Source organism: Corvus kubaryi, unplaced genomic scaffold, assembly GCF_017639235.1.
Source record: "Corvus kubaryi isolate FWS band 111438036 unplaced genomic scaffold, C.kubaryi_AGA036_p1.0 133, whole genome shotgun sequence".
Taxonomy (NCBI): domain Eukaryota; kingdom Metazoa; phylum Chordata; class Aves; order Passeriformes; family Corvidae; genus Corvus; species Corvus kubaryi.
This window is the reverse complement of record NW_024580667.1, coordinates 14,789,347-14,856,656: the sequence shown is the minus strand read 5'-3', so window position 1 is coordinate 14,856,656 and position 67,310 is coordinate 14,789,347. Positions and strand designations below refer to the sequence as shown.

At 40.5% G+C, this 67,310-nt stretch overlaps 1 protein-coding gene across 1 annotated transcript; it reads right to left on the bottom strand.

Moving 5' to 3' along the window:
• Window positions 1-7,020: 7,020 nt before the first annotated feature.
• On the bottom strand, window positions 7,021-43,864 carry GEMIN8 (gem nuclear organelle associated protein 8). Its single transcript, XM_042037624.1, has 6 exons — window positions 43,740-43,864; window positions 42,882-42,931; window positions 39,332-39,371; window positions 36,114-36,579; window positions 16,973-17,219; window positions 7,021-8,678 (listed from the first exon to the last, which is right to left on the bottom strand). Exons 3-6 carry the CDS (start codon window positions 39,332-39,334, stop codon window positions 8,576-8,578), a joined length of 819 nt encoding a protein of 272 aa, XP_041893558.1. The 5' UTR covers window positions 39,335-39,371; window positions 42,882-42,931; window positions 43,740-43,864; the 3' UTR covers window positions 7,021-8,575.
• Between the last annotated feature and the right edge of the window lie 23,446 nt (window positions 43,865-67,310).

The following is a 67,310-nucleotide window of genomic DNA, read 5'->3' as shown; positions in this document are numbered from 1 at the left end:
ACAGCGCCCCCCCGCGGCCGCTGCCGCTGCCCGCCCCGCCGCCGCCGGCAATCGGCGCTCGGTCGCGCCCGCCGCTCCCCGCCCTCCTGCGCTGCGACCTCGCTCGGCCTCAGCGGCTGCCAGGGACGAGCACCCGCTGCCAGGCGGGACCCCTGACCCTCTCGCCTGGGAAACCTTGGGAACCTGAGCTGCGGGCACCCTTTACCTTCAGAGGCACCTGCCCCTTGATGTTTCTCTGACAATGGCAAGGGCACTGCGTGCTCAAACACAACATCATTTCATGACTGTCTATACCCGTGCTCAGCTGTGTGATCCTTATCTTCACAGCCCCTTCTGAAGCGTCTCATGCCGCTTTCCAGCGTCACACAGCACTGCGGGAGCTGCCACTTGAGCGACGTTCCAGCCACACCGCCGTGCATGACGATGCTCGCAGGGACTTCGTCATTCTTTAAGCACTGTGAGGAATGTGTCATGGCTTTAGGAAAATTCGGTAAACGGGACCCTGGAAGTAACAGACTGGGTAGTTTGGGGACATATGGGTGGCTTCTCCCTTAGGAGATAACCAGTAGCCCCTTCCCCATACCTAGACATGTTGGAGGTAAAAACGACAGTGTCACACAGGAGTGATCCTTCACAGGCACTGAAGACAGGTATGGAAGAGAGTGGCAAAGTCAGCTTTTTGAGTTTAGTTGCTTTCCTAAACTGGACTTTCACCATCAGAGCAATTTGATTGCTTCAGTTGCAAAGGCCAGTGCTTTAGACAGAGTAAGTGCATCTACAGTGACTAATATCAGTCAGATTGTGCTGATTTACATTAACTGGTTGCTTGGCGTGCATTTCCTTTGTCACAATAATAGTACACTAATTTTCTGTTATTTATGTGAAGTGTAAGGACATATTTCACTTCTTCCTGTGATCATTAACATATTCATCTATTCAATTTCGTAACTATATTATTCACCTCAAATTGAGATCGATTGCTTAAGAACATATTAATAAAATTCAAAGGTAAAAGAGTGACAGAAGTGTGAACACTAATTTTCAGGGAGATTAGTTTGTACTTCGGAAATTCAGGCCCCTGCTCCCAAAATACTGTGTGCACTCATTATAAAGTTGCAATGTTAATGTGTGGTTTCTTTGTTAATGGTAACATAAAAATCACAGTCTCCTGGGCCAGAATGATCTGAGGCTTTTGCATTGATTAATGAACATATATGCTTTTCTGGTAAGGTCTGTGGGCTCAACACCATGCAAGCACCATGGAATCAGGGAGTAAATGCCTCTCCTCTAACAGGCAATAAGTGGATTGATGGAGTAAGCCATTTCATAAAGATAGAAAAAAAAAAAATCATAGCTAAGCTGATCACTAGCAAGCTGCTTCCAGATCTCACTGGGAATTAAAGTAGATGAGCTATGCACCTTTGAAAAATTAGATTAATTATGGAAATAGCACATGACCCTTAACTAGAGTGGCACTAAATAGCACTGAAATATGGCAGGAACAAGAGGCAAATGGTAAAAGCATCCCACTGTGTGCAGCACTATGTGCTGGTGAAAGTATAAGTTAATTTCCTTTTTTAAAATAAAAATTGGTTGAAATTTATATTCTTTGAAGTTCCTACAGCATACTGCTTGATTTATACTAGAATCAGCTGAAAAATGTCCCTTAATTCTGAGTGTAGTTGCACTTATGAGTAACTTTGCATTACTGAAATCCATAGGACAAGTTCCTCAAGGGAAGTTGGTCAGTGCTGTCCAGACTGGGTTTACACACTTACACCGAAGTATGAGGCAGATATTCCTAAGGGAGTGTAGAAGAAGTTGTCCATATCAACACATGTGCAGTGAGAGGAGGGACTCACTTTCTGCCATCCTCAGAAATGTTGGTCATTTTTCTCTCCAAAGGGAGAGAAAACGCAAAGATAGAAAATAGTGTGTGCATAAATATTGGTTATGGCTCAGCAAACCAGTCAGTGCAGATTTCCACTCACAGAGGTACCAAGCCTCTGATAAGTGAAGAGAGAAGTTGACAGGGCTGATGACAGAAATTTTGGTTCCTTAAGGGAAACTACATTGTAATATTCAATTGAGGTAAAGGAGACAGGAATATTTGAAATTTCTGCGAGGAATAGAAAGTAATGGATTTCATTTCAGAACCAAGATGTCTGGAGAAACAGGTATTTTTCCCTGTTTGGGAAAGACTTATGATTGGATTCTAGTCCATGTTCTTGTATCTAGCACACAATGTAAAAGAGAAAAGCTGAAGTGTGCAGCATTTCAGCGAGTCTCTGTATTTGAATGGCTCCTTGGGTGCTATAGCTGGTAGCTGTAAGGAAGGGCTAAAGTCCTGCTGTAAATTATGCTGGAAGCCAGACTGATCCAAACAATCTCATCATCAAGGGATTATAAAATGACCATTTGACCAATGCTGCCATTGCAGATTTGATCTACAAAAGAGAAAGAGAAGGTTAGTATTCTGCATTGATTAATGTCATTGTCTGTGTTGAGTACTTAAAACCTTTTCCATAGTTCAGGTAACAACCTGCAAACATTTTTCTGTATGCAGAGTTACCCCAATACTAACGTCATGATACCAGGCATTTCAAGACACACCTTCACTCCCTGTAGCAATATGCTTGGATTACCTCTTAACCTATTCTGGAGCAGTATGTTCCTCTCTGGAGATGTTTTAAGGAGGCCATTTGATGTTCAGAAGAAAATTTAACTTCAGCCTTAAGATTAGTCGAGAAGAGGCAAGATGGAATGTGGGAGTCTCACTAGTAGTAACCGAGGGCATGGCATCAGTCTGAAACATCATGTTTTACTGTATTTGACAATTTCCAGCAATTAGTGGTGAAACTGATTTCTAGATTAAGGGAAGACTCATTGCATTTAATTTATTTTCTTCTTGTTTTAATTTACCAGGCTCCATCTGTTTCCCTACTTCTCCACTGCAGAACATCCTAGCTCTAAAGCAAATCCCTTTTTTTGTGGACAGAATGGTGTGATAGCTGCCACTACCTGTTTGTTTGTCTCTGTTTTCCACTCCTACTCTTTCCTCAGGCTGTCTAACTAGACAGATTGCCCTAGGTAGGAAACCTTCCCTATTAAAAACAGAAACAAAGGCAGTGTATTTCCACTTAATGTTTTAGCTTTGACTAAACACTCAGGTGCATTAAATTTCATAAAAACATGTCCTAATGGGTTGTGTGTTTCAGTGGGTTCTCAGCTCCCACATCAGCTGTATATGAGGCCCCTTCCCATGGCTCCCTCTGCTAACAGTGATGCTAACGGTTAATCATGATATTACTTCTGGCTACTACACAGGCAGTGTCAGTGGGTAGCAGTCATGGCCACTTTCCAGAGCATTAGAGTGAGTGTATGGGGTGCTACTCTGCTTTTGCAAAAAACCTGCAAACTTCCAAAACCTTATAAAATCAGGGACTCGTAAAACAGCCTCCTTTTGAATGCTAACATGAGTGTATTTTAGCTTCAAGGAAACCAGAAGCGATAAAAACCGGTTTTAGTTTCACTGAGTGTTCCCTGTGGCCTTTCTCAAGGGGGGTTCAGCCATCCTCTCTGTATTGAGCTTCTGTGATTCCACGTACAGTTGAGGCATACCGTGGTTTTTCTCTCCCATGTGATCTTCTGTTCACAGAGGCCGTGGATGTTAAAGACAAGTAAGGTGACAACTGGATCCCTTTATACACTTTGTGCACTTTATATCTGCGTGTAAAGAAGAGGTGACCTGTGTGGTCACCCCTCAGCATCTCGATGTAGATCAAGGGGAATGACTCATGCTCTCCTATACCTTTTGTACCTGTTATGTGAAGCTGATCCACTTTAGACTCCAACTGCTGCTACCAAAACTATTTTTTAGTGCTCACTGCAGAGAGCTGTTTGCAAAGCTTGTCCAGCAAAATGCTGAACAAAATGGTTCAGATCATTGGCACTGTGTAGTTTGGGGGAAAAGAGAGAAAGAGAAAGATAAAAACTGAGAAGTAATTTGATACAGTTTAGCCAACATGTAGATACTCCTCCTGGAATTTAACATTCAGGTATGATAGTATAAGAAATAAAAGGTCTTCAAAATGAAAACTGTTACTTATTACCAAATAGGTCACATTTCCAACAACTGTTTCTCAATATGTAAATATAAGCTGTGATTGCTTTGAAAAATATATAATTATATATTCAACAGAATGCATATTTTTTCCCAGTGCAGCACAGTTAATTTTATCTGAAAATTAGTGATTACCATTTTGGTGCTAATTATGGAGTACTAAATACATCTTCAGTGTTAAAAGATAGACTCATCTCTGTTTCATATATCCCTTGTAGAACTCACTTGTGGAATTAACAATGTTGCTTTGTGATTTTAGAGGCACAAAATTTTTTTTTTCACTGAAAATGAAGGATTAATACATTGATTAGGACCTCTGCTTTTAATTAGGCCTACATGAGGGACCTTAACCTAAGCACAGAATTTTTCACTTACGTGCATGGATATTCTGTCAGTGCCCCTGAGAAATCCAGGTATGGGGGGCAGCAGAGGGAAGATCACAGTATAAGCTGCTTTTATTCTGGATACACAGACTTGCTTCTGTGCCTTTCTCTGTCTGCATGCCACAGAGATAACCCACGTCTGGTAGGGAACCACATTGGAGATAATATGAGGTCTGAGAGAGCATGAGTGGTTTCAGTAAAGCATTATATAGAGCAGAAAGCTTGCAAGTGAGAGAGTACACTAACAATCTGAAAACAGATGAGTGTTATACAGAAAAAACCCCAAGTGGATACAACCTTTCCTTTGATGTGCAGCCCATCTCATTTCATCCTCCTGGTTGGATCTGTGAAATGTAGAAATGCTGGCAACCCTTTGTTCAAGTGAGAGAGCAAAGTCTTACCTCCTGCTATGTGAATCATGATACAATAATCCTATGAAGGCATTCTTCCACATACCTCATTCTAAAACATTTGGGCTGAAAAATTCACTTGAGATTGATCAGAGATGATGAGTTCAGTCTAGAAGGCTTGGATATAAACACTTACTGAAGTGCTTTGCTAAGTTCCTATTGTGGGGTGTGATCATGTGGGCTGGAGAGGCCAGCCTAGGGTCTTTAGGAGGAGCTGACTCAAATGTATGGATTATCCAACATTTTCATTAGTACCACTGGGGAGATTTGAATGTGGAATAATTTGCAAATGAAGAAACCAGAGAGGGGCAAAATGCATACCCAAGGAACATTAATATTCAACTCCAGAGCAACTTCTGTGTGAGCATATATGTACTCATTGCAACATTCTGAAAATAATTGCATACATATGTATGTTAGCCCCACCCTCCAGTGGCATCAATAGGTTTAACCTCAGTTTTCTGTTGCACTGCAAATTAAGGGAAAAGACTTTATTTTAAGAGTGTTGAACACATGGCTGCCATCCAACAACTTCAGTATGGCACCCTCCCAAGAAAGCGCTCCAAGGCAGCCTAATCAGGACAGAATTCCTGGCAAAAGTACATTTTGAGACAAGGCTCTCTCTCTTTTTCCAAAGTAGAAAACTCCTTTGATGGCAGGCACAGAGAGCATTTAAGAACATTCTCAGGTGCCTTTTCTGCAAATTGAAAAATCAAACTCAAAAAGTTGGGAAGGAAAATTGCAGGAGTCATTTTAACACTTTTCCTGATCAAGTTGGGCAGTGGAGACTGAGAAACAGCCAGCTGATTTCAATTTACTTCTCATTTTTTTCACTTCTGTCAATAGGTACAAGCTCATAACTGATTACAGAAGGTTTTAATGCTGCTCTGTAAACATGAATGGTGCCTTAAACTGTATCACAAAACTGAGTTAAATTCTCTCCTAAAGAGCCACTCAGCTTTAGTTTTCTACTAATATACGTTCCAAAATGCTGGTTTGGGTTTTGTGTTGGGATTTGCCCTCCCCACACACAGTATGTTTTATTGTTTCTGTACTGCTCTTCCTGCTTTGCACCGTCCAGTTCTGGCAAAGTGGCTATACCCAGAGTAGTGGTTTGTGGCAAAAATGCGATGTATTGGAGAAAAGATGGGAATGGCTCCATAAGCCAGCAATAATGTAACATCCTTGGTGCGCCCACAGTGCCAACAGGCTGCAGAGGACGGGTGTCCTGGGCTGTGGGGGAGCAACAGGAGCTGGCACAGCCCTACAGGTTTTTCACTGGGAGGTAACAGAAGTGGCTCTAAGACACAACATCCTCCCTCAGCTCTGTGAGATGTGGTTTTGGAAGGAAGGTGTGGCTTCAGATCTGCTGACATCATGGAAATGCTTCACCTCCTTCTGACTTCACAGAAAGCCAAACACATTAGACCTGCCAGAAATGGGACACTCAGGAGTAAAAAGCACAAGCTGTTATGGTCAGATGAGTGAGAGCCCTCCCAAAAAGCCCAACCAGGATAAATGCATCTGAGGAACTTGAAAAATAAAAATTAGATGATGTTTTGATATTAAACGTTGAGTTTGGAAGATTAGTGTAACTTCTCATTCTCTAGACTAATAAACCTGGTGATTTTTTCCTAAAAAAATCCAAACATCTATTCTAAACAAGAGCATTTTCCTCCTGTTTTCAGTACAGACAGCTAATTTTTTGCAAATGCACAAGTACATAACTAAAACATAAAAGCAGAACACACTAGTCACCCACATGTATCCATTCTTCACCCATATCTATCCATTCTTCAATTAGGAGAGATAAAAAAGTAAATGAAAGTGTCAAGTATCTTACATTGGTAATAATTTTATCCTTTATTTATAGCATACATAAGATGGATAGGAGTGCCTGGATTTTTTAAGTAAAGAACACTCTTTTAAGACTCTTTGTTATCTGATTCTTGTTCTCCTGGATACCATGTTCAGCAAATAGAAAAATAATATAATTCCAAGTGAGGAATGTAAAAAAAAAAAAATTATTAAAACTATATTAAACACGTTCTGCTGTCATAGGCGGATCTGTTTTCTTACTTTTCGTACTTCTTTTTTTTTAAAAAAATAAAGTTCAGGCCAAACATGAGTGTTGCATAGCTGCCAGATAGCTTAGAACATTAATTCTGCCATCCATTATTCCAAGGATATAGCTTCTTTGTGTTTAAAAGATGAAAGGGCCACAGGCAAACCAAACATCACAAGAACCTGGCAGACAAAATGACCCGTTAAAGAAGTTACAGAAACTGCAGCTTGTAAAATTATTCCCAAAAGACAACATCACTTCTAACACCCCTTGGGCTTTCACTGTTTGAAGTCCACCTTGAAAAGGAAGCAGAAGTGCATGCCCAGGCCTTGAAATAGTGTGTAAGGGCTCATGCATTCGAGGTATCAACGAGGTGATGCTGTGATGAGCACGGAGGTGACTGCCCAGAGCCCTGCTGGTAGATGATGTGCAGGAGGAACTGGAGACAACACCTACCAGCGGTTTTCAGTGCATTTCCTGCAGTTCTGTAGAAGAGAGGTTGAGGCAGAGGTAAATGAGCCTGGCAGGCTGGCAATTAATGCAACAAACCAAGTGGGAGCCAGGGAAAGCTACAGAGAGGGAGGCAAAGCTCTGCAAGCAAGCCCACTGAGAGAAATAGGGAGAGGAAGTAATGAGCAAAACAGGAGACAGTGATTGTATTTCAGAAAGGGGAAGAAAAAGCTCCTACTACAGCAATTTTCTAAGGCACCAGGTGCTGCTCCATCTGCAGTTACATCTAGACACATCTCTGAGGCAACTGGGTACACGGGTTCATGTCCTTTCTTTCCTATGACTCCCACAGGTTTTGAACCCTACTATTATAGACCTTCAGGCTTAAAAATTCCAGTGGTTAAGTTAGAAATCTGTATTCATTAGAATAATGGGAGATCCCTAGAGAGAGCCAACACTTCTATGCAGAAAATTTATTAGCAGCAGGAACAGAAGCCTGTATCAGCACTTTACTGGTGGATAAATCAGTGGGTTTGCTAATGATGTTTCGGTTCTCTTGATTGAATTGGATTTGTAAGAGAAATGCAGCTGCAGACTGAATTGCTTTATATGACAAGAGAATAATGAATAGCCAATCCTGAACACCCAGGGTTTCTGTATATATGGGATAATTTAGCTTCCGTTCTTGTTGTTATTATTTTATATGCAAATGAAATTATCAATGCCTTTATGTAATAACTTCCTGGATCACATTTATTCTAGAGCTTTTGCCTGTTTGTGTGCAAGAGAAATTTCTTTCCCTCATTTTAGCCAGGGTTTAACCCTAAATTCAGCTCCTGCTGGAGCCTGTGGGAGTTCTATTGTGTTATAGATATGACCCATCCAGAGGACATTGAAAGTGAACAGAAAATATTGAAACTGCCTGTGGTAATGAGGGTACTATTATTTATTTGGAGATAGGGCCCATTACCTTATGCTATTATCTGCATGTTACATGTGCTGGGTTTTGCATATTTGATGTTTACTTAACATGCATATCAGGTTCTTTTAACAACAGTGTTTTGGAGATGGTCTGGCTAAGTGCCCTCATCAGCCTCTTGCTAGGTCGTTCTCTGGGGTTCCAGCCAGTCAGTCTTTATGTGTTTTAAGCTCTAAATAGGCTACTGCTCCCACTCTGAAGGATCACGCCAAACTGAACCAATGCCCGCTGGAAAAGTAAAAAATGGGATGCCAGCTGGCCAAGAGAGCTGAAAAGAGAAAAAAGAGATAAAATCATTCTTACATCAAGAAACTGCCTTAGCAACGTCCTTATCTGCCGGGTGGGAATAGATCACGGTTGCCTGGTTGGTTTTCCAAACGGCTGAGCTCCCAAGTTACAGTTACTCCTTGCCATTGGAGGTGCAGTTGACAGAGATGTACTGTTGAGACGCACTATAAATTTAACAGATGGATTGTGAAGGCCAGCCACCTATCCAGCAGTTGTTTCTCCCACTAGGGGAAAGTCTTACAAAAGCTTCCCTTGGTGTTCAACAGGATCGTGGTGGTTCATTGCACTGCAGCTTTAGAAAGGTTTTGGGTGATTGGCTGCAGTGGGTAGAAACAAACTGGCAGAGACACAATTCCCACCACTTGCACAGCAATGAAGAAATTTTCTCTTAGGTAGGAAAAGAGGAGAGAATAATCTTCCCTCACCCACTGACAGGTCAGGGGCAATGCTGTGGGAAGGGTCTTGACACTTTCTGCGTTCAGCGTTTATGGTGCCAGAGACACTGACCAGAAAATCTGGTCATCTCCATTAGTCCTTCTCATGTGTTCCGCTGGGAACGGAGCGTCCAGGCAACGGGTTCTGCCCTCCCTGTGGGAGGCAGACAGGAGTGTAGGAGCTGAGAGAGCACCATCAGGCTGCAGAACAGCATGTGCTGGGGTGGAGGGACACAGTTAGGAAGTAGTTTTTGTAAAAAAGAACACGGGGGAGCAAGAAGAGAGGTGGGCTGAAAGGAACATAGGTAATGAGAAGCCCAGGAAACTGCTCAGCTGGATTCTTGGAGATATAAAGTGTTATGGATGTGGCCAGAAAAATGCATCACAGTGCATATTCATTTAATTCCAGGTAGCTTTGTGGGGATGGCAATGGTGGGAGAGGCTGTGTAGGCATTTTTTCCTACATTTCATATACATTCAGATGGTATTTCAGGCCTTGAAAGTGCAGCTGCTAAGCCACTCAACATTTTAAAGGTTGCTCAGCTAAGAAGTATAATAAAAGACACCTCAATTTTTAATCCTGTAAGCCAGGAAATTAAAACAATGTTGGAAAATAAACACAACACAATTTTTGGACACGTTTTCTTTACAATTATTGTAATAATTTTGGGCACCCTACTAGAATAAAAAAATTCTGTATTGTACTTGAGAATCTGCTGGTTTTTTTCAGCATTTTAATGGTTTTATATAAATTCAGACTTCACAAGCCTGGCATGAAGGAAGTTAAACTAGAAAAACAAAATTGTTTAATTACTGGTTGTTAGTAAAATATTTTAAAAATTTCAACAACATAAGTAGTTGGTATGTTTTATTCCAGTAAGATGTGCTATCTTCTTGGTCTGAAGTGAACAATTCTGTCATGCCAGTGGGGACTATCACACTGCAGGCTGTGCCTGGAATGACAGCTTCCACAAAGTAACACAAATCACTAGTGGTGCTAGTTATTATCAATGCATTTACCACAAAAAAAGCTTTAGCTATAACCATGCCAGAGAAACAGATTTCATTTTGTTAGACTTGAAAAAGCAAGAAACACTGCTAGACTAAAAGAGCTATTAAAGAGAAGAGACAGTTAGGCTCTTTTTCTGCTTTCAAACAAGATTTAACTAGTGTTGACACAGAAAGTACAGGACATCTTTCTAAAGCAGGTCTGCACAGTAAAACATACTTGGGAAGGGCAAATAACTAATCTTGCTAAAAGTTCTCCATAAAGCACTTTTGCACTCTGGAGATACATGTTTATGCTGTCACACACTGGAGCTGTAGGTGACCTGAAGAGGGATCTGCTCAACAGAAAAAGCAAAGGAGGGAAAACTGAGAGCTTAATTTTGTATGTCATTTTCTCTATTTTCTGTGGTTATAGAGAAGAGCAGTTCTGGAGTAAGGACTTTCTATAGCACAACACAGCTGTTCTTTCTGATGTGTCCCTGAAAGAATTCACCATCTGGCACTGATGATTTCACAGCCTGTTGCCATGGGACCATCACGTCATCACACATATCCCACACTCAGCATCCTCTCAGAGCAGGACAGTACAGTTGGCATGTCCGAGTCCAGCAGCAGCAGAAAAAGGTGACAAGAACCACAGGGCCAGGACATAGTGACAAAAGCAGCTGCCATGAGCACAACCATCTACAGGGCTTCTCTGAGGAGGTGCCAAGGCAGGACTTCCTGTGTGCCCCCAACACCCAGGGCAGTGACACCAAAACAGGACCACAAACCAGCTGTGGCACTGCTGGCACAACTCTGTTGCAGAGCAGTATCAATGAAAACGTCATGTTTTGCTCAACAAATACTTCCTTGTCTCTAATGCAGTGTGGTCTGGCACCACTGGAAATCCTAAATTCATCAACACATATAGAGAAAATTGATAAAAAGTAGTGAATATTACTACCACCTTCCCGTTATGCAGTCTTTTATTCATTTGATTGCTCTTGGTTTACAGTCCATTTCAGATTTATATTCTGCAGTTATGTAAGGATTAATCTGTTTGGAGAAACTCACAAAACTTGTGTGTTTCAAGTGCATTGCAGCATAACTGACTGAAGTTTTAGCTCAACCTCACCGCTTTTCCTGAAAGGACAGCAGAAGGGGAGCATTCAGCTATTATTCAGCCATTTCATGGAATATACTACAGACCAAAAATGTGGCCTTTGATGAGTTATTGCTTAAATAAAAACAAACTTCAAGCATTTATTTCTGTTACAACAGTAAGTCCCTGCCTTCTGTCCACGGGGAAGATATTACAGCATCTTACTAATTTTAAAAAAGCTCAAGACACATAATCTGTGACTGCATTTACATTTTTTGCAACTCTCTGACTAAGGACAACTTAAATTTGTGACATTCCTGGTATTTTATTACACTTTGCAAGCGAGAAACAGGCCCCGCAGTCTTAACAAGCAGACGTGGAGGTGACAGGAAATGGAATTTCCTATTTAGTTTCTGAAATGTATGAGATGATGTGGTTGCTGGAGGTAGCAGAAACCAGACATGATGACTGAGATCTTTTCCTGTCCAATGCAAAGGATGGGAGTAACACAGCTCTGTGAGTATCAAAATTGGAAATACAACGCACAGATTTTTTCGTGCTGGCTGCTTGTACAAGCCTAGATCAAAAGGGTTTACTGAATTTTGGGCCAAATAACAAGCTGGGTTACATTAAACAGCTTAGCAGTAGATGTGTTCCAACTTGACTGCTTTTGACCTTAATGACAGTAAAAAGTGACCAAACAGGAAGGGTTTCTGTAACTAGAAAAGAAAATGCATGAGATAGCTGAAAGCTGAACCTCAGGACTGGTATTTCAATCTTCATCTTCAGTAGAAGCATGTGGAAAGATTCTAAACACCCCTATAAACAGATCAGAAATCTGGTTATCTTCCTATGCCAACACCCAATGCTAGCTGTCTAGGGGACATGAATAAAACAGTACTTTGTTACCCCTTCCCAGATTACAGACATATAAAGACAGAAGTGTAACTTCTTTTTTAAGAGGCCCTCATAGATTTTTGCCTCACTTTTTACTGAGTCAAGAAACTGTTGCTTTTACTTAAACCAAAGTCTAAAAGTTAAGGAGGACCACTTTTAACTCCATTTAGAAAAAAATCCCTACCAATCTTTTCCAGTTTTCTCATCCCTTCCTCCCCGCAAAGGTATGTCTTTGGGATGGCTGTAAACAACAGTCATGGGGATAGCAGCTACGTGTAACTTGGCTCTTCAAAAGGCTTTGCAGACAAAAGATCTCAATGTAGTTTAGGGAACCAGCAGTGGTATTGGCATCATTAGGCTGAAAAGTATTTCCTTTTCAAAAACTATGTATGTTTGCACTTCGCTTGCTCGCCTTCTTAGAAGGATTCATGATTAAAGGGGAAAAAATTTCTTCTATGACTGTGTAATAAAATCCATGCACAGAGAATCTCAAGTCAGAGATTCAGTAATTCTCAGGAGAATTACTCCCTGCAAGCTCATGAGAAGCAAGTCTTTCTCCACTTTTGGCCAAGCAAGACTGCACCATTCCTGGCCTGTTGAAATTGATAGCTGAGACTGATGCCTGTACAACCAACTCCAAAGAATGGACTGAGTCCAAGCAATTCCTCTGCTGTGATAGCCAGGTCTCCAAGACAACACCCAAATAGCAGCGTCATGGTCTGTCACCTACCCACCCTGAGTTCCTCTGTATGTGTCACTGTGTGCCAGCATAGCAATTCCTATGTGAGACTATAGGAAGAGATGTGAGGCCTTGAACACACTCTGGCTACAACCACCCTTCAGAAGCAGCTGAGACTCCTTCACAGGCTGCTATTCTACCTAGAAAAGAGCCCATAAGAATTTATATCCTTTGGACTACCCATGCAGGAACAGAGGAGACAACAGGTTAGACAAGGCAGACAGCTGAGTAGCACACAAACGTGAAAAATATTTTTGTCACAGCACGAATGTATTATTTATCAAATAATACATTTTCCAGGAGTTTACACTTTTAAGACACCACAATGAAAACAGAGTTGGGATGTTTCCTTTTGACAGACTGTATTTCACATTTTGGGCAATAATCTTGGCCCCTCTCTAATTCTTCCAGCCAAAATGTTCAGCCCAGCATGCCAAAAATCACACTTAAAACTCAAAATTCAAGCAGCTGATTCTGTGTCTTGCTTTTCTCAATTTCTACTCCAAGAGCTAAACTGCTATTAGTGCAACAAGAGATGAAGATACCAATATTTACGGCGTATTTCATGTAATGAATGAGAAGCTTTTACAAAGAGAAAGACACAAGTGACCAAATCTGTGTTATGTAATGTTTATGCTTCATAAAGGCTGTTACAGAAATTTAGGTTGCTTTTTATTATAGCTTTTTCCAAGTGTGAGATGTTTGCAGCCAGCCGTTAATGAGACCCCTGTCAAAAAGGATGAATACTACCCATAACACTGATTGAGAAAATGATGCTCATTAAAATGGTTTAATCTCTTCTCAGGTCACCTGCACTCACAGGCACACTGAGCTGTCAGCTGGGAAATAATTCTAAAAGAACAAGAACACTTGACAACATCACCATATACACCATATACAAGTAAGCATTTTTTCTTTTGGTAGGAAACAGATAATTGCTTCATTTCTATGATACATTTATATTGCACTCCTGAAAGGATTTTTTTTCTCATTTAAGAATACTTTCAGTAGAAAAGACCTATTACATTTTTCTCCTATCTTCAAAGCATCTTCAACCAATCACAAACTCTTCTCCTGAAAATAAGGCTGATTTGCACATAACAAATGAGGATACCAGTTTCTGAAATCAAGACTGATTGGATGACAACTTGTGACTTCAGGGTAATTCCTGCTACTGGAGCTGGGAAAAGCTCACGAGAAACAGCACCACCAGCAAGTGAAGAACTCCCTTTGGGCAGGACTATACCAACAGCTGGCATAACTGAAAGCAAAGGTGCAACCTTCTGGACAAGGAAGAATCAAGTCTGCAGCACCACAGCTGCATTCCAGTCAAGGAACACTGTATCTTTGGGGGAAAGAAGTGTACACGTTCCCATGACTGAGGACTGCAGCATAATATGTGTGTGCAAGAAGGGTGAATGTTACAGACGACTGAAGTGGCATTTTTGAGTTGCTGCTGCATTTCCTCCATGATCACGTTTTTATGAGAGATATTTATTCGAAATGTAAAATGACACAGGAGACGGAGTAAAAGCACTGCAACCAAGAATTTCCAAGTTTCACTGAATTACCGGCAAAATGTGATATCTGGACAATGACCAGCAATGGCCCATCCCCTGAAAGGAGATTATTCGGCAGCAACTCTTAAGTCTGCAGTAGGGTGTTCCTCCCTTTCAGGCCTTAGTACATAGTTCCTAGGGAACAATTCATCCAGTTCTCTCTCTTTCTAACCTCACAGCATATTAAAACCCTCTTAAAAATACTTTAAAGAACCGAAGGCAAGGAAATTTCCTTTATATATTTCTTTTTATAAATTTATTTTATATTTTATGTGAAGTAGGAAAGGAATTCAATGTTTATCTTATATGAGGTCTCTGCAAATACTTTTGGAGACCAGAATTTCTGCTTCTGCTAGCAGAACCAGCTGGATGCAGAATAAACCACAGCAAGAATTGGAACTTGTGCTGAAAAGTAAGAACAACCCATTCTTCCTTTTTTTTCTGAACTGAACTGCACAGGGAAAACACCATCACCACACTGGAAACATTTCAAATAGGAACAGAGAGATTTATGCATGTTAATCTGCAACAGTGTTTTCCTCCAGTGGATGCAGCAACCGTCCCATTCACTTTGCACTATGTATGGTATTGCCTGACATTGCTGTGAAAGTCCTATCAACACTCCTCATGCTTCTCCGTATGTTAAAACCACTCCTGCTCTAAGTTCAATCTAAGTTCAATGCAGCAGCTAAAAGAAAGCTTTACCATCTAAGAACTGAAGCGTTCTAAGTATGGAAATTTGTTTATGTGAAAAATAAAGTAAATTACAAGGTATCAAGATGAAAATTTATTTGGTCAATGAAAGGAAACCCAAACAAAACACTGAATTTTTGACAAACGAGTGAAGACAAATGCAGGACTGTTAATAATCCTTTTCTCTCTCCTGTCTCACTGAAGTTTTTCAGATTAATCACACCAGAAATATGTCTTGGAAACTGGAGGCTTTTTAATTTCAGTGTTGAATTTAACTTCATCTCATCACATCTAAAGTGAAAGAGGTGGAAGTGACATGGAAATGCTGCTTTGAAAAAACAGTAACTACTAATGAAAGCAAAAATATTCCAAACTGCCCCACAGACTTGCTTTGTTGCAGCTGGCTGTTGCAGAGGCCACAGCAACTGCTGGGTGTATTACAAACTACACATGCTACAGAGAAACTCTGGAAACTCAGTCAGCATGAACTGAAGCTAAAATTTTAGTTGTGACCTTCCTCTGCTGCCAGGAAGGCAGATGAACACGTCGCTATTAAACCAGCAGAAGGTTCCTTTGCCCTGGCATGGAAATGCTGCAACACAAACCACAGCCCTTCAGCACACAATGATATTTATCAGCAGAGCTTAATGGAGAATCCTTTCAAGTGTTCAGGGTACCATTTTCTAAGGAGCCACTGGTTTTAAACAGCCAGTTCAGCCTCTCTTACACAAACCACCAGTGCGCCTCACTCTACCTGCAGAGCTATTAGTGGGGCAAGCACAACTGGTCAAAAGTAAAGAGTGACAGAAGCAGAACCAAACAGCCAGTGCAGATGGATGAGCACACAGAGAGGCACGTCTCTGTGCAGAGGGATGAGTACACATCTACTTGCTTATGTTTAAATTTTGTGCATGTCCTATGCACTTGGCCACTGGAAAGCTGCACCTAAAATGGACATAGCCCACAGGGCTACCTGGCTTCCACAGCTCCATATACATTGTTCAGATACAGTCTATCACTCTAATAAGCCTTCTTTAAAGCTTCAAGCCTTCAAGCCCATTGCTGCTTTTTATTAGAATGGCAAAAATGACTGTAGGCACTGGTCCCAATAGTGCTGTGTCCTCTTAAGTTTCTCTTCTGCTAAACAAATCTCTAACAGACAGGACCACATCAGGCTTCTGCCTGATCCTCCCACCCCTTCATTAAAACATTTTTCTGTATAATGTTGCTTTAGAGTCAAACTCCTGCCAGACAAGTATCAGTCTGGAAGAAAAACTTCCTGCTTTATTATAAACCTTCGAAAAAGAATTCAAATGTCTGGGCTATGGTAATTTGATAAGTTGCATCTTGGCCAGTAGGCTCCTGGTTCTCAAAAAAATCCAAGATTAGCAGACATAACACTTTCAAGCTATGCTGTGTGAAACAAGATCCTAATACTACCACATTAAATAAGACTAAAAAATGGGATCACTCAAATTCCTAAACAGGAAGACCAGACAATTCCTAAAGTCTTTTTCTTCTCTGCTTTGCTTTAAGTTTTCCCAGTTCAGTGGGTATGGACATTGTTATGTTTATTGCAAGCATGGTCAAGGCAAGTGGGCATCAAATGAGTGAATTTTAGACAGGTTTTATATTCCTGTCCCTTTCGTTACTACTTGACAACTGTATGTGGGTTGAATGGACTGTGAGCATTGCTGACAGACACTGTAAAAAAAAAAAGGCCAAAGAAATACATGCTGCCTTGCCAGACTCTCTCCCAAAGCCCCAAACCAAAATCTGCAGTTTGTTCTTTCAGCAGCCCAAGCTGAGGCACCTGACCCTATAGCTCTGTGCCACGTCAGAACAAGTCCAGGTACTCACAGCTTAAGGGGAATAATGGGCCAGTATTTGGGCTGCTTTTTGTCACAGTTCCTATCAAAGATCAGCTGCAGGGCAGCCTCCATTGCCTGGATTTTGGCAGCTTCAGCACCATACAGTCTCTTCATTTCTGCCATGCGCCTCTCCCCAGGTCTTTCTGTAGGCGGCTCCACAGAACGCTCCACCCTCCTGTGCAGGTCTTGATCAGCCTCCACGTATGGGTCCTCAGCTTCCAGCTGCTGCTGCCTCCCTAGACAAAGAAACCATAAGAGATGTAAATTACTGGGCTATCAACCAATCAGGTTTTATTTTACTTCTAAAAATATTATATTTTCATATTTTTGCTGTGTCTAAAAGGCCAAAATCCACATGTTCTAGGATGCAGCTGCACTCATTTTGCATAAAGAGAAATTCCTACTAAATATCATTATAAAGCCAGGCTGGAATAAATGGGGAGAAATTAAGAAGGTCTTGGAATTGAATCCTAAAACTGTAGGAAACCTCTGTATTAGTACTAGTAAGCAAAAATCAACATTGCTTTGTTTCTCCCCAACATCCACATGCCCTGAAAAAACTAAAACAACAAAACAACAAAAACCCAAAACACAACTGCCCTCCCCCTCCCAAGAAAACAGAAACAACCCAACCAAAAAATCCCAACCCCTTCCCCATACCAAAAAAATCTGAACAAAAAGGAGAGTTGTTTCCAAAATCATGACTTAGCAGCTGAGAAAAGAAACAATGCACAGGACAATGCAACTTTAGCTGAACTATAGCCAAGAGAAAATGCAATCAGTTACTACTCTGTGAAAATGAACAAATGGGTCTGTCCTGTCTGCCATTAAGTGCATTCAATGAAACACAGCTATAAGCACTGTGCCTAGATAAACTGTCCAAACTCGGCCATTTCTCAAGACTTGCAAAGTTCAAAGCTGGCAGCCTTACTCTATTGCTTTGAAGACAAACAAAACAGAACCAACATAAATGCATGCATCAGGTCTTTTAAAGAGGATTTAAAACAATTCAAGAGGTGAAACATTTGGACCAATCTGTCAATAAAAATTCTCTGTGGCAAGCCTGATTGGAAGCAAGAACTTGATTGTGCACATCCAAATTTACCTCCACTTCCTGGGTACTGCTCTGATGAAACAAACAATGCTGTGTGAAGTCAAAGTGCTATACAAAACTCCCCTCTTATGGGGACATTTCTATAAGAGGTAGAAAATCACCCGGCAGCTGAACTCAACAACAAATGACCATCCTCAAAACGGTGTACCAGGCACAGTTCACTACTATGACAGCAGTCGGGTTTTTTTAAACATCAAAAAGGACAGCATGTCCACAGGTCAGGATGCATCAGTCACACACAGGACATGCTTCTCAGTGTTTGGTGCCATGTACCTCTTCCCTCTTTCACCCTAAGGCAGAGATTTAGCTTCCACAACACACATGACATCTGCAAACCCTAACCCAAAGTTAAGTATCCTGACATTTCTGTGTCAAACATCTGCAGTTTATTTTTATACTGGAAAGTACTGTACCGAGCAGCCAACTGTCAGCCTTCCTAAAGGAATTATCCCCTGTACATCATTCACAGAAAACAGGTATTTTAAACATATGATCAGAAACTTCAATTTTGGGATCTGTTTGTCTGACAGACACAGAAAGCTTTTGTCCTGTCATTTGAAACACCATTCACAGTTTTGTGTTGGTCGTCAAAGGGTTTGAGGAGTTATTAGCCATTTATTCCAGAAAGCTGTTTCTGTGATTCTGCTTTAAGGGCACACCCCTGAATTAGGCTGCACTGCCAGAATTCACAAGGAAATATACATTAGAGTCCATATGTGTTTTTGGAAGAGTCAGATTTATTTGGTGTTGGGCCATTTTATCCAGAAGGTCTGAATTAAAGAAACTAACATTGCCTACAGAGGGCTCAGCACTTGGAGGACAAGGTATAGCACCCAGGCTACACCTTGAATCCCACTGAAACCAACTTTCTGGGACACCACACTGCTCACAGCTACGTAACATGCTATTAAGCACAGACTTGATGCAAATTACACTGAACAGTTTTAGACAGAAAAAAACAAACAAGCCCATGCTGGCAAACCAATGTCTCCCACTGTAGATTACACAGCAAAACTCCGGCAATGCAATGAATTGAATCCGTATTTGTTACCTCTCTTGGGCCACAAAGACAATTCCTTGTAATTCTGTGTTGCCCATGGAAATTTTTTATTCTTTTGCTCCACAGCTGCATGGTAGAGACAGCTGCTTCCTTGCTTGTTTGCTGTAGAATGCTCTCTGGTACCTCATTGCATATACTGATCCTTAAGAAAAAATAATTTCTCTGGAGATAGATAATGAATTCTTCTGTTTGGAAATTAAATGGACCTCTAGCAGAAGCTTTATGATGGATGAGTGGATTACAGTTTAGTGTGCATCAATCTCCATTTCTCAGCACAGAGTAGTTCATAAATCTGTAGATCCTAATTGTAACAATTAAAATAATAATACCCATTTAAACTCCATTGTCAGAATTACCTGATGAATGTCTGGAGTGTTTTACTTTACACTAATCAGAGGTACTGCCCTTAACTTTCTAACCTGACTTCTGCTGTTCCATAGCTACTGGTTAAAAAAATCCCAGAGTGATTGTATTACAGAGTTTTAGACACATAAATCAGGTCTAGAATCCAGGCAGAGGCTTGGGACAGAAATCCACTATAGGCACCCACAGTTTTTTGCACCAAAGGAATTTGAGCATAGAACATGACAGCTGTTGCTGGTAATACCACTGCAGCTCTGTGGAATATGTTGTAGTTTCAGATCACTTATTTGTGCAGAGATACTACTGTGATAAACTCCACAGCCATAGATAAAATCATAGAATGGCTTGAGCTAGAAGGGACCTTAAAAATCATCTTATTCCAATCCCCCTGCCACAGGAAGGGACAGTGTCCCCCAGACCAAGTTGCTCAGAGCCCCATCCAGCCTGGCCTTGAACACTGCCAGGGATGGGGCCTCCAGAGTTTCTCTGGGCAACTTGTTCCAGTGTTTCACCATCCTCACAGCTGGCAGCACTATTTCCTTTTACAGACTACCAAGGAAAGAAGTCATGAAACTAAATGGGCATGTGAACTACTGCTTTTCCAAAACCAGTATTTCCAGCCAAACACAAACATAAGGAATTGATAACAGAGAAAGTATTGTCCTATTGAGATGCACACTAAACTTGCTTTGATGGGGCAAGGGCTGGGAAGTAGAACTGCTGTAATTTTCAGCAGTCTGGATTCTATCCATTACCTCAGAGTTTACTTTAAAAACAATACAAAGCAGTACAACTTGAGCTAAATGTGCAACTACCTCTTAATCAAAAAGTCGACAACAAGAATCTGACAATGGAAATACAAACAAAATTATAAACTGTCCATAACCCTGAGCCTATGGAGACAACCAGAATTTCTCTGAAGCAAGCAACACATACTCATCAATTAAGCAGATAGTATGGTTTATCAAAACACTAATTCTCAGCCTTCAGCAATGAAGTCCCCAGCTCATTCTCAGATCAGTTTCACATTCCAAATTCACAAGCCATTGGGCTGCTAAGTTATAAAAGTAAAACAAGTAATTTTTACACAATTCTAAGTAGTTCCTCCTTCCACTTCACACAGACTAAAATAAACAGGCTTTCTTTTACAGCATTCAGCTTCAACTACTGGCAAGCTTCCCCCAGTCAAGGAACAGTATTTTGTAAATGTTCACAAGATAGGCAGGCAGCTGCAGTGGTGGTTGGTTCCTGCACAAAGGAACAGCATTGCTGACGTTTTCCCAGTTGGTCAGTTCCATTTCTTTTCAAAGATGTTCCTTCTTGAAGTGCTTTTCAAAATTAACTTATTCCTACTAAGTCCAGCTCTGCTGGGAAGTCATCGCTACCTGGCCAAAACCAGTTGGGACATCTTTTTCCAAACACAGTAAATAGAATTCTTCAACCATGAAGAAAAAAATCCAGACCTGTCATAGTTTGCCCCCAGTGTCCTGGGTAACCTAAAATGGTATTGTATTCCATATCTTCCTGTGCCCAGGAAGTGTCTCTTTAAGACCCTGGATCTGGAAATGGAACCGTGGGGCCAGCAGGTGCCAGTCTTTTTAAACTCGGGGTTGCTCAGGCAGAGCTCTCTTTTGCCTCATGGCTCTCACTCTTTGCCTTTTGTTCTTGCAGGCAGAGAGCTGAGGCTCCCCTCTGGTTTTCTTTTGTGTTTTTTTTACGAGGCAGGCAGGTGTTCAGCCATCTCCAGGAGAGCAGGGCCCCATCACACATAACAGTGACTTGGGAAGACAAACTCTATCACTCCAAATGTCCCCTCCTTCCTTCTTCTTCCCCCCACATTATATACTGAGCATGATGTCAGATGGTCTGGAATATCCCTTAGGTCAGTTGGGGTCACCTGTCCTGGCGGTATCTCCCCCCAGTCCCCCATGCCTCCCCAACTTCCTCACCAGCATGGCAGTAGGAAAAGCAGAAAAGGCCTTGGCTCTGTGTAGGCCCTGCTCAGCAATAACAAAAACATTTCTGTATCATCAACCCTTTGTTGAGTGCAGATTTGAAACACTGCCCCATACCAGTCACTGTGAAGGAAATAAACTCTACCCCAGCCAAAACCAGCACATCTACCTAACTCATACTATGTCCTGTGCCATCATCAGTAATTCTAGGCCTTATGAAAGAAAGTTTTCGATTCCTGTTTCTCCCTTCACCACTTTTCCCTCTTTTTATGGGTGACTTTTAATCTGGCGTGTACTAGCTGAAAAGTGAACAAATACAGACAACTACCTCCATCCTCAGGGACTGCCAAAAGCAGGAGAAACAGTAACTAGTATTAGCCATTCACTGCATTTCGGCCTTCATAGGCACACAAATGATCTCTTACATATTTTCAGCGAGACTATGACCTAAGCCCTTCAAGACATAAGCTATTTTCCCCATAGGTCCTTAGAAACTCAGATGCCTTGTTTCTCTTATTTTATAAAAAGGAAAGTGCCACACACTTTTTGTAAGTTTGATCCACTTTACATTTCTTTCTTTCTTTGTGATATCCTTTGAGAAGCTTAAGTAGTAATAAAAAAATAAAATTCCTGTCCAGAATTTATCCTTCTCTTACTAAAAGAAAAAGAAAAACTCCAACAAAACAAAGAAAATAAAACAACTTCAAAACCAAAACCCAAAGAAATTCCCTCCATGGAAGTCTCCATGGAGAGACTTTGCAACATTAAAAGGAGATAGAAGTAGAGAGGGTAATTAGTAATTATCTGTGTCAGATTTTTAATGAAAGATTCATACCCAGCATTGTGTGATTTCTTGTACCATTTTTAGCTCTCAGTATTTATACATCCAACCCCCAGCTCACTGGAGCCTGTGATCATATGGCATCTGACAACATTTCTTATTCAGACATTCTTCCCCACAGGTCTGTAGGTGCCCACACTCAGCAGCCTGCCATGTGCTGCCCCACACAATGGTAGGTAAGGTAAGAAACCAAGGGCTTGCTCCTCCCAAGCGTTAAATGCCACTACTGACTTTCAGTTGCTTGCTTAGTTAATTAACATACTATTTTTCAAGGAAATACTGCACTTTCTCCAGTCTTGATGTGTTTTTAATTTTCCATGATTTCAGACTGAACTATACCCTGTTCACATATTTGTCTATTTTAAATGATGAATTATTTTCTGTTACTGCTGTGTGTGCACTTTGCAAGCTTTTTCATCTTAAATGCTACCTGAGCTGATCTTGAGCAGCCCACACTAACAGTTAAAACCACTACTCATTTATACTGATTAAAAACTCCTAGTTCTCTTTTTGAATGCCACTTCCCACGAGCCTATCTGCTGTGTTAAGTGTTCTGCCCACATAGGCTCCTCCATGCAAAATGCCAGCTTCTTCATCTTCCTAGAAAAGCCAAATACCTTTATCATAAACCTACATAAGAGGTTTTTTTGAGGTGATAGAATCAGACCATTTTATTGCGCCCATACTTTCATGAAATGGGTATAACATGGGGAAGATCAAGATCTTTGCCTCAAGGAATTCCACCGAAACAGGGATTTAAATCAGGATTTGTAAACAGGATATTCAAGGAGTTTAATTTCTGCAGAGCTCTGCAGAGCTCTGGATTTCCAGAGGGCTGGAATCTCAAGTACTACTCTTTATCAAGTGCAAAGCTTTGCAGAACAAGAGTTTCCATCAGTGGGAGTCTGCAAGATACAAACAATTGTGACTTACCCCCACATCTATAAAGATAAAATATTCTTGGTTGCTAAAAACAGCGTGGTCTTGCTTGCTGGAGGGTTCCTATGGAACACTAAGTAACTTACAGAAATTATGGAAACATGCTGAAAGAGAATGATGATTTTATAGCAGAATCAACAGCCTTGTTCTAGACATAAGCTGGTTTGGGGAAAACAGACTTCTTTTTAAACTTATTCTTAAATTTAAAACTTTGTGCTTGCAAAAGGTGTACAAAAGGATTCCCCATGACACCATGTAACTTTCCCATTTTTAACAGAAGTCTGATCTCCAAAGACAGCTAGGCCTTATCTTACTATGCCAGCAGTCTCATCTCTACAGAAAAATCAAATGCTGTAGCTGACTGGAAAACACTAACTTGGAATAAAAATTACTTTTGGTGGGAGTAATTGCCTGCAATGTTAAGCTTTCGGTCACCAGTCATGATGACCATGAAAGAGAACTACCAAAAATGCTGAGGATATGAAAGCTCCAAATATCTACACTGACAAAGTTTCCATCTGCTAGTTGAAGAGTGAATGAGTTAAAAGAAATGGACTATTTCACCACATATATCTACAAGCAACGCAATATTCTCAAGAAAAAAAGAAAACTTTCTCTTACAGGCTTTGAAGTAAGAGCAGATGTGATTCCTTGGCAAGCTTGTGGCAGTCTGAAACCATGGTTCCATGGACATTTTTCCTTCCTCAGCTACAAAAGCAGCTTATGCAACTTCTGCTCTCCTCCCTTAGCTGTGTGCTCCAGCTCCCAGGCCCCTCACGGATGATGTTACAATTGTCTAAGGGGCAACACAAATAATCCTACAAAAAAATAAACAAAACCAGTCCCCCCAAACAGACAAACAAAACCCCAAAACATTGTATTTAGTTCTAGTACAGTTCAGTGCCCTGGAAACACCAGAGCAGGAGTGAATGCATAGGAAGAATTGCCTGGCCTGGCTTTGGCATCAAGACGTGTTTACTGAAGCACAGCTCAACTGAAACCTATTGGTAACAGCAGGAAATAATCTCAGGTAAGAGAGTGGACTCCCTCAGACAGACTCAGTTGCAACAGGCTGTCTAAACAGACAGCAAACAGATTTTGCAAATCTGAAGTACTCCAATACCTACTCTTTCACTCTTTCAATTTTTCTACACATTTTGAAGAGGACAGTTCTGTAGAAACAGGGCAAAACTACTTACCAACACAGCAAGTGGAGAAAAACTACCTTTGAAATAAAAATTAATAGAAACCAAGAAAGCAAGATTAGAACGAAGGTGGTCCACTTTCAGGTTTGCTACTTAGTGGTATGCGTCACTTCCAAATTAATTAACCACATGTCTCACTGTAATTAATCTGTAAAATGAATCTAATAATTTAAAGAATTAATTATCTCAAATTATTTTGTTATTTGCGTTAAGTAACTGGCAGAAAGTTATACAGCTAACTGGAGAACAAAGAAGCCGATTTCTGTTTTAGAAATAGGATTAAAACCCAAGAAGGATTGTTGTGTGGTCTCCAAAACAAACTGCCAAGGATCCTACACAGAAATAATATAAGCCTTCATGTCCATATTTACATTAGCACTAGGCTACACTGGTTACTGCCCAGCTAAACATCAAATCACCTTTCTTTTATTTTTCTTCTATTACCTTGCACAGTGAAACCCTTAAAAAGGAATATTTTTAGCCCAACCAGAAAATGCACTGAAACAATTAAATCCCAAGAACATGAAACAATCAGCTAGTCAGTTGGAACTTCAAATGAAAGCCTGCTCTAGAAATTTGATTGCTCTAAATGTAATTCATAATCAGGGATTTGTTGATGAAGGCTAGAAAACACAGAGGTGAGCCCTGTGCAATCAGGGGTCTGTATCACACCAGAGGCACCAAGGTGTCTGTATGCTGGTGCCATCTGACAGAATTAAACTGATAGGAAGTTGCTGACTGACCACTGCTTAGAAATTAGTACAGGATCAGGCACTGGCAGCTGCCTCTAGTAAGGATCAAGTCTACTTCAATAAGATTAAATACAGACCAGCTGACTCTGCACTCCCATCCCCCAAAACAACTCCAATCTGTTACTGATGGCAACAATGCTGACACCAGACAAAGACAATACTGCTAGAGTAAACAGAAGAATTACTTAAATCTATATATAACTATGTCTTCACATACATTTATGGCACAGTCTGAGGAAACTGAACAAAGAAATGTTAAAATTTAAAAGTGTTACTTTAAAAGCAAACCAGAACACTGAAGAAACATGAGTTTCACAATAATTTTTTATGTGTACCCTGAATAGAAATTAAACACATGCACTTGGAAGAAAATGCTTCACGATGCACTGAGCCGCTAGACAGCTAAATAATACTGAGTTTGGTGCTTTCAGGAAAAAAAGAAAGAAAGTAGCCTGTGTCAGTCTTCTAGATCAAACTCACAAATTTGAACTTCACACTGAAATTTCTTTGATTCCAGATACACTACAGTGCTGAATTCAAGTTTGGTTTATTGTTTGATATGAGAAAGCTACTTTATCAAAAACACTTGAAAAACATTTTTTTGGAGAGCAACCTGCAACCATGTTGCTGATTTTCTGGAAGGAAGTATACTTAGGCTATGTAGTGACCTTTCAGTTAACTTCCAGGTCCAAAATTCAGTATTACCACAGACATGCAGAATCAAATAACAAGATCTAATCCAGAGAAAATTAATTTCAGCAAGTAAATACACTTTTCCTCCATGCTGCTATGTGTGCTGCCCGACCAAGAATTTGGAAAGAGACATCTGGAAAAAGGGTCATACTAAAGGAATCAGTGAAACACATCACAATTTGTGAAAGGAAGGGCTGAGGGGTAGCTTTGGAAACCTAAGTTTACCTACGACCTTCTGAATTTCTCATTGCTCATTTCAGCATTCTAGTAAATTAAATTAAGTATACTTAAACACAAGGGTAATTGCTACGCCCAGTATTAAAAACACAACAAAAAACATTGGGGAAATATGCCAGAAGAAACCTGCAGATGTGCATTTATTGTACCTTCCACATAACGGGAATGTTTGACTTCAGAAGTAGTTCCAGGGTATGGTGTTGGAGCATGAGTCTGAGCACTCTCTTTTAAAAGAGACAGCTGGCATCCCACCTGGCAGAAAGTTAAGTTGTACTTCTTAGTACTTGGGAGCTCCCTATCTCCTCTCTGTTACTTCAACAGGATAATTCATACATGAATGAAGTATTTCAGTGACTTTACATGAAGCCCATCTAGTCTGACAGCCTGCTCATGACAGAGCAGGGCGTCAGTACCTAACGCCAAGGGAAGGATGCAAAAGCAGGGAATACAAACCCCTACACATCACCAGCATCACCTAGTAGAAATGGAGAGATCAGAAAAATGCAGATGCTTCTTCGTGCACTCCTCCAAAGCCAGCCAGCTGCTCTGCGATCTACCACCTCAACACCTCCTCCATCAGCATGTTGCAGATGATGCAATCTTCACAGTCTGGACTCTTCTACATTTACCAGTGGCCAAAAATCCCAAGGAAATAACAACTGATGCATTTTAAAGTGAGTCTTCCAACGCTCACCACAACCACATCAGAAATTGCAGACCTTCTAGAAATCAAGGTATTCTGCAGGGCTTGTACAAAGTGAGAACAGCAGCATTGGTTTTAGCATTTGAACAACCACAGAAAAGTTGAGGCCCAGCATGCTCTTTGGAGACCTACATTATTTGGCAAAGTTACTACAATTTCTGTGAATACAGAGCTGACTTTTAGAGCAACAATCACTTCAGCAACTACAAATGAAATTAAACCCAGGAGATTCTTAGCCAGCTAAATTTGAACAATAACACTCAAAGGTGTAACACCCCTGTTATTTATTTCAGTAAAAATACCCATTTAAGGTTTAGCCTTCATTTTTTTTACATTACCTCTATGATTTCAGTGTACCAGAGCAGTGTTCTGACAACTTCAGACACTTGTCCTTGGAAATATCGGGGGAAATTCCGACAGCTACATAAACAGCTTTGGGTACTTTGGAGGCCAGCACGAATTGTAACAATTGTAACACTGATGAACAGCTGGATTGATCTGTACTGGGTACTTCACAAGTGTTTCTCAGTATGTTACCATACCAACATTCTCTATTTTTCTGAGTGACAGGGAAATGCTATCACCCCTGTATTAAAGGTCAAAATAAACAGAAAATGGACACAAATTCCTAGAGCAGGAGGTGTTCTAGATTCCTTGGAGTAAGCTTCACAGTAAATGACATCACAAGGTGGCACAGGTGCTCAACCCAGTCACTGGGAAAGACAAGAGGGACAATGTTCCCCTGTATCCTTAGGGTTCAAGATGTATTATCCTTTGGGTATAAATGACTAGCTTTTTTCTTCCTGGAAGGCATATGTGAAAGACAAAGACTATTACTTGGGATATTTGTTTCTGAATTCCACCTATGCCATAAGCTTTTGTGGATCTAGTCCCAAGTGGCACTCTCAAGGCTGTGACAAAGTCGGTACAGGCCACCCAAGTCTGAGATGGGTGGCCTAACAACCTCTGTCTCTCACTTGATTTTTAGCATCCAAGGAAATGAGTTTTGAAAAGACCCAGGCAGATGGAAGTCTCCGAACTGTCAGTTTCTGCCATGCCAGCACCCACATTTCCCTAATGACAAAGGATGTGAATTCCATCTGGATGCTTCTGATAAAACTGAGGCACAGTGAGAGGTGCTGAAAAGCAAATGGTGCCTCTGAAATCTTGGCATTAACAACACCCCGTTAAAACTCGTAGGGGTAAATTATGTGTCTCCAAGCAAATCTGTCTGTACAGGGGATTTGCTTTATAACAGAGAGACCTAAAAGGTGTAACACTCAAGGGATTTTGCTGTCATGCTCTGTTGCAACTTCTGAGCAGATTTTGTAGATCATGTGTGTAGAAAGCAGACATCATCATTACATCAATTTTTACCTTGGTGTCTGGCATTTGGTTTTCACTATTACTCCAGTGCTGAATGCCTTGAAATGAAACATTCTTTCTACAACAAAAGCTCCCCCAGTAGATATCAAAATAGGTTGTGTAAGGAAACACTTACTTCATAGCCCACAATGTCACTGTCCACTTACAAGGTTGAAAGTATCACACTAAAGGCAGGTGAATTCAGATTTATCAGCAGAGATCTAAGATACAGCTCTCTCCTAATAAAGATCATTTAGAGATCCAGAAATGCTGCATGTGGCACCCAGATGGAACCAGTAGCTGAGGAATTTTAGGGGAAAGTGCATAAACTGTGAAGACAGACTGCCCAAGCTGAGTGATTAGCACAGAGATGCTTTTATGCCACTTTTCCCTAGAGCTGTGTCTGTCAGCATGGTCTCACCTGCTCTTTTCCACAGCAGCTGCAGCTGCTTTCACGGGCTTCCCTGCAGGGACAAAGAATGAAAAGGAGACTAGAAGAGCCACTCAGAGCAGCTGTAGATGCTAATGGAATAAGCAAGCAGGCAAACCTGCCTTCAAAAAATTACCAGCACCAGTTCTGAGTATAAGTAGTGTCTGCATCTTCCCACACCAAACTGTTTCCACATGAAGCAATCTTCCGTAACAGCATTCTGAAAGGAATTTTCACTCTTACAATAAGACTGGGGAAGGATTCCTTGTTCCACATGTGGCCTCAGCCCTGGAGCCCACCTGTTGGTTCTTTGCTAAAACTTTGCAGAGCCCAAATATGTCACAGCAATACCTTCAATCCTTGGAAACCTCGCGGACACAAAACAGGCACTGACACTCTGTGTGATCTAAAACTGAATTACCACATGTATTTTCTTTGCAAAGAGAAAGTTCCAATGGCTGATCCATCAGAGCAAGCTACTGACCTGTTTCCATGGGATCCTTTTGTAATCAGCAACTACCAAAAAACAGTTATCAAATGCATCTCAGATGGTGAGGAGCAATGACTTGTCTCTCCTGTTTTTATTCCTGTATCCTCATGACAAGTCCAGTCAGAAGGAATTTTACCATAGCACTGATTTACCAGGGCAACAACAATACAAGATTACCAGACTTCTCTTACTGACTCACGAACAACTTAGGGATAATAGCTTTCTGGGAGAAAGATTAGCTGAAATTCTGTATTTGTTCAGCAAAGATGTTGTCAACAAGATGCATTTTGCAACAGGGATGACAACTAAGTTAACTGTTAAGCAAAAGGTCTGTAAAGAACAATCATCTCAGATATATTGTTCATTATTCTACCACTGGAGGCTTTTGCTTACTTCCTGCTGAGGTACTCAAAGTCCCTTATAAAGATAAATAAACTGAAACTTTCAACAAGTCCCCTAGTGTATGTACTGTCTCACTACAATAAGAGGAACACATAAGGCAGACAAAGGGTGACAACTTCAAACACAGGTTTCTGAAGTTTAATATGTATTTTCATATTAAGACAGCATTCTTCGTTTCCATCAAATGTAAGAGGAAGTAGAGGTGTTCAACATCTTGGCATTCCTCTTAAAGTATCATCTACACTACAGTCACACTGAGTCACATGTGCTTCTTCTCCCACACTCCCAGCTATAAACCTGCTGTAACTCGAATACCAGTACTCCACAGCATGCTTAGAAAGAACTAAGACCAGTACAGCCACTGGCAGGTAGGGAACTGGCATTCCAGGTCCCAGCTCCACTCAAGTCTCCAGGCTGCATACACGGGAGCCTGATCCACAGATGCCACCTAGGAGCTGAAATCTGTGGCATCCCTTAGCAGAAAACAAAAAGCCTGGCCTTGTTCTGGTGTACTTTCAGGGGTTGCCAACACTGTCAAACAGGCTCATTCTGAGGCATGTACAAATAAGAAAGACTTTACATATAATTTCCAGATATATGTATTAACTCCCCCCAACTCTCCAGAACACACAGCAGAGGATATCCATTTCTGACTGCCTCTGGTCTGGCGACACCAAAAGCGCAGTTTCCTCGGCAGCACCTCCAGCTTTCTAATGTCTCTCTTTCATTACTTCCTGCAGCAGCAACACATAGGTTCACACAGCAAAGCTACACATTCTCCTAAGCTCGAATTCTGTCTCTAGCGTAGGATCCAAGGACATTTTCTTGACTATCAGATATCTTACATATGGCCGTGTTTCCAAATTCATAAACTTTGTATAAAGATAACCTGGTCTGTCATGAAACATGTAAAACTGTGCCCAACTGTTGCTCTCCAGACTAATTTTGCAAGTAGAGATTAGTTTTCAATATGAAAGCAGTGAAAATTGTGGCACTCTTCCTTGTTTCTCTAGTAAGGAGGCATTTTCTCAGTTGTTCCAGTTGCTTCCCATACCAAATAACACTACCTCTATGCTGGACACAGTGTGTGCACTTGAGAAGATTCTGCTGCTACACAACAAAAGGTTCAATCATCAGGATCAGAGATGTGGTACAAAAGGAGTAACTTTCACATTGCTTCTTCAGTTCACAAAAGAACATGTTTCAAAAGCATCTCTCAAGCACCCACACATATTGCAGAGAGCGCTCTTATTTCACAGGCATTTCTCAGAAGCTTCAGCAACTCAGCTTCTGAAGACTGTGGCTAAAGTTCATGCCAAACAAGGCTTTTTGGTTTGTCAAAAAGTTTGTCAACCAAGGCTGTTAAAGCCAGGGAAGTTGAGTAGATATGTAAAAGTTCACCATCCACACTGCTTGGACAGTTTAGGGTAGGGAAGAAGAAAGAAAAAGAAATGGTGGGGACCAGGAGTCTTTAGCTCAAGAATTTGAGCTACAGTCTTATGAAGAAAAGGCAGACTAAAAACAGGAAAAAGCATTTACCAAAAGTGAAGGAAAGAAGGAAAATATGGTGGCAAAACCCCCAAATCAAAGTCTATTTGCCACGAGGCACGCAGGCTTTAAACAAAACCAAAAGCTTCCTGGATCTGGTACGATTCAAACAAGTTACAAAACATGGAAAATTCCATTACTTCCTCTTCACAGAAGAGGCAGAGGCAATTATCATCTTTCAGAGAAAAAGAAACCTGAGGGAAAAAGCCTACAGACTGCAGTTTTGAAACAAACATCTTCATTCACCATTTCCTTTCATTTCTAAAAAAATATTTTCCATCTAGCATAAAAAATTTTAAGTCGAGACATTATTTTTGGGAAAAGCTGGAGGGTATGCGTGGGCAATACAAACAGAGGCTTTAATGGAAAAAACTAGTCACAGCATTAACAAATGACAGACTATTATCCTTCAGTAATGAACTAACATGATGGTACTTTCCCCTTGCTTTTCTCTGTTTTTAAAGAAAGGATTCTGTCTGTATCCTGTTAACTACTACAGAATGGTTCTCAATGTACTTGCAATGCTGTATTCACTCAATTATAGTAGAGACTTTCTCTTATATTCAAAAGGAAACAAAGAAAAACTATATAAGGACAAACTACATGTTTCAAAGGCTAAATTTAAAAGTGTAATAAAAATGTGCAATTAGACAATTTACAGAACTGTTAGGTTTGTGAATTTTCTTTTCTTGGTTTTTGCCCTTTTAATTCTTGCAAATGTAAAAAAAAGCAACTTACTGCATTCTGTCCTTTACATCTAGGATGCCTGGAGAATCTGCTCCCATACCTACGTCTGACCGATATGATAACTCAGGAAAACAACTTCATGCTTTTCAACTGCCGGAGGGAAAACTTAAATGCAACCATAAACATTCCCAAGATGCAGAGTGTATTTGGATCACCAGCTACATGAAGAACCAGAACAACAGACCAGCCTGACAAGAAAACCATCCGAAAAAGAGAATCACTATATGATTGCATATGAAGAAACAAATGAAGAGGAATTAAAACTGTCTGTAAGGCATTTTAACCAAATGCACCATCTACCTAAAATATGAGATAAGTTTGTAGTGCATTAGTATGTCTGAGTTCATAAAGCCTCAGCAAAACTTTGGTCATAATTACTTCTGGGCATTCCAGGAACACGTAATTGACTACAACACATGATACAATATAAAAACTAGTAAGAAATTGATGTGACTTCAGAGACAAAAAAAAGATTTTTTTAGAAGAGGTTGGTTGTGAACTATATCACTGCAGAAGTGTTAAATCATGCAGCAAGCTTGCCAGTTTCAAAACCCTTACTTTGCAAGTCAGCCAATCACTGCAAATGCCCACCGTGAAAACAAAACAAAAAATCCTACAGAAGTTAGGAATCTGCTTCTTCTTCAAGTTGGTGGCAGCTACCAATAAATGAAATAAATCTGAAGTTTTCTTCTTTGGCTAGTCTGACACAACTCTTTCTCATCTTTGAAGGTTTTCTATTTGCAATTAGCATTAAGGCTTGTATGTCACTATCTAGGCTCAAATGCCTTTCACAGAACCATGGAATCCCAGAATCATTAAGGTTGGAAAAGACCTCCAAGATTGAGTCCATCTCATTCCCACCTACACCTCAGGCCTATTTAAGTCTTTCACAGTTAAAGGTTCCAAGATCTTATCCCCTGATGTCTGTGATCATTTACCTCCAGCAAATTCTAGCTTAGCCATTATAAATGAAGAGTCTGACATCAGCTAGGATTCCTTTTAATCCATTTGATTATCCTTCTACATGCTGACGAGATATCTGTGGGTGAGGAGTGGGAACCAGCTATATCTCATTTGAAAAATCAAGACTCACTACACATGTCCAAAATAGCTGCATTAATGTTGCATAGTATTTCCTAATTTTGGACGGCTAGAAAAACACCAAACTAATGGAGGTCATACTTCACAAAGATTAGTATCCCCTTCCTTATGTGCCAAATTCCCCTTCCTATTTGCCCCATTGCTGCTCTGTTCCCTTGTGACTCACACTTCATTAAGCTGCCCATAAATGTGAATCAAACTCTTGCAAACTCTGCTTTAAAAAGAAGAGCAAGCTATGTGTCTTCTCCCAAGTGAGTACCAGGATGCAGTGGTCAGAGGATGTGAATTCCACCTGGAGCCCCTTACTGATGCCAGAGGAAGAAAACATGAGACACAATCTTCCCCTTAATGTTCCCTAACGACTGGCTTTTGCTTTAACTGATCATCAAGGTCTCTATTGGTATTCCACTGTAGCACATCCAAACAATCTCATTCTTTTTAAAGGCTATGTAAAACTCTTGCCTCACCCTTACAAATGTCTCTTTCATACATGGAGGACTAAATTACAGGAATTACTGAGGTTTATGCTACCCAAGTTTCTCTATAAATCTGCTCCTAAGGTAGGCATGCTCAGGACATGCAGTTTGGGATTAAAAGGAAAAGGCAGTAAAGAGAAAAGACTCAAGTAACTGTGGGTTTCTTCGGCGGATGCATTATCTCAATCTTCTCAAGCATCAATACAGAATGACAACTGTTCTTAAACACAGTATGAAAGATATAACGTGATATAGCATCATAATGGATTGCTTAATGAACCTCTAAATTTAATTTTGTTCATAAACAGCAATCAGGGAAATTAATAAAACTACCTCTTAAAGTAGAGTAGTAGTGCCTTCAACACAGTCTCCATACCAGCTTGTTTCCACATCATCAGGGAAATAATGATTTTCCTCTCCTCCTGCTGCTTATGTTTCTTGTTTTGAGAAACTTCAACAGAATAAAAGAATTATTCTATTCTCCTTTTCCCTCACCATGCAAGAAAAAATTATTGCCGAAAAAGATCATACTGTATTTTTAATTACTCACAAAATTAGCATTTAGAAAGCACCATTCACCCTAGATTTCTATGTCACTTTTCAATTTCATTTAACTCAAGTACTTGTTGACTTTTTCATGCTTTGAGGAATTATAGATGCTTACTTAGCAATATCCTCACTTTATCAGGGAAGCTACTAAAAAAAACTGAGGCATGCAGTAGTGAAAGACCAGAGCCTGCTTGAATTTGCATGAAGATCTGCAATAGTGCCACTGAACTGCATGGAGTTACACTCATCCAGAACTAGGCTACTACATAGCACACAGCAGAGACCAAATCATTCCAAAAGGCTCCAAGTACCACTGTGATGGAAAGAACAAAAGTAAAATCTGTATTCTGAGTCACAAACCTCTTTCCCAATTCACCTGCTCATCATAAAGAATCAAATCATATTTTTAGAAAGAGCAGCCAGTGAGGGGTCAGGAAGAGACTAAATACCAAGGTCATACAGGATATTTGCAACAGAGAACATCTCTAAGCCCTGATTTCCCAGTTTCCAGGATGCCACCTTATATCAGTCACAAACCTTTAAACACCACTAATCATAACAGTTAAAATAAATAAAAAAAAATGTTCTTCATTCCCAGAAGTAGCCCAGTGTCTTAAAGCATCATGTACCTCATCAAAGAACATTTCAAGAGAACATCAAGCTGATTCTGCAAATGAATGATGAGAAAAAGATTCGTGTCAGGCATGAGAGGAAATATGTGTGCTAATGTCTTTACAAACAATTTGATGGGTGTTAACGTCTTTGATATGGGTCTTAATGCCTCTACTGACTTTGGGCAGCAGGTTCATTACCGGGACCAGGCAGCTTGGCTCCTGAAGTAGACAAGGCTTCGCACAAGCCTCAACTTCTGAGCTTTGGGGTAAAACAGTAGGTTCAACAGGGGGATATGGGGTAGCCAGTTCGGGAAGGCTGCACCTTCCTAGTACCACAGCCAACGGGGAAAGGAAGAGGGCAACATGCAGCCGGGAGTTAGGGTAACAGGGAGGCTGTGCCCTCCGAAACCCTGAGAGAGAAAACCCATGGGCGTGTGCTCTGGTGGACTCTCTCCCTTTATTCCAATAAAGTTGAAGGACTCCTCCGTCTCCTTTTCGGACATAAACCTCTGGCATTGGTGGATTTTCCTGACAGGCACTACCACAGAGCTCCTTAACTCATTTCCCTCTGCTAACTACATCAACTGTGCATCACACTGATGAGAAGTGTGAAGTTGTGTTGTTACAGCTCACCCTCTGATACCTGCTGATCAAAGAACTTAAACCACTTTTTCTTTCCCTTCCAATCACTGCCTTTATTACACGTTTTTAGAACATTGTCTCTTTCGGAGAAGCGGAGAAAGCTCTATTAAACATTCATTCTAGGTATTTCCTACTGGAGTCATGTGAGGAAAGTTCTTTTTATCATGCTGCTTTCTTAAAACAGATAACAAATTTATCTGCAACATCAGTATAAGTAAAGTGTCAATAAAGTACAGAATAATCCTTTACTTCTTATAAGAATTTCACAGAAACAAATATCACTAATAATTCAGAGGATCAAGATCTGAGAAAAATCTTAAGGCTTTGGCTTGCATTCCCTACCAAAGGACCTGGGTCCAGATCAAGATGCAAAACAAAGAGAAACTTGTGGTATAGTACATAATGAAGAGGATGCAGGGGAGAAGAAAAGAAAGGGTCATGAAACTTTACTGTCTGGTTAGCCAAAGAATAACAAACAAAATGGCTGCTCCATGCTATAAAACACATTGAGGCTTACTCTAGGGTTCAAGGATGCAGTGAAGCATTTCCTGTGGGTTCCCCCCTCAGACATACAGCATATTAACTAGATTTAACCGTAACAATTCTGGAGCTTTTTTCCTCAGCACTGAAGATTAATATTGTCTTCTGGACAGAAGCGTTATTCTCTTTGCAGTCATAATTTTCTCTCTCTCACTGAAAACGTTCAAAACATTTTCTGAAACTTACTTCTGATGAGTGGTACTTAAGTGCACCCATCAGTTCTGCCTATTTCATTCTGGTTGGCTGGCTCACTTGCAGTGCCTGTTTCTGTGAATTCTTACAAAACCTGTAAATGCTGAAGCCATCCAGCACTCAATGTTATGGCCACCAAATACCACAAAACACAGAACAAGCATAGACTTACGCAGCTCTTCTCGGTGCCTCTCTGTCTCTGCAAAGAACTGGCGAAGCTCCTCTGTGATCTCCATATTGCTCAAGTCATATTCTATCTCCCCTTCAGACTCAGAGTCTTCCTCCATTTCAGAGTCCCTTTCAGCATCCTCTTCCATTTCAGAATCCTTGTCAGCATCCTCCCTCTCCTGGTAGGCACCTGTGTACTGCTGAGCTTCTGAATAATATGGAGCTCTGACATGTGGTCTACAGCTGGAAGAGTAGTTTTGGGTATATGGGAGATCATTCCCACCCCAATCTGAGTAGTGGCTGCTTGAAGAGGCTGCAGCAGGATGCCACGGATGCCACGGCAGGTGATAAAAGGACTCCATGGCTTTCCTGTAGGCTTTCTGGTGCCTACGCATCCAGCGCATGGCTAAGTCATAGTGTCTCCAGTACCTCGTGTACACTTTCTGAGTGTACCACGGCTCGATGTCTTCCTGTGGCCAAAACACATGGGGAGGGGGAAAGAACACAAAAAAATCAACCACACACCACAGCTCCAATGCTCCCCCCCCCAAAAAAAAGGAGGTACAAAGAGAGAGAGAAACAAAGAGGGGAGCAACTAAATGCAAGCACAACGCTGCCTTTTAATCCTTAGTCATCCTTTACCTATGACAGAACATGGAGATTTGAAAAACAACATGTGTGAGCACTATGCACGTGCACCACACCTCATTACTCCTACAAGAGACTGTTTTTGCATCAACACAACTACCAGTGAAGAACTAGAAATAGAGAAGTTGTAGAGTTCAGAAGGTATTTTCCAAGTGTTCATGCTACTACAGTGGGAATCAGTTCTTTTTAGGAAATACACTGTGTGGATATATTCCACAATTCCTTAGACACTCACATGAGTTGTGAGAACTGAATCACTCCAAGGTGTAGCTATTGCAAGCTATACCTGATTTCCAAATTCACAGACAGAAAACACAAGAGATTAAAATTCCTCTCTATTAAACAAATGCATTCATTTTTATCCAGTAATGTATTTCCTCCAGTAATGTATTTCCTCCATCTGCCTGCCAAAATTTCTCAGGAAAGGTCAAACAGCAATTCAGACAAGTTCATATATCCACTGTGGCCTCAATCAAAACCAAGACTGTATTTAGCCAAATGCAAGCTGCCAGTAAATCTCCCTTTTGTATCCATCACCAACCAGAACATGAAAAGAGGCAATAAAGTGCCACTGATAAAGTACAGAGAAAAATAGCTCTATAGAAGGAAACATACTGTAACACACCTTCTCCTGTCTTCCAGCTAATCTTAGTTTTCCTTAAAAAAGTTTCATGCTGTTTGGATTTCACCAGGAATTACAAAGCCCAACAGTCCCTCTAGCCTTAAGCTCCCTTCATAGAAGCCATTTCATCTCCCCCCTCATCCCACTCTCAAAAAGCAGGGTAATAGAGGATCTTAAAAAAAAGCCATAAAGTAGACTAGAGCCTAGAACAAGTAAACTAAATAGCAAATATTTTCTTGCTTTCCCTCATGTCTTAATTTCCATAGAAAATCTTTTATCTGGACTACAACAGAATGCCTCTACTTTAAATTGGAAAATTTTAATTAAACCATTTTTTGGCAAACACTCAAAACTATGGCAAAACTAGCTGAGGTTTTCAGACATGAATGTAACATTTACAGTCCTTTATTAAGGTTGGGTTTTTTTGTTTGTTTGTAGTTTTTTTTAGTCACAGGACAAAAATCCTTAAGTCTGTTTTCTTGATCTGCACTGGCAATTTGGTCCCCTTAAAAGAATGATTCTCTGGGGGAAAGAAATCCCAAGGCAAAAAAGAAAACTCAAACCAAAAAATACTTTCCATTTAACACTATCCAGAGAGGCTAATTTATTTTACTTATATTTGTTTCCACTTTCTGGTTCTCAGACAATAATGCAAATGCTAGTGAGTTTAGACTAATAATTGCAACTCTCATGATACACTTCTTTCTGGAAAATGGAGTCCATCATTGCAAAATACCTTCAGCTAATAGAGTACATAAAGAAAACCCTCCAAAACAAACTTGCATTCCTTAAGGTATTCCTGATCAAAACCTGCAACCTATTTGTGAAGGGCTGTGTAGCTCAGTTATTGTGATTTAAAAGTGCAGACAACTCATCCTTCCTGAAAAGAAAGAATTCATGGAGATGAAACTTCACTGATATTCTCTTCTTGGTCTAACACTGCACTGCTACACCACCATGCATTTTGGAGCATTTATTTCCAAGATGAGTGGGTAGAAGGAAAGCATCTGCCTTCCATATGGAATTTCTTCATCCTTAATCATCCAACTACCTAACAGCCAGGATGAACAATGTTTTATTTACTGCTTCCCTTTGCTTAAGAATGTCACATTGACTCCTCATCCTTCAGCAGACAGATGAGAACGTCCTGTTATCAAATCTGATACATTAACAGGTTACTTTTAAAACATTTTGCCTATTTTCTTCCTTAAAAATGAAAATACTTAAAATCGAGTTTTGAAAGACCATGAAGCTTGACACAAGCAGGTATCTCCTACATTCTATATATCTGCAAAGAAGACAATATATTCTTTCAAAGCTCAAAAATTATCTCCAGTTCTTCTAAAATGTTTCTAAAAAGGAACTTGATGACATTACTGAAAGCTCTGGAATCGAGTTGGTTGATTTGTCTGGCTGACTAGCTCCAGTTGTTAATTTAGGGGAAAGGAAGACAAAAAGCCAGTTCATGCAGACAGAACTATGATGCTGGTGCTTGTCCAACTACTTTTTGTGAGGTTTTTTATGTTGAAAACGACCCTTGAAAACCACTCTTACATTTGAATTTTAAAAATACATCTGTTAAAAAAGTAATTACAGACATGTTTTACATTGGGGTGGAAAAGGGAAAGGAACACTTTTAGTCTCACTTAATTCTGTGTCTGTGCTTTTTCAGCTGTGGAATAAATGGAAATAAGAGACTTCCTCAAGGAAACAAAAGCTATAAATCTAAGGCAAATGATCAGAGTCCTCTGTTATTCTCCTGTTATTTCTCTGGAGTCTTCCCAGGAGTAGACAAATCACGCATTGTTGTAATCTGAATTCTATTTTCAAAGCAATTTAGCTACTTCTAATTTTTACATGTCTGCACTCACAGTTCAATAAAAGTGTTTATATGCATTTTATATATAAAATGGGACTAAGTTATCACATAGAAACCTGTAAAGATCTCTTACCATCTCTTGTGGAGTTTGTTCTGGTGATGATCAAGGTGAACTAGAAAAGAAAATAGTAGCCTTTTAATTCATAAAAATATACATATTAAGGTGGTCACAGGCACTGAATGTATTTTTTGTTACATTTGAGTACTATGACCTACAGCTGTTAAATATCCCTTCTCTGTTGTGGCGAGTTGAAGTCTCTTATTTATAGATTTTGATTGGCAGCAGTAAAAATCCAATTCTTTAGAATTCCCCGCTACAGGAAGAAAGCTAAAAGGGAGCCTTCTACAAAATGCAGTCTAAAATGCTGGAACTGAACACTCCTCCCATTGCTCTTCTCCTTCTTTATGCTCCCACAACCTTTATTTTCCAAGCTAATGCCAAACAAAAATCATAAACTTAAAGGAAACAAATTGTTCTTACTTTTTAGCTGTGTCTGCACAGGGACTTGTATAAAAAAAGCAAATTATTAAACCCATCCTGATTCCACTCATGCAGTAAGGTTTCTGTTTAACCGGTGGTTTTGACCACATACAGCCCCTTCTTTCTCTTTTTTTTTTTCCCCTCCAGCATCTGTTCCTGCCTCCCATGAAGAAAACACAGGTCAGTTCAAGTTGCAACCAGATTTTTTAAATGTGAGGAACAGGTTTAAGGAAGAGGGACAGCTGGACAGGAAAAAAATAAAAAAGGGAAAAATAGTTGTGGGGGTAGAAAGGGAGAACAAGAGCTCTACAGCCACCACGCAGGATTTACAATCACCAACATTTTAGTGTGGTTTACCAGTATGTATCACTGAGAAATATTCTTAATCTCCTCTTATCTGACAATTATTTTATTACACTAATAGGTTAGCTGCTTCATTCACATATTTCTCCTGACATTCTCACCCTCAACTTGAACTTTATTTTAGGTGAGTGCCAGTGAAAAGTAACAGAAATGGAGTACACTAAAATACCTATTGCTACTCTTACGATATGGTCAAATGCTATTCCCAGAAACACTGGAATATAGCCAAGACGGCACTTAAAACTGTTATAGATTTATACCAGGATAACACCAGGGTTTTTCAAAATGCCTATGAATATAGTACATACACTGGTTGTGTTCTACCTCACATTTAACAATACTGATTAAAGACAACTTTCTGTCTCTTAAGGTAAGACACATGGCATGAAAGCAGAATGGAATGGTCAGAGAAAATGCAAATCATGCAGCAAACACAAAAGCAAATGACTGTCCTTTCCAAACCCCAGAAGCTCAAACCCTTGGTAACACCAATCTGTCTGCAAGAAGCCCCGCATACAGGAGCAGTCCCACTCCAGTTGATGGGACAATTCATGCCAGCAAAGGCTGCAGATTCAGGCATTAGGCAACCAAAGCATGTGAGTCACTGGATTCTCTCCTGCCTGCTCGGAGGAAGAAGGAAACCCAGCACTGAGATAACTGCAAAACACTGCAGTGACTTCTAACACTCAAACCCCCCCACACATAAAGATTGCTGTGCCATCCCTCTTTGTGCATTTCAAATATCTCATTTCCAACCATAGCCTGCTTCAAAACTTTTATCTCCTCTCTCATGATGTACACATATACTTTTTGTCTCTTTCCCATATACATCTAAATACTGTCAAGGTTGCCATAATGTTATTTCCTCATACTTAAAAACCTAAGCCCATGGTAGCTGATTCATTAATTTTCCACTTCAGAAAAGTAGGTGTGTCTAATATTCATATTCACTCTAATTCCTACACAGCAAAAAATTCATTGAAAGAGCTTCAGAATAAACAGAAATCAGGATTGAGCTTGATGTAAATAATTTTTTAAAGCAGTAATTGGTAAAGTCTGGTATTTTATTATTAACACACAACATGTACATATGCTTTCTGAAAGGGAAGGAGTGGAAAATCCCTGGCAAAACCATCCAACTATATTAGTTTACCAAATATGAAAAACCTGTTTTGCCAAACACAGAAACTTTAATTACTTTTATAAATTATTTATGAAACATTATACTACAAATATAAAGCAGAGCATAAAAATGCTGCAAGCGAGGACACTAAATTAAAAAATGAGTTTGTTTTATTTTCAGTTGAATTACTCTTCCAAAACAAACTACATAAAATATGAAACATGACAAGCAGCAGAAAATAAATGTAATAGTTCTACTTCTACAATTTATACTTAAAATAATAAAATATGAACCAACTGAACATATGAAACTCACCAGCAGATGTACAATTTAAAATGGGAAAGAGATTTGTTTGCTTATACCGATCATTAATGATGGAAATATTTTTCTACTTCCTTTTCCCAGTTTTAAAATATTTCTCCACTGAAAATGAATCAGGGACATACTCCCTTTCATCAAAACATCTGTCCCCTTACCCCTTGAGGCAGCTGAGCATTAATGAAAATAAATAAATCTGATGACAGTGTTTAAATTCCCTTGGAGCCAACAGAAATTGAGACAATGTCTGTCATACAGTGAGACACACCTCAACGCACTGGGGTTTGTAACTTGGTAAGTCCCACTCTGGGACAGACTAGTGGTGTGTTGGATACAGTGTGGCCACATGGAGGTAACAGGGAGAGCCCCAAGCCCAGTGCAGGATCACTGAGGGTTCCACTATTTAGGACATCCATTGACACAAGATTAACTAACCTGTTGCATGACATTATGGTAAAAAACATCATATGTTATTAAAGGAAGGTGGAATTTCAATAAATTCAGCAGGTTTCAACAAAACACATGAAAACAAAGCTTTCATAAAAAAGCCAACTATGTTTGAAGTGTCCCTAACAACAGCCAGCTGACCAGCCCCTCTGCCCACTGCTGCTTTTGTCCCTGAAGCGAGAAGTGTCTTCAGTCAGGCCAGAGCTGCCCTAACTCAGTATCCAGTTTCTGGCAATGGCTATTAAGAGATACTCAATAAAATGTGACACTAACATATTTATACAGGAATTACTTTTCCAGGTACATTTGTCCTGATTTCAGCAAGTGGTAGTTCAGACACTTTTTTTTTCATCTCCAAACTGGTTTTGGCATTTAAAGCCAAAACCCCCATGAGTAATAGGTGTTTCCAATAAATCCCCTGGCAGTAAATTTCACAGTTTAGGGATTAAACATAATTTTTTGCTGTATATTTTGAACTCACCCTAGTACATACTAGCTAAAAAAATGTGAACATAACAACATCAATAGTGTGCATTCTCCCATAAACACAGGTTCATTTTATACTTCAGATGCTTACTCTTGGTGCAGAATTATCACCAGAAGAGGGAAATGTCTGAAAAGTGGTCTAATATTCTGTGCTTCGGATTAACACTGTGTATTGCTATGGCGTTAACTTTAATACCGAAGTGCCCTAGTTATAGTCACGCAGAAACACAAGCCTGTGATTGCTGGGACAGTTGCCAGCAAGTTATTTCTCTTCAAAAGAAGGGGTAAAAATTCCCAACACTATACACTGCATTCTGGTTTGTGAATGGCTGTAAATACTTGTCCAGCACTTAGGATACAGTTATGGCTGCTTCTCATCCCAACAGGAGCGCTATGAAGACCCACCTATCACTCTGATGTCCACATCAATGTCCTTAAAACAACAGTAGCAACTCCTGTGAATGGAAGGGAAACAAATTAACATCATGCAAAATAATGTTCTCAAACTTCAACATATGTACTACAGCTCTTTTGGCCTGATCAGAAACCGAGGCAGTATAATCCATTGGGCCTTCCCAAAAGAGGTTTGTTTATTTATTTTTTTTTTTTTTTCTCCCTGAGCTCCAGGCCATAGACCCAAAAGCTATTTCGGCCAAAAATGAGAGGGGAAAAAATGAAATGCTAAAAGCTGTACAATTATCAGTAGCCCAGTTAGCTTATGTTTCATATATTGCTGGTCAGTTTAGTCATAAACAAGGAAGAGGATAAAATTTCTCCTGTACAGCTTTTGAAGGCATAAGTAATTTCCTGGTCGCACAGATGTCGTGTCTAGACCCCGGCAAGTGGCTTAAAGGGCTCGCAGAAGCGATGAGCAGCTCTCGCCTCTGCAAACAGGGCACACAATTATATCCAAAGGCTGGCAGGAGCACAGGCCTTGTGCCCCAGGCTGCCCCCGGCCCCAGCGCACAGAGAGCCGCTCTCGCCCGAGCTCCCTCCCCGCCGCCTCAGGCCCGGGGCCGATGAACTGCAGAGAAGCGGCAAAATCCCGCGCCCGTACCGGCGCCACCCCCACCGCCCGGCCCCACAACCACCGCCCTTGGCCCCGCCAGGCGCCCGGGCTCCCACATTTCCCACCCGAGCCCTTCGCTTTCCCGCTCCCGCCGCCGTTTCGCCCCGGCTGCCACCGCCCTCAGCCCGGCCCCCTCCCCGGGCGGGAGACCCGGGCCGCAGCCTGCGCGGGGGCACCGCCGTCCCCCCACCCACCCGGGCAGCGCGGGGCTCCGGCGGGCGAGGGCAGCCGCGCACAGCCGCCTCCCGCGCTCCCTCGCTCCCTCGCTCCCTTCCGGCAGGGCCGGCGCGGCTTCCCTCGGCGCGGCTTCCCAGGGCGCTTCCGCCCGGCGCTCCCCGGGCCCGCGGCGCCATCGCGTGGTGTTATGGGGAGGCGCCGCCGGGCCCCGCTCCCCGCAGCCGCCCCATGGAGCCGCAGGCCCCTCACGGAGCCGGCGCTACGAGCTCACAGAGTCACAGGATCAATTAGGTTGGGAAAGACCTGCGAGATCATCGAGTCCAACCTATGACCGAACATCACCTTGTCAATTAAATCGTGGCACTGAGTGCCACGTCCAGTCTTATTTTAACCACCTCCCTGGGCAGTCTATTCCAATGTCTAATCACCCTTTCTGTGAAAAACGTCTTCCTGATGTCCAACCTCAATCTCCCCTGGGACAGCTTAACATTATCTCTTCTCGTCTTGTCACTTGTTACCCGGGAAAAGAGACCAAGACGAGACCTCCCTACAGCCTCGTTTCAGGGATTTGTAGAGAGCAGTAAGGTCTCCACTGAGCCTCCTTTTCTCCAGGCTGAACACCCCCAGCTCCCTCAGCCACTGCTCACAGGACTTGTGCTCCAGACCCTTCACCAGCTTCATTTCCCTACTCTGGGAAGTTCTGAGTTCCTGCTGTCCCACCTGACCCCCAGGTGCCATCTCCAGTCCCAGAGCACACACAGTGCTCACCAAGCTGAAGTGTTACTCAAAACACGCATGCGCTGCAGTGGTGGTGTGGCACTGCCATACTTTACCCTCTGGTTATTATTTTTTCCATAATTCTTAACTTTCTGTTCAGGTTCTGTACTGAGCTAGTATTTTCACGGGACTGTGTGTGAGCAGTCCCTTGGGGACCTGTCACAGCTGGCAGAGCAGGAATTGCTTTTTCCCCTGTGTAGCATTTTACACTCTCTATATTAAATTTGCCAGCTATTGCCTAGTGCCATAATGTTGTTGTGTGTTTCTTCATGGTCAATAAACCCCTCAGCTGTACCATACTGAATAGCCCAGTATCCTCAACAGACTGTGCCATCTCATCATCTGTGCCTTTCTCCAGACAACTCGTGGATGGGCTGTAACACTCAAGTATGGCTCCTGCTACTGATCCTGGCAAGAAGGACTCCCCTGGGTCTTCTCTCTACTAAGGCTATTTGTCTTCAATACTTTCTGTGCTTTTAATTAATACTTTTGGTACAAAAAATCCACCCATTATCCCTGGTTTTCGGCTCTTCTGGTGTGCTTACTGCTCTAGCTGCTTGCTTGCTGAAAATTTTAGCAGCTCATATCGTCAACTTCCCTTTGTTACCTGCTTTAATTAAAAAACCCCATTGTGAAGCATAATTTCATATTGAGTGTCATTCATATAGCAGATTTCTACATGTATTTCCCATATATCTATTGAAGTTATTTTTAAAAATAATTTCTACTAATTTGCCTGGTATGGGCATCAGATTTAATAGTTCACAAGATCTTCTTTAAAAGTGGTAAAAATGGTAAGATGTAAATATATTTTCAAATTGTTAAGAGCACTAAGTCACCCCTTCTAAAATGCTAATGGCTTCTCCATTGTCTATGGATTCTTTTCTTCCAACTACTGTGTCACTCTGTGGTTTCCTATGGGAGTCAGGCATCTGTGCAGAGCTGAGAAGTCTAGATACTGCAGTGGATTTAGACTGTGGTCCTGTTCAGCCCCTGCATCACAAGTGTTTTGTGATTTCCCTGTGTATGGCCAAAAAACTCATAGAGAGCGTCTCTGTCTCTAAGAAAGAAGTGTATTAGACAATCACTGGCCTCCTTTGTCTGATGGGCACCCAATGCACTCAGAGACTCTTCCAGCTTTTCTTGCTCTGATCTGTGTATTCCTAGAGGCAGATTTGTGTTGCTTTATGCTCACACATTGGTATCTGCTTTTACACATGGCAAACTGATGGCTGAAGGCTGTGAACAACAGCACATCAAGGTTATCTTGGATAGCCAGTAGGTTAAAAAAAGAATCAGGCAAATCATAAATGGACTGTCTACTAGTCATCAAAACACAGCTCTGGCTTAGGAAGTCCCGGTGCACTGAGAAAGAGCTGCTCTATGCTTTCTCTATTCATTCCTGAGGACACTGACATGGGCCACTCTCAGAAAAACTGGTGATGGACCATGCAGACCTTCAGATGGAGCAAATTATGTTGATATGTGATTATGTTACATATATATTAAAATGAAGGCATGCTTTCTTGCTCAACTGCTGCACTTTGTATGGGAGAAAGGCATCAGGGCAACCTGCGCAAAGGTATGGCATATGTGTTGGTTTTGTTAAAGTTATCAGTCTCAGGCAAAGACTTCAAGTAATGTCTTACTGATGCTGCTATGCAGATTTTGAAAACGCAATCAGGCTGCTCTTAGTTTTGTAATATTTCACTTTAAAATACTACTCTTTTGGGTAGTCTTACTTACAAAATGTACATTCTTCTGGTTCACCGCTTCTTGCTTATTTCCTTCTATCTGCCTTACTTACACATATTTGCACTTGCACTGTTATTGTCTGGAAGCACAGAAAAAGTTATCTTACGGGATCTACACAAATATCACATTATATTAAACTTTCCATTTCTGTTCCTTTCTTCTTTGCCTCTGTTCCGTGAGTTCTTTTACTCAGTGTTCAGATTAAAATGCAGGAGATGCCGAGCTTTTCTTCTGACTCAGATGTTTATTATTTCTTATCTATGGTACAGCTGCACAGAAAGTGCCTCTAAGTTAACAAGGTGGAAGTGGTCCCCGAGTTCCGCCTTCCAAGGTCTTTTAAAACACAAACTACCCAATTATGGAATGCCAACTAATTTATTTTTACTTATAATCCAATAACTAATCATTCATGTTCTGCACTGTGGGTTTTTTGAACCAATACCAGATCATCCAGGCTTGTGAAGAAGAAGGAAGAAGAAAGAAGAAGAACTAACCTACACCCCAAATCCTCCATCTTGTTACATGTATATTACTATATCCCAGAAACCTAAATTTTCTGAACCCAGGGTTCCAACAGCATTAAATAAGCCTTTGATTATATGCACTTTTTAAACTGTGAAATCAGTACTTCTTGTCTGCTGAAAACCAATTTCTTCCTTTGTGTTTCACCTGGTCACTTTCCCTGGATCACTTCTGAATCTTTCACTTCACAAAATATCTGCTGCTGTCTGAGCTGTGTTTTCCTTGGAAGACTGTGTAGATATTTAATGAGCTTAAAATCTACCTTATCAGAGCAGAAGGAGCACCCTGGCAAGGTTTGCTTCTAAAGTAAACCTCTTTATGTGATCCCTCCCATAACCCAACAGTAGAGAAGCTCTCACCTTCTCTAAGTGAGACCGAATTCTCTAATTAATTTTTGATTGGTAAATACATTTCTTCCACACCCATGAAACATAAAAAATATAAACTGAGTCTAGAATGAAGTGAATACCCCTACAATTTCTTTCTCAAAGATAATGCTTTGGTGATGAAAGCATAGCTCCTATTGATTCCAAGGTGAGATCTTTTCTCATGGGCTGAGGGCCAGAAGCATCACAGGGGAGCTTTGGTTTTATTGATCAGTTTTGTCCATGGTGTCCATAATGCAGCATGTCCCTCTTGAACTACTTTCTTCCATGACTGTGTTCCTTGCAGCTTTCAGTGTTGCTCCAATAGGCTGAAAATAAGGGCACTATTTGCTGGGAAGTGTTTCCTGGCAAGAAAACTAAATGTTGGACTAGACTACCTATTAGACTACTGAGATTTCTTCATAAGAAACAGCATTTGCAGTTGTTGAGAACATTTGTCAGCTACTCAGATTCATTAATGAGCCAATTAATTTCATTTACTTATTCTTTAAGAAGCTATGAGTTTAATGACTGGAGGTTTGTAAAAAAAAGGAGTAGAAATTTTAAATCTGCAACACACTTACATAAGCTGAAAAAACATTCTGGGCATCAGATCTGAAGGAGAGGTAGTTTCCAGCACATGGTGGCGATGACTGGAAGTTGGAAAGTAGGCAGTAACCTATTTTTCTTGTTCTGCTGTTCAAGAATCCTACATCTGTCACACCCAAGTGTGTGGTTCTGCACAACTTGTGCAAATTTTTATGTAGACCATTATTTTGCAAACATTGTGTTACTGAAGCATTGCTCTACTGAGTTAAACATAATTCAAATTGTCACCTTTAGAACTGAAGATTGTCCAAGGTGTTGCAATTACTGACTCTACTTGTTCATTACTAAGACAAAACAATATTTTACATTATTTGTAGCAGATTTTCAATCATTATGTAAATTCCTTGTTTGGACTGAAACAAATCCTTCTTAGGACTAGGTCCTGTATAATGTGAATCTAAAATTAATAAAATTTACAGGAAAAGATACCCCTTTCGGGGGGAAGTAGGCAGAGGGGGAAGTGTGTGTCTGTGTTTGCCTGTGGGAAACTACATCTGAGACTTCTCTTACATCTAGCTTTCTGAGGGACAGGCTACTAGAGGCAGAGTTGGGGAGAGATAAAATATCTTAAAGACAATTTTACTGCAAAAGAAAATACAAAGTGGATCTGGACTTCTAGACCAAAAGCCAGTACTTTTATCCAAAGTTAGATGTAACTAATATCTCTCTTCCGTAGCTCCTGTGGCCTCATTGTACATGGATACATGTTAATGAATTAAATATCAGCAGCACCTCAAAACTTTCCCCAGTGGACAGGGGTAATATTCCTTTTGCTGTCTTTCTGTGCTGATCTCTGCACCTGAGCTAGTCACTCTTCAGATACCTTAATAGCCACGGGCAAAGCACAGTAATGCATTTTGGGTGCTGTTCATCTGTTGGTTGTCTACTTTGGGTAGACATGAATCACACCGCAGAAGTACTTTTTTCTTCCACTGATTTTCAAACAAGCCTGAGGCAATTCTCACATGGTGCTGTTATTGCAGGTGTGTACGTTTAGCCTGATAAATACTATCGAGAAAAACAATACAAGTACAAAAAGAAAAACAATACAAGTGCAAAAAGTTGCTAAAGGAAGTAATACCACGGATCATGAGGTAAAAGCCCACCGACGTCAATAGATGGCAGCATTGTAAATGGTAAAGCAGAGCCTTCTCTCTGAAACAGCGGCACAGGGGAGTCTGACCTGGTTGCTCCGAAGGAGTAAAAGATCTGCCAAATAGCCCTGACTCGCAACCTCTGGCTTGCTAAAATATGCTGTCTCCTCTCACCTTTCAAATGGCACAGTCTAACTTTTTCTTGAAAGCTAACAAAAGAATCTCGAACCGTGCAGATTTCCAGAGTCTGAAAAGCAAAAGAAAATGGAATATTCAGCTAACTCTTAAATGTCCGTTCCTGGACACTTAACACTGGAACGTGTGGCATAGCAGCTTACCATGACTTAGATCAGAATTTTATGTGGTAATTGTATTCAATATGCACACACAATAAAATGTTATAGTCTTCCATTTTCATCTTTGAATTTTACTATTTTGGTATTTAGTAATTGGATTTATTTCACATGTCATTGTTATTTTTGGCATTATTATACAAGAGCATTTTTATTAGGAAATACAGATGGCACAGTACTGTTTCTTTTATATGAAAAAAAGTAATTGTTTACATTTGTCATTATTATTTTTAATTGAGAAAAGATTACTAATGCTAGAAGTTCTTTACATTCAGGCAGTCAGCAGCTAACATGTGAAGAGGCAACGGTAAGATTGAAGACTGTAAAGACATCAGAAGATGTGGCCAGGTTTTGATTCCTTTGCCCAGGGACAGACTCTGCCTTGGTTGGATCAGGTAAGAGTTGTGTAGCCAAATGGCTGGGACCACAGCAGTGAGGGATGGGACTGGATCTCCTGATAAATCCTGTTGTTCTGTAGGCTGAATAGCTTCCACCCCTCCAGCAATTCTCCTGGCTTAAGCGCTACAGCATACAAAGTGTCTGGTGTCAGCTTCTCCTGCCTGAATGTAGCCCCGAGAAAGGGAGCTGAATCAAACTGCACTGTACCTATCTTCATTATTCCCCTTCTTCAGTGTTTGTAACATTACTAACTCAAAAGGTTCCCAAATGCATATGGAATGCACACATACTAAAATACCACCTCCCCTAATTCAATTCCTAGAATCTAGTCCACAAAACTCATGATATCTAAGTTTATTCCCCAGACTAATATTTAATCCACTCAGTATGTTATTGTTATAAGAATTTTCAAATTACTTATGATCAGTAATGAATAAATAACATTCTGCACTTTAATACAGTATTGGTCAGGGGTTTTTTTTCTTTTGATTTTTTTGTTTGTTTGCTTTCCTCTCTGCTTTGATAAACATGGCAGGTTAGGGATACAGCTGGCTTCTTAAAAGAATTTATAGGGTTTTACTGGTTTTATTTGTGCACTGAATGTCCTCATTGGTTTTTGAAATATCATGAACTGCCTGAGAGGTATGTGTAAGCAGATTCCACCAAAATGAATAGGCATCTACGAGTGGAAAGTGGTTCTACAAGTCCTGTGGCTTGGGGTCAGTTTTCTCCATTATTGTCCATGTGTTAACTTCTGCATAACCTTAAAAATCAGCCTTTCATTGACCAGAGGTTAGTCCCAGACGAACTGAATAACATCTTGAATCCAATTAAAATCACTCAGTTACGTACTTTGTCAGGTCTTGTAGCTGCTTGATTTATTAGCATTGCCCTCCATCTTTCCTCTCTTCTTCCTTTCTTCTGTTATTTCTTGTACCTACCTGTTGTGTTCATGGCTATTAATGATGGCTGCTTGTTTGTGACCATAGCTTGCTCTCACCATGAGTTGTTATTGCAGATTGCCTCACTGATGATGTTTCTGTGACCCTTGGAATTTCCACAGTTGTGGAAAAAATGGCTGTGCTCATTACAGTGGGTGATAATAATTCTACACATAGCTGCACCTAGATCCTGGGGCAGACTACAGCATGCTGACCAATTTCCCTGCTACAGGAGGTCTTTTACAAGGTGTCATCTATATCCTCTGCTATCAATGTCTTTAGTCACAGATACTTTGAACTGTCACTAGATGTGCACTGGGAAGGAGTGCAGAGTATAGACTGGGTATTCACCTTCTCCAAATAAGGGGAGGCTGCCTGACCCTGCAAATGCATTGCTCTCAGACTGAGAATGACAAGACACCTGTTACACTGCTCCAAAAGCTACAGAATGTTCTGGACACAAGGATAGGAGATGGCAATGGCTCTTTAGTTAGGTGCAAAGGTGGATTGCAACCCAGCAAAGTCAGTCGCCACAGCTTCTTCTGGCAGCCAAGGATTTAGATAACCCAGTGCAGCCCAGTTAGGAGGCACAGCTTTGACGTAGGAGTGACTTCTGAACTGCTCGTAAGTATCCTGTAGCCAAGGAGCTACATGTGGATTGTTAGTATCAGGGATCTTGAGATTTTCCAGGGTATTTCTTTAGGCATCAACATTAGACTTGTGAAACTTGAAGCTGACTAAGGAGCTGACTAAGAGGGAGGAGTGGGAAAAAAAAGACAGATGTAGTAGAAGATGTGCATGACTTTTAGGTCCTTAACTCACAAGGTGGTATCCAAAGATGAAAGCCATTTCTGTGGTTTTCTGTTCAAACCAGGAAGGCAGCTGGGTGTCCCAGGGAGTTACCTGAAAAACTCTTGTACTGCTACCTGTATTTATTCTATCAAACCTCTATCAACCTTCCAGCTGTAGTGCCTGTACTTCCTTTAGAGTCTTTGAAGTCCTGCATCTCCAGGAGATAGAGACCCTATCAAGCTTCTGAGCTAAGCTCTCTGGCTGCCTTCATTGACCTTAGACCAAACATAGATACAAGATTAGGTGCTTCTGCAGTGTATTTAAAGGTAGGTGAGAACAAAGTGAAGAAACTGCTTCATGGAGAGATCTTTATCTGCAGCTGTTTTCCCAAAAAGAACACATCTCTCTTTCTTTTAGGTGGCAATGAAATGAATGTGCCTCCTCTGGTTGTCAAATAGCTTGCTGAGTATATCACTTCCTTAGAAAATTGAACATCTGGGCTTAATTCCCTTCTAAGCCTCAGAGGCTTAGTACTTACCCCCATGAGAACAAACAAACCACTTACCTCTCACTGACCTTGAAAGCCTGACTCCTGTTTATAGGCCAGCATCAACATTTTGTTTTTCATTCCAGCTTTTGTATGTGTTCACAGACATTTTTTGGAAAGCCATTCTATGGGCTTATCCAGGGATACTGCAGTGCTCCAGACAAAAATATTTTGGCCAACATAGAGAAAAAAATCCAGTCAGCATGTTGCAGTAGGAATGACTAATGAAAAAAAAAGTATTTTGAGCATCATCAGTTTGTTTTACTTCATTTTTCTAGTCATGAATTGGACCCATCTCCTCTGTATACCTACCTCCACTATGTTATTTCAGTGACAATGCTCTCCTGGGTTGGCGTTTGCATGGAAACATTGGCTATTTCTCTCTCAGTGTAGTTTGTCCTTGTGCAGAAGTACCTGAGTACCCACCACAGTGAAGGCCTCCCTAGGAAGGAGGGCATAGGAAGGGGAACAACTTTTCTCAAAAAAACTTATGTGAGGGCTCAGGGAGGTGAGTCACATCAACCTTGCCCTCAGTTTATTCTCAGCTCTTAGCCATGGGATCTGACTATTGGTGATCTATGAGAAGCTGATTTCTGCTTCTGGGCAGGAGATGTGAAATCTGAGTCTTGAAAATGTCAGAAGTACTTGTTTATGCATTGCGTGGTAAATGTGCAGGAAGACCTCTGCTATTGAGGTCTACTTAGGTTGGATGTACTGTTTATGGGGATACTGCTGATTTATTTGTGTATAGAAACACCAAGGCAGCTTGGACATACGAGATTTGTTCTACAGCAAATCTCCAGCAGCCCTATCTAGTTCTAGAGCTGGCTGAGCCAGTGCTCTGGGGTTGGGTTATGCATAGACAACCAAACTTCAGGAACCTTCGCACATACAGCAGTACAGAAACTCCAGATGAATGGATCTATGCCTCAGATTTCTTCCACCAAAAATTCCCAAATCAGAAAAAAGAGCTTTTCCAGGAGATCCTAGCTCCATGCAAGCCCAAAGGAGTGGCATACATGTAACATTGTACTGTTGGTTTGGGAGGCACAAATTCCCACAGATCCTGAAGGCTTTACTTAATCTTTCTCTTCTCATTGAATAAAAGTCAAAGTTTTGTTCTCTCTGAATAGAAGTTGCCGGAGAACGTCAGGTATGGCAAATACTGGTTTAGAATAGTGTTGGAAACTATTTTGGCATATCTAAATTAAATGTCTTTGTGCAGAAATTGGTTTTATAACACTGGAAGCAAGTGCATTTTCATTTGAGAATTCATTAATTGCTGTTTCTGGGTCTCATTATCTGGGTTGTATTTGACTGAGACATTCTGAAGATCCTTGAAGAATGGAAAAATGTTAACTTTTAAAGAAGCTGGATATACGTCACGCTGCTGGGATGGCTCCTGTTGATGCTGTGTCCTTTTAAGCCTTCTGCCCCTTGAGTAATTCTGGTATTGTTTCCTTGGTCTCTGATAAACTTCATCTATGAAACCTTGGCACATACTCAATTTTTCTCCTTTGGAACTGGCCTTGGGCTTGGAGTGCCCAGAATCCTCTTTCTGCAGCAATGATATCTCCTTTCATTCAGGTTCTCTGTTCTGGCATGTAACTGTCTTTCTGCCGCCTCTCCTTGATTCACTTCTGTTTCTATACTTAGACCAAAATGTTCTGTGTCAATTAAAACTCTTATTGGCCTTCTTAGATTATCCAGATCCCCACTCAGTAATTCCCTGCTTGCTTACTTCTCTCTTTAAATTGAGGTTTAAGGAAGCAGCTGAACAGTGTGTTAATGAACACTTTGGCCCATGAAATGTTCATGTGAACAGAGGATGAAAAAATTGTAGTGACTGGAAGAGTTCAGATATTCTGTAGTTTTCATACTGACTCCTTCTTTTGTGGTGTTAGCCTGGAGATGGGGAGAGCTTGAACTGGACTGGATGAATTGCTCTGGGAGCTCATAGCCTCTTCCCTAACATTCTCCCTTCTGAAGATTCAGTGGGCTTTTCCATCATGAGACTGTGTATGAAATGTATTTATTGCAGCTGACATGCTCAGGGTCTTCTTGCTGTGGTCTGAGATGTGAGTGAGAAGTTGCTTAGGATACCTGATGCACATGCACAGTCCCACCACATGGCCAGAAGTGATGTCTGTGATGGTGCACATAGGGACCCTGGTAGAGGAAGGACCTTGGTAAAGCTCCTAAGATGCTGCATGTGTGGTTTTATGAGTGACAAAGTTAGCAGTGAATAGCTGCCCAATGTCTCCATAACAGGCTATATGACATGTGCTGGCAGAAAGATGGCATCCCTGCTCAGCTATTAGCCCTGAATCACCATCCATGAGAATTACAGTACAAAATAAAAATGAGAAGATAATACAACCAATGGCGAGAGAAGGAAAACTCTGTATGAGAAATGAAATTGCAGTCTTCATGAATTCAACACAGGGAATTCATAATATCAAAGTACTTTCAAGTTGTACCTACAGAGATTCCACAGATCATTGCATAACAATTTACAGCCAGTTGCACTGAAATAAAAAATAGACGCAAAGTTTTAATTTCCTGGTCCTTTTATCCACAAAAAACTGAGCATTTAAATGATTACTGACATCATCCTTCATACAATTTCTGCAGAGTAGTCAACAAAGAACTAATGACCTGACTACATCTGTCATACTGCATTGGATTGGGCCAGCATTCAGTAGTGACCCTAAAGACTATAAAGACTGTAAAAAGCATACAAGTGCATGTATTGCCTTTGCAAATGTTTGATGATAAATTGAGGTGGCATTAATTCTCAAATAATTAATTATGAATTGTTCATCCATTCTCTTAATTAAAAAGTTCTTTACAAGTTTTATCTTCCCTGTTTGGTATCCTATGATTTACTGCTGAAGCATCTCCCTGTTAAAAGAGAGCTTGCTATTTCCAGAGAGACTCCTATAGAATGAACAATGAAGTACTTTTTATTAAATGACTGTGAAAATCAAAATCTTGCTACCACTATTTCATGGAGGGTTTATCTTAGAAGAAAGGAGACACACATGGGATTGAACCAGTGTGACAAGAAATCTTCAGCAGTAGAGATGATAATCTGCCTCTACAAAATGAGAGACATGCTGGTGTGATAAATAATACTTGCTTTGAAAAGCAAATGCAATACTTGCCCATTCAATTTCCCAGGCTTGAATGTACACACAGTCTTACCAGACAAACCAGCTATTGCTTCACTTCAGTTATTTTGTATTACATTTATTGTATGTTGCACCCAGAGACAGCATCAAGCTGCCATACACATTATATAGACACCAGCTACACAAACCAACCACGAATATGAGCACTGCCCTATTGTAGAAAAGGAGACAGAGATTATTATTTGTACTGTAAGTAGTTGGAAGGTGTTCAAATGCTGCTGTAATGGATGAAATATGACATAAGTAGATAGATCCAGAGGTAGTTCCAGAGATTTATTCCTGAGAACATAATTCCAGTCTACACGTCAGCATTCTGTGATATACTTTAAAAAAAAGGAAAAAAGCTTCTGCACTTGCATTGTTATTTTACAGGTTTATGGGGACATTATAAAACTCCTTAGTCAAGATTTTTTTTGCTGTATTTAGAATACTATTCCTAGGAAGTAACAATTTATGAGAGTACAAACAGTGAAAATCCTCTCAGAATCTTTCTGGCTGGCTTAGTTTGTACAGAATTACCAAGGCTTATTTTATTACTATTGATTTAATGGTGTTAGGCTTTCAGAAGGTATTTTCATGAATGAATGAAACCATATTTCTAGGTTTTATCCTTTCTCAGAACAGCTAGGACCTGTTCTTACTTTGAACAATACAGAGGCCATGCTGTCACTGCCTAAAATTATGACGGTTTCCGTAGCATCTTTGCTGTACTGCATTTATCCTCAGGTAAGGTAACACCTTTCCAGCTGCAGTTACTCTGAGCTGATGTCATTTACTCTCCCTGCTTCAGAAGTTGTATGGGTGAGCCAGCCCTGTGGATATGTCAGGAGAAAGCAAGAGGAGCAGCCTGTTTGCTTGCAAGTGTGACCACAAGAGGAGGAAAAGGCAGCAGTGTGACAGCATATTTGTAGGGCAGCAGTAGGAGATGGCAACTGGTGGTGCTGTGTGCCAAGGTCTGAGTTATTTGAGTATAAGATGATCCTCAGGACAGTTTGTCCTACACATGCAGCTGCTTGCTTGGAAATAAATAATTTTTGATGCATCAGTCTAGTTCCAGCCCTGTGGGTGGTTAACAGGATGCAGCCTGCACTACATACTTTCATTATCTTTGTATCCAGGAGTTTCAGGGGCTGTGTAGCCTAAGGGTACCTCTGACCACTTTGTTGACTAGAAGAAAGACTGCCACTTTGACATCCTTTAGTGCCATTACAAGAGGTTGGGGGCAGCTACAGTGAAGATGGGGTAGTGATGATCACTATGATGATCACACTCACTATGATGAGCAGTGATAATGCACAGGGCTGCTATCTCCAGGCCATCAATCCAGCCTGGAGGTGGGCAGTCCTACTACTTCCATAGGACCTTTTACTGCTCTCAAAGGGCCCCTGACCATTGTTTCTGGAAATAGTGGGATGTGAAAGTGGCCAAGGGAAACTCACATCTTGTTGTGTGAGGCTGTTCCAAGTGAGGCAGTGCTTCTGCTAGAGCATCTCCTGTGGTCACAATATGGAGGCCCCAAAGTTGAGTTTCAAAAGCAGAATTCTAGGGTGCTGCTCTGACTCCCTGGTAGGCATGTTCCTAGAGTCTTTATTGCAGCATGCCTTTCTAGGTGAAAAAATGCTGTACCAGTTTTGTGACATCTTCCCAGAATTCCTTAAACTTTTCCAATAAAACTGCTGGTTAAACCAGAAAACCTACAGGCAAATCATTGTATCATAAAGTTTTAAGAGATTAACTTCTTCCCCTTTCACTCCTTTCCTCTCATTTATCTTGTTACTGTTCTCATTGCTCTAGAATTTACAGAAATCTGTAACTTGGTATTTTTCATTTTGAAGTAGAATGCTCTGCCTTTTCTTGGCATCTAAATACTATTCAAAATTCATTGTGTTACGTTGTCTGGGCATTGCTCATAAGACATTACATTTTTCAAACTCTCAAGACACATAGCCTTCAAATTTTTTAGTTTAGATGAATTTTGGCTCATTATATCTTCCTAGAATAGATTTAACTGAGATCACAATGTCTTCATTATCTTGTAATGATTATAGAAGTCTTTCCTTAGCACATTAATACAAGTAACACTCTTTGACACATTTATAAGCGTTATCAACTAATGAGATACAGTTTTCACATGTATACAACCAGGCCACATTTCATCAACCTTCATTAAACAAGAAAAATAGAAGGAGCACAAATCTAGTTGGGTTGTGCTGATGCACAGCCAGAATTTTTTCTCTTAATATTTCCTCCCTCTGCTACTTCAGGAATTTTGATGACAGAGCTTGGAACATAATAATATAAAGTACACTAAATGGTAAAACTTTTAAAAATCATTGTGAATTCCAGTTCTATTTAAAATGTTCAGGGTGTGAGTGGGGCTGTGAGGGGCAGCACAGGTGTAGGGTGGTGGTGGCAAGGGCACATTTCTGCTGGGGGATGCTGGTGCAGCTGATAGGGCACACCAGGAATGGAAGCAGGAAGGGATGAGCCTCAGCGATACCTGGAAAAGAGTGTTTTTTTGAGTGATCTGGATAGTTGTAGAGGGAGTTCACTAAAAAGTGAGATGATGTTAAGACCTGGGTGAGACAAAGTGCCAGGAACTCCTCCAGGAAGCTGCAGTTCTGACAGGGATGCAGAGAGCTGGGATGGACAGGGTTGGCACAGGTTGAACTGTAAGGATTTGTTTGGAAAAAATGAAATAATAGTTGCTACATTTGAGAGAGCAGGGAGAGACCAGCAGTTTGGAGGTGTGGAAGCATAAGCCTGAATAAAGGTAACTATATTTATAAAGGAGGTGGAAGCAGGAAGGTAGGCAAGCTAACACAAGGAAAGAGGAAGGGGACCCTGGTATAAATACTGCGTAACTTTGGAAGTGCGGTGGTCACCTCTTTAAAGTTGTTGCTATAGCTGCAAAAATAATAGCATGCTAACTTTCATCAAATTTTTTTTGATACACATTTTGACAACTGAATTTCAGAAGTTTAATTTCTTTAAACTGGGAATCTCACTGCTATCTTTTTGTACTTGTCTAAACTGTCCAGCCCTTATGTAGGCTACTATAGGTCAAAGAGAAAGTATCTTTCAACTCACATTGACAAGAGAAAATTTTCAGCTTTGATAGTCATTCAAACAAATTATTGTCTGACCCTGCAACAAGAATGGTCATAAAATATTCCATCTGTTCACAGCTGTTTCCTTGACCATGAACAACAGAGCTTTCATGATCATGTTCCAAAACATCACAAATAAGCTGCACAGGAAACGACAAGAAATACTGACATCAAAGAAGGAGAGCTGCAAAAAAAAAATCTTTATTTTTCAAAGTCTTATTATATTTAACCTGCTGCTCAAGTGCTTGAAAACTGTGTGATATATAGCTAATGTTTAAATACCCTCAAACTAAGCCTTTTCTGAGAAGTGCATCAGTGCATGTTCCTGCGTCAAATTCAAGGACTCTCACAAACAGACAAAAAACCCAAGATGATTCTGCACCTAACTAGCTGGGGGGAAAAGTTTCACAAAATATCTGTGGGAACAGCTTCCAGTCAGGGTAAAGAGAAGAAGACATTTATGCAATTATAATTTGATATTCTCTGTGTTCTGCCTTCTGGTTTCTAAAGAGTTTCTCTGCAACTGAGATATTACTGGGGCAGAATTGGTAAAGTCCAACTGTTTCAAAGCAAACAAACATGGGGAATTTCTGTCACAGAAGAGTTTGTGGGTGGTTTTTTTTTAATGTTTTTTTTTCTAGTAAAGGCATTTCAGACTCAAATGGCATGATTCCTTTTCATGGATTAAAAAACCCATAGCAATTTGATTAAATGATTACAGTTCCTGGCAAGAACATGCTGGTAGGTTTTTTTGTGTTTCAATCAGGTATAATCAGGCACTGCAGCAAACACTGCAAGAAAACTGGAGAGCAGTGAAACAAAGCAGAAATAATCCCCATCAGAATATTGTGCAACACAACCTGTTTTATTGGCATTACCTATAGCAGTGGTTGCAGCTTATTTAGAAGTGTAAATGGGAAGCTGAGCTGTGTTAGATATCAAATGTTAGAAACTTGGGTTATTTCCAAATGTTGCAGTGCAGAGGAATTGCTTTGAGTATGCTCTGTCAAGGTCTGGGTTTTACTTTTGTTTACAGTGTGTGATTATTAAAAAAAAAAAATCTCCATTTGGTCCAGGTAAACACATCATTGGTTCTGAAGAGCTCCAATTTTCCACCCAAGCAGGCGATTTTCTTAATAAATATTTGATTTACTTTGGCAAACATCAACATTTAAATGGCAATCCCTCCACATCTATAAAAAGCACAGCAACTCAGAGCTTGTTTTTCTCCTATGTCCCCTCCTGGACCTATCCTACTTTTTTCCTCTGTTCTTGCCTTGCTTCTCTTAGTAATAACTACTATAACTTCTAGCTCCTCAGAAAATCAGGCTTATTCCACAGATGTTTCTCTCTCCTCTTTAAAGAGGGAGTAGAGACCATGGTCAGCACAATATGCAGCATCCTCCTGAGCAAACTGCCTTGACTGCAAACTGTCCCCTGGAGCATGGAGGCATTTGAGAACAGAGATGTTGATGAAAACAGCACAACTGAGTGCTTCCTTGGAAGTGGGAACATTGCAAACTGGCTGGATCAGTCTGGTAGGAAATAAGGTTAATGTCCCCAAGGGCATCAGTCCCCACTCTTTTGTGGTGTCACTTACACAGGGTGGAGAAGAGTGTAGAATACTGAGGAGCTTTCTTCTTACTAATACTGATGAATATCAGAGAATCAGACCTTTATTACTTTATCACATTAGATAAATCATTGTGCTCTGAACCATTTTTTGCTATGCTTTCTGGTGATAATTACAGTAAGAAGAAGGTGACGGAAAACTTTGCCTGAAGCATTTTTCTCCCTTCTTTTTTCCTTCCTTCTCTTTATTTAGCACCTTTCTACAAACATTGACTATTGCATGGTGAATTTTAAACAGCCAAAGAAAGGCTTATTTAGCATAGGAAATGTCAATAGAACAGTATTTATGTAGCAGGATAACATATGTTCAATAAACACTCAATCATGGGTCCTGTCTGCATGTGGAAGAGCAGTAGGTGGAGACACTGAGAGTTCAAAAATCAAAAGAGATCCTCTGAAGGCTGCAGAGCACAACTTCTTGAAAGCCAAGGAGAGTTTTCTCCCCAGCTCTGCACAACAACTGTAAGAGTGGTAGTAACCTTAATAAAATATTTCTAAAATGCAATTTGAGAGAGAATGTGAGGAGCTGTGTTTATCCACTGTGCATTTTTTAATAGCATTTCACTTCTCCCATGGGTACAGAAGTAAGTAATTCTCTTTCTTTCTTGGTGTTGGATTTCATTTTGTGTACTCCCTAAAGAGGGAGTTCAATTTTATCTTAATAAAATTTTGACTTGAGGACTCCATATGGAGTCCAAAGTACTTAGTGTTCTCAAGAGCTGATCTGAAATAAAGCAAATTAAATAAAGATGACCACGCAAATAGTCTCGTGACACATTCAGCTGACATTTTTTCTGGTTTTGATTTAATTTCTTGTAAAAACTCTGACCATACACCCAGAACTCAGCACTGCAATAAATGTCAGTATCTTGCACTCTCAAACAGTGTCTTGGGACAGAAATTCATCACCTCTTGCTGTGTTTCTTCAGGAGCAGAAATGAGGCCAGGTACAACTCTTATGACTGGAGCAACAGAGATGGAGCTTCCAGCTATATCTACATCAGTTAATGGGAACTGCCTGCGAGTGCTGCCTGGTGGTGTTGCTGCATGATGTGGGGCACTGCATCCACTGTTCTCTCTAATTCAAGCTGTTGTGTGCCAACTGATTATCCCTGCTGACTTTTGAACCATAATTGGAAACTTTTAGGTAGTGTTAGATGAAATGCTCCTGAACTATAGCAGAGATCACTAATGATTTAATGGGGCAAAGAATGGAGCCTAGCAGTGTTAAACCTGAAATGTGCCTTGGTGCTGTTTGATTTACAAGAATAGGCATGGCCTTTCTGATTTTCTGCTTTCTACCATTAAATGCCTCATCAGTTATATGCTGGATTTATTTGGTCATGCTTTACTTCTAAACTCAGGAACTTCCTGCTCTGTTTCTTTTCCCGTAGACATGGCTCTTTTTCTTGTACACCCTAACCCCAGTTCACCTGTTCTCTTTCTTCTTTGACAACTTCTTTAGCAATTGTTGAAGTAAGAAAATAATCCTTTTCCCACATCCCATAAAGTATTGCCATGACCCATGGATAGAGCTGAACTCTGCTCTTCATTCACCAACAGTTGCCTGCTTCTCAGTATATGAGAATGCTGCGAAACTCATGTTTTTCCTCTCTTTGCTGGTGCTAGTAAAGGGGAGGCTGGAAAAGGCAGAGACATATCTTTTATTTAGGCTAACATTTTTTAATGCTGATTAGACTCATCCAGAGTGAAAGACAAGCTCCCTTTTAGGACTTTAAATAAATAATGGCATGCAGTGGCCCAGCCCATCATCGTTAAACACACTTTCATAGAGGGTCATGAACTCCATACTGGCCTCATTAAAGCCATGAAAACTCCATCAGTGCTTATGTTTCTGTGTAATGATTTAATTGAATTTTCTTATTGCTGGAGCTTGTCATTATGCCAGTGATTTTCATGCTGACTTTCTAAACTCACAGAGTTTCTGCTCACATCTAAATAGTCCAAAATTGGTTTTATCAGTGTGTAGTCTGCTGGCAACATACGAGGCCTGAATAAGCAAGAGATTATTTGGAGGGCTGGGGGAATTTTCTTAGTTTTGTCTTTTTACTTAAGGATTTAATTTTCTGCTCTGTTTTTTTATTCTTTCTTTTGAACAGAATACACAGTAGACTTTCCAACCTATAACAGTAGCCTTAGGAAGCTCCTGACATGTAAACAGGAGAAGCTTGGACTCATTAGTATGTACTAGATAAAGCTGGACTTAATTTGGCAAAAAAAGGGCGCATGTGACAAGAAGCTGAGTGACACCGAAGTGTTAAGCTCTAATCTAACATTGTTCTGGGAAAGCACAAACCTATTCAAGACACAAGAACTTCTACATTAACATGGGATTGTGGCTGAGAATTTAAATGCCGCAAAGCCAGAGGAATTTCCACAACAATCAAATTTCAGACCTCTGCGGCACTGAAGATTAATATTAGTCTGGGCAATGTTTTTCTGTGATGAACCCATTAAAAGCTTGGATGAGGAAAGACAGCTGTGAGGTGGAATAATTGAAAGACTTGGTGGTTACTTGTGAGCAAGCAGAGATCATAGACACAGGACACTGACACTGAGGCGTACATGTTGGCACAAAGTATGCATCAAAGAGGGTGTGATCTCCAGCAATAGGGTGATTCATGCCTCAGCTGCGAATGGCTGAAGAGGCAAATCAGTGAGACTACAGGCAGAATAGAATTCACAATATTTTTTTATCTTGGAGTACGAGCTGTGCATTTCGACTGACTCTGTAACGTCCAGATGTTCACCTTACCTCAGCTCAGCTGCTGCATACAGCTTTGAACGCCAATGATGCTTTATAAATGATGGAGGAATAAATAGCAATTGCCAATCATCTTACATTTATGACTTAATGTTCAAATGTAATTTTCTCTATTTACCACCTCTCTAATTTGAATGGCATGATTTTAGAAGTTATAGCCTTCTCTCTGCAGTAGACTTGCTACTTTTTGAGGGCAAAGGAACCACTGTGCCACTAAGCAGGTGCACAGCTAAATTTTGTATCATCTTGGTTTTTCTTCCTGACTTCTGGTTCTTGTCCTTGATACAGTGAATTTTATTTATGGTGCCTAGAAGACATTGAATCCACAAATGATTATGGCCAGACCTGTGGGATGTCTGTACTTGACAAGCAGACATTTATGACATTTGAGCATTTGGGAATTTTTGTATTTGCTGATGAGGCTGGAGCCAAGCAAGTAGCTTTCTATGAGAGAACATAACCTGTGGCTGAAAACCATAAAATCCTACAAAACAACTTTGATACTGACACAGATGTTCTGATTTTTTTTCTGATAAAACCCCAACTTTGCAGGGGAAGAAAGTGATATTTCATGGGAAGATAGAAATATGAAGGCAAGTTCTAGAAAAGATGCAGTGAGTGAATATAAGAGGACTGACACAGGACAGAGAATATAAGGTTGCATTTTGCATACTTTACCCTTGAAGAAAAGGGCTGTAAGTTCCATGGTCTTCTCTTTCTGTCATGCTGACAGCAACCTGAAAAATGTTTGTGACTTCATTAAATGGGCAGAATACTGCTAAAGCTTAATAACATTAGCTGTTAATCCATATTCTGTACTTCTGAGTGATGATATAAGCTTGGAGTATCCACTGATTCCAGTTAAATTTTTCTGTATTTGCCTATACTAACAGAGTACAATTCACTTTGATATTTACAGGCTATTATTTGGCAGAGCAGCTTAGCTTTAGCGTGACTTGTAACTATGAATGAAATTTATTTGTACATTTTACAAATTTTTAAGGTACGATGCCAATACATTGCACTGAATAAGATTAGCAATACTGGGAAAACCAAACGAAAGTCACAAAAGGAAACAAATTAAATCAAAAAGTAGAAAGATGGGATTGCAGATGCCGCAAGAGTTATGGTTGTTCTACATTTGTGTTACATTTATTCATGCTTAAAAATGGAAACAGAGGATGTAGAAGTTCAGTTTAACTGACTGCTTTACATCATTCCAGCTCTTGATGAGATTTTCACTGTAACACTATATTTTATCAAAGCCCATCATTAAATTTATTGATCCCATTCTGGGGGGTGGGATCAAGGTTTTCTTGAAGTGTCAGGTGCTTTAAAGAATGTGGTCCAAAAAGTCTGAAAGCAACTTTGAATTATAATTTTTCAGAATGAGTGAGAACTCAGTTTATATATATTACTTGTATGGAATATATTAATATTTATAATGAATGCAATCGTTTGTAACATATGACATAATTTTTAATCTACATATATATTGTATGAATGTGTAGCACATATATTTTATGGTGTGTATATATATCTGTAGATACATATATGTTATAGGATGTATCAAAACAAAGTTTCATCGTGCTGCCAGCAGTGCATCAGGGTTTGCAGCAGGGGCTGTGATGTTGTCTGTTTCACTTGCCTAACTAATTGCTCAGGGAAATGTATCCACTCTGCGGCTGTGGTATGTGGGATGGTGTGAAAACGGGCTCTGCTAGACGACCTCTAACGTGGTAACAAATAACACATCCCTGGGAAAAGAGAGCAATGGGCTCAGCTCCCCAGTGACTCCCGTGTTTGGGGCCCCAAGGCATCAGGTCTGGCTCACCCCGAGCCGGGCTCCCCTCCGCCGGGGCACACAGGAAGGAGACACATCGGTGATGTGGCATCCACAGGAGAGGGCTCCTCTGTCTGAGCGCATGGAGACAGCAAACGATGCAAAACTTCCAGCGAAACACCTCCTGGGAGTGCACGTTCTCGTCTCCTTCAGACAGTTGTCTATTCAGCTACACAGTAGCAGTCCCAAGGAAACTTTCAGGATTATTCCTTCATTGCTAAGGGCCTTCGTGGCCCCAGGGGGAAGTTGGTATCCTCTTAGTGCTTTGAATCATTCTTCAGGAGCCTTCTTTCAGGCCTGGCTCTTTCCACTGGCTAAGTAGCCCTAATCTAGGTACTCTGAGTTATCTTATTAATGATGCCTGCTGTGAGCAGGCATCCAGTTTTGAGATGTTCAGCACTTGTGTTAGGCAAATAAAGTAGGCAGTCCGAATAGATGCCATTATGCCAGAGGACTGCAGGGACAGCAAGTGCCAAGTTTAAGATTATATTCTACAAACAGGAAGCTTATTGCTGCTCTCTAACTCAGCAAGCCAATTGAAAGCCAATCCCTTGAACCAAAAGTGAACCAGTTCTACTTATTTCTAATTCCAAGTCCAATCACAGAGGGGAAATAATTTGTTTTGGACTTGTATTTGGAGATGGGAAAACTGACATGCTGAATCTGGATGTTTACTTTACACATTTGTCATTTTATTTATGAAAAGTCATGGAATCTGAACAACCAGTTAGTGAATTGCTTGCAAAACTTGCTTTAAATTTTGTATATATTTTATCTAAGTACTGAAGTATGGGTTTCAGCATATTCCTTTTTCCATTTTCAGTGCTTTGATTTATTCTGTCAAAACTTCTCTGCCTATCCTGTAAAATCATGCACTTGGAAATGGTTTATATGCATGCTTTCAATGTTAACCTTCTGTTTTTTGTTTTATATGCTTATGACTGTCAATGCACATTGTGAAAATAAATGGCCTTCTTCAAAAGGATCTATCCTATTTCCATCCACTGTATGCTTGACACTTCCGGGAAAGAGGAATGGACAAGGAGGGAAATTAAACTGGAGCACACAATAATAAAGGTACTTTAACTTCTTTTCCCTTCCTCAGCAGGCTGAATCAATTTTAGCTGAACATTGGAGAATCACTAAGAAGGGTCCCATGCTTTTGAAAAAAACAGGTGTTAGCTGGCCCTCAGCTCTTTCTCCCAGTGCTGCAAGGCATCTACTATGGCATGTGGGGAGTGTTGCAATCTGAGCTCAGCACTGAATCCAGTTCTGCAGAGTAGCATCTGGTATGGAGGTGACAGTTTCAGGCTTTCTTACCGTTTTTACCTCTGCCTGTAAGTACAAAAACTGCAGTCCTTTCTCTCCTATTCAAAACTGTCCAAGCCTTTCCAGTCCCAAAAGCTTTGTTTTGCTTTCCATGGACAACCATGTCTTTATTCTTGTCCAAATGATGTAGCTGGGATTATCTGCCCTCTCTCTTTGCAGGTGACATAGACACATGCTTGCAAAGGTGGGTTGGCAGGAGAGTTCTCCAAAAACACCCGACACTTTAAAGAGGAAGGTGAGAGGACATTTTCACTGTGGTTTCTGGACCGCTATGTTTTTATTAAAAAGAATAAAAAATGGAAAGAATAATGGTACTGGTGGAAGCGGTTTTTCTTCTGGTGCAAATTCCCCATTTACATGGGCAAGTCATCAGTATGATATGTTACTGTAACTGTATAGCTGTGCTATGAGAAGGCAAGTGCTATCCAGGAATAACTTTAACACCTTGAGCTGAGGGTTTGGTGAATGGGACTCACAACTGAATTTGGATGCCTGAATGAAGAGCTGGTTAAGGCAGAAAAACTTTAAAGGGCAAATCAGGCCTCTGACATAATCAAGAAATTATTTCCAAATGGAAAAACCATCTAATTTTTTAAATGATTCACTGTAAAAGGAAACCTTAATAACTTTCTTGCTTAACTTTCTAGACCTTTGCAATCCTTTCAAAAGGAATGTAGGCATGAACTGTTGCAAGAAAGTTTGAGGTGAAATAGATTCCACTGTGGAATCAATAGCTGGACATTGTATTGTTTTTTGTGCTTTCTATGCAATAATTAAAAGGGTTGTCCTGTGGTTACTCTACTGTTCTGCTGCCTTTCTAATTTGCTGTTGTGGGAACACAAAATTACTTGTCCAGTGTGTCACTCAATGTATAGCAAAAGGCTTGAAATGCCTTCTATTGAAAAGGCAATTACCTCTTTTCAGAAAAAGCTGCTTAATGACACAGGACATGTACATAAAAAAAGTAATAAATCTATTTTATAGCCTTGCTGTACACTGGACTTCTCACATTTCAGAATTCTTACTCCTGAGGAGCTTTTATGTATGTGCGGGCGTGTGTGCGTGGGTGTGTGTGAGAATCAAAGGAACATGGTGTCCTTTGCTTTAATAGTTTATGTTATTGCTTTGTGTTTTGCAGTCCCTCTAGCCAATCTGCATTTATGAACTGAAGAGAATAGGAGCCAGGGGCCTAATATTACTGTAAATTAGGTCCTGAATTTCTACTCAAGTGATTTAGTTTTGAATTTAGCTTTTATTCTAACTACTTAATGTACGAAGATATCACATTGGGAGTCAGAAGGTTTGCCTCTTCCCTCGGCAACAAGAAAATGGTAGTCAAGGAGTGAAGAAGAATGCTTCCCTTTTAAACTGTTTGGTCTGGGCTTTTGGGATGTCTCTCAGATCTTTATATGGTCTGCCTCAGACTTTCAGTAGTCCAGTTAATAGGGCTACTGGGATCTTTAATTCTGAATAGAGAAGGAGCAGAATTATTTCTATCTGTAGAGAGGAAAAAACAGTGGCTATGCTTTTCAGATTCATTT

Excerpts from the sequence above, each read along its gene's own strand:
- GEMIN8 (XM_042037624.1), bottom strand. Across the intron at positions 17,220-36,113 it reads GAGGCACCGAGAAGAGCTGC|GGAGGCAGCAGCAGCTGGAA; the intron begins GTAAGTCTATGC and ends TTCTTTGTCTAG. Across the intron at positions 8,679-16,972 it reads CCCATTATTCCCCTTAAGCT|CTCTCTTGGCCAGCTGGCAT; the intron begins GTGAGTACCTGG and ends TTCTCTTTTCAG.